Raw genomic sequence first — 72,089 nt, forward strand, 5'->3', positions numbered from 1 at the left:
GTTCATGAGACTGCTGGTAATTTTAGTTTTTGATCAATTCGACTGCACGTTAGTCATATTTGTAAATGATCCTTGTGCCTTTTACAGAGAGAGCAGCACAGGATTGCGGCTGAAAGTGACTCGCCGTCTGAGGCGCTGGCGAAGCCCAAGTGGGACACTCCATTCAACCGGGCGTTGAACATATTGAAAGGACTCCCGGTGGAGACTCGACCATCGTATGGACGCGTGCACGGTGTCAGAGACGGCGCCACGTGGAAGAAGTACTACCATGAGACCACGGAGGAGAGAAAGGAAAGACGGAGGTTAACTGAAGAAAACATCGACAAGAAGGTTGAGATTGCGGTTGAGAAGAAATCATCTGAGACAGTCGCAACAGCGGTAGCTGCCGCAAAACAGGTGCTTGTAGATATGTCTACTACATTGGTTCTGACCGTTTTCAATTGGAGCAGGCAAAATCCAGAAAAAAAATGCAGCGGACTTTCCCCTTGCTGACTTCTTCAGGAGCAGCTCGACTAGCGTTGCACCAGCACCTGCAGCTGCACCTGCTCCCGCACTGGCTCCTGCAACTGCTCCCGCACCGGCTCCCACACCGGCTCCGGCACGGGACGTGCTCAGCGGTGCTTCGTCTTTGGCTGAGCTCGACGCCCTCACGGTATCTGTCACACCGGCCCCCTTCAATAAATGTATAATCTCTCGTTTTTGTTGCCTTTCGGATGTCACGTCGCAGACTTTTCTTTGCAGGCCGACGAAACCCCGTGCATGATATTGTACACCATCGGCGACCAGAAGGTGGATGTGGGGAAGGCGACGATAATGGAGCCGAAGGAACCATTGTTCCACAGCCGGCCGATCCCCCGGATGTCTTCAAGGTTTCTGTGGCCAGTGTCAAACCAGGCCACGAGAATTTGGCTCCTCTGGTACTAGTGGAGGATGACGACGAGATCCCACGGCGGCTTGGTGATTGTTGCAATGGGTGGGTCCTATTGTGGCCAAAGAGTCTGCTTCGTCTGGAGGCGGCCGGGAGCACACCCACGAGCACGTAGTTAGGTATGAACATCAACACCTCACCTACCCAATTAGCGTCGGCTGTCGTGCTGGGTGATAGCGAAGGGGGTGAGGAAGAGGCTCCATTAGTCGCTGGTGACGTCGCCATAGATGAGGATGAGGATGACGATGACACTCAACAGTATGTCAATACTGGCGCCTACTTAGGGTTTGAGCGTCATGAGTCGGTGCCTGAATTGCCGCCTCCGGAGTCTGAACGTATTATGGACAACCTTCCGGTAGTAAAGAAGTCTAGGAAGAGACCAAGGAAAGGAAAAAAGTTGCTTCTATGATCCAGCAGCCTCGGGTTCAAGACCGTATAGATATCCCCGGTGCGGCAAAATGGCATATCGCCGGTGAACCAATCCTACCTAAAGCAACGATAGGGGCCAGATTCGGCGATGTAAGGAGACTGCATGATGATGTGCTACGGAGAGAGAAAGGCCTCCTTGCCTCGGAAAATCCAGGATACCCACTCTACGTGGTTAACGTGTCGCGGCAATTGTCATACGTCGACACATTCCCCGCGGAGAAGTTCTTCCTTCGATTCGACTACATCTTCAACATGTTTCACTGGAAGAAGCTGGATTTTACGTTTGTCCGCCTTTATGCCTTGCACATGAACTACCTCATCGGGGTTGAGAAGATACCTTTTATCTGTGTCGCTGACCCATACTTCATGCATGAGGGCTTCTTGGCAGTCTACACAAAGCACTGTGAATACGCGAGGGACTACCTCGTCAATTTCATGCTCGCCAATAAGGACAAGGAGGTGATTCTCGTGCCTTATCATCCCCTGTAAGTCATCCGCGCGAATATCCTTCCTTCGATTTCAATCATTCATTTGCACGGTGGAGGCTAATTAATTTGAGGTGTACTTATTTTGCGCAGCGGCGGGCGCCGTCCTCATCATCCTCTACCCGCGATACTCCCACGCTCTTTATATGGACTCGGCGAAGAACATTACCAAAAAGTATTACACCCACATCAAGTCTGTTCTCGACAGTGCTATCTTTTACTATGGCAAACGGGGTGGAGAGGTCAATGACAAGAAGACAAGGGATGGCAGGCCCACTTCAGCCATAAGACCGACTTCTGCTGCATCCAGCAGCCGAGTGATTCTCTTAATGATGGATTCTATGTCCTACACCACATGCTGGAGTACAGACGGGATCACCAGAACCTTCACATGTCACCTAAATCCGGCGATGCCCATATTCTGCAATGGGCAAAGGACTTAGGAGATATCGAGGATCATCGACTTTGAGCTGAGTTCTATCACATCCAGCCTGAACTTGCCCAGATCACCATGAAGGAGGTCGTCAAAAAAACAAGGATGTTCTACGAAGAAGGAAAAATGTCATGGGAAGACGTCCGAACACACGTAGCCTCTCAGCGTCTCGACATGAAGCCTTTCAGTAAGCTTGGGGACTATCTCCCTGACATGGATGGATGGCACAGCATGTTGCAGTGATTGTCGATATATGACAATGTGTCCGTTTAGTCCATACTTTCTGTGTGAAAAAACTTTGAGTTATGCACGTCGAAACTTTATTTCTGATGTAATTAAACCGTCCTCCTCGACTAGCGAAGATCACTCTAGTTAGGGCATTTGGGTACAATGAACTTTGTTATTTATGCTTATGATATGTTGCTTCTATTTTTGCCAAGTCTGTCTCTTTCTATTGCTCAACTATATATGTTGCATATCATCGACTCATGTGATGATGTAGGTGCATAGATCATCGATGGCGAAGAAGTGCTACGCCAGGAGTATACAACGACTGGCCGGAGTGTCAGGCCTAGGTGTACCGGTTTCCGGTTTCCGAGCGAGCCAGTAGTTAGTTTAGGTTCACGCTAATGCGAGAGAGGGATACGAACTCATGTACTGCATAGTTCCGCTCTCACTCATAGTGATAGCTCTTCTCGCGTATATCATTGTTTAGATGGATGACGATGTAATTGCAAGTAATCGAGACTTGTATCGCTATTTTCGAGATGATGACGAGAGACCACTTTGTGTTGGATGATGATTATGATGATGACATGATTTGATGAGACTATTTGTATGTATATGCTATGATTACATTTGTATGTGTATGATATGCTAAAGATTGTTGTATAAAGCCTATTCAAATACAAAACAAATATGTAGAAAAAAACAGAAACTAATAAAACTAGTAGTAGCAAGGGGAACAAAGTTAGAAGTAGCGCTCCCTTACCAGTAGCGCTTCCTGCTAAAAAGCGCTAGAGATATTAGCAGCAGCGCTCTGCACTAAAGCGCACTACTGCTAGCCATGTATAGCAGTAGCGTGGGATGACAGACGCTACTACTACATGTTAGCTGTAGCGCCTTATTAGTAGCGCGCCGTCCCGCGCTACCGATAGGCAAAATACCTGTGCTACTGCTAGGGTTTTCCCTAGTAGTGGGGGCACCGCACACGGCTAAGACAACAGTCAACTTGTGTGTCTATGGGTGCCCCCCTCCCCCGTATATAAAGGAGGGGAGTAGGAGGAGGAGGAGGGCCGGTCACAAGGGGCGCGCCCAAAGGGGGGATTCCTACTCCTAGCAGGAGTAGGTTTCCCCCTTTTCTAGTCCAAGTAGGAGAAGAAGGAAGGAGAGGAGAGGGAGAAGGAAAGAGGAGGGCACCGCCCCCTTCCTAGTCCAATTAGGACCAGCCCATGGGAGGACGCGCAGCCTCCCCTTGTGGCCCTTCTCTCCTTACCACTAAGGCCCATGAAGGCCCAATACTTCCCTCGGCGAATTTCCGTAACTCTCCGGTACTCTGAAAAATACCCGAACCACTCAAAACCTTTCCGATGTCCGAATATAGCCTTCCAATATATCGATCTTTACGTATCGACCATTTTGAGACTCCTCGTCATGTACGTGATCTCATCCGGGACTCCGAACAACCTTCGATACATCAAATCACATAACTCATAATGCAACCTTCGAGAACTATGTAGACATGACCGAGACACTTCTCTGGTCAATAACCAACAGCGGAACCTGGATGCTCATATTGGTTCCTACATATTCTACGAAGATCTTTATCGGTCAAACGCACAACAACATACGTTGTTCCCTTTGTCATCGGTATGTTACTTGCCCGAGATTCGATCGTCGGTATCATCATACCTAGTTCAATCTTGTTACCAGCAAGTCTCTTTACTCGTTCCGTAGTGCATCATCCTGCAACTAACTCATTAGTCACATTGCTTGCAAGGCTTATAGTGATGTGCATTACCGAGAGGGCCTAGAGATACCTCTCCGACAATGGGAGTGACAAATCCTAATCTCGATCTATGCCAACTCAACAAACACTATCGGAGACACCTGTAGAGCATCTTTATAATCACCCAGTTACGTTGTGATGTTTGATAGCACACAAGGTGTTCCTCCGATATTCAGGAGTTGCATAATCTCATAGTCATAGGAACATGTATAAGTCATGAAGAAAGAAATAGCAATAAACTAAACGATCATAGTGCTAAGCTAACGCATGGGTCTAGTCCATCACATCATTCTCTAATGATGTGGTCCCGTAAATCAAATGACAACACATGTCTATGGCTAGGAGACTTAACCATCTTTAATTAATGAGCTAGTGAAGTAGAGGCATACTAGGGACACTCTGTTTATTTATGTATTCACACATGTACTAAGTTTCCGGTTAATACAATTCTAGCATGAATAATAAACATTTATCATGATGTAAGGAAATATAAATAACAACTTTATTATTGCCTCTAGGGCATATTTCCTTCAGTCTCCCACTTGCACTAGAGTCAATAATCTAGTTCACATCGCCATGTGATTCAACACCAATAGTTCACATCACCATGTGATTAGTTCACATCGCCATGTGACTAATATCCAAAGTGTTTTACTAGAGTCAATAATCTAGTTCACATTGATATGTGATTAACACCCAAAGAGTACTAAGGTGTGATCATGTTTTGCTTGTGAGAGAAGCTTAGTCAAAGGGTCTGTCACATTCAGAGCCGTATGTATATTGCAAATTTTCTATGTCTACAATGCTCTGCATGGAGCTACTCTAGCTAATTGCTCCCACTTTCAATATGTATCCATATTGAGACTTAGAGTCATCCTGATCGGTGTAAAAGATTGCATCAGCGTAACTCTTTACGACGAACTCTTTATCACCTCCATAACCGAGAAATATCCCCTTAGTCTTCTAAGGATAATTTTGACCACTGTCAAGTGATCCACTCTTGGATCAATATTGTATCCCCTTGCCAAACTCATGGCAAGGTACACAATAGGTTTGGTACACAACATAACATACTTTATAGAACCTATGGCTGCGGCATAGGGAATGACTTTCATTCTCTTTCTATTTTCTGTCGTGGTCGTGTTTTGAGTCTTACTCAACTTTACACCTTGCAATACAGGCAAGAACTCCTTCTTTGACTGTTCCATTTTGAACTACTTCAAAAATCTTGTCAAAGTATGTACTCATTGAAAAAATCTTATCAAGCCTCTTGATCTATCTCAATAGGTCTTAATGCCCAATATGTAAGCAACTTCACCGAGGTCTTTCTTTGAAGAACTCCTTTCAAACACTCCTTTATGCTTTCCAGAAAATTCTACATTATTTCCGATCAACAATATGTCATTCACATATACTTATCAGAAAGGTTGTAGTGCTCCCACTCACTTTCTTGTAAATACAGGCTTCACCGCAAGTCTGTATAAAACTATATGCTTTGATCAACTTATCAAAGCAATATATTCCAACTCCGAGATGCTTGCACCAGTCCATAGATGGATCGCTGGAGCTTGCACATTTTGTTAGCACCTTTAGGATTGACAAAACCTTCTATTTGTATCATATACAACTCTTCTTTAATAAATCCATTAAGGAATGTTGTTTTGATATCCATTTGTCAGATTTCATAAAATGTGACAATTGCTAACATGATTCGGACAAACTTTAAGCATCGATACGAGTGAGAAGATCTCATCGTAGTCAACATATTGAATTTGTCGAAAACCTTTTGCGACAATTCGAGCTTTGTAGATAGTAACACTACTATCAGCGTCCGTCTTCCTCTTGAAGATCCATTTATTCTGAATGGCTCATCGATCATCGGGCAAGTCAATCAAAGTCCATACTTTGTTCTCATACATGGATCCCATCTCAAATTTCATGGCCTTAAGCCATTTCACAGAATTTGGGCTCATTATCGCTTCCTCATAGTTCGTAGGTTAGTCATGGTCTAGTAACATGATTTCCAGAATAGGATTACCGTACCACTCTGGTGCGGAACGTACTCTGGTTGACCTACGAGGTTCGGTAGTAACTTGATCTGAAGTTTCATGATCATCATCATTAACTTCCTCACTAATTGGTGTAGGGGTCACTGGAACTGATTTCCATGATGAACTACTTTCCAATTCGGGAGAAGGTATAGTTACCTCATCAAGTTCTACTTTCCTCCCACTCACTTCTTTTGAGAGAAACTCCTTCTCTAGAAAGGATCCACTCTTAGCAATAAAGATCTTGCCTTCGGATCTGTGATAGAAGGTGTACCCAATAGTTTATTTTGGGTATCCTATGAAGACACACTTCTCCGATTTGGGTTTGAGCTTATCAGGCTGAAATTTTTTCACATAAGCATCGCAACCCCAAACTTTAAGAAACGACAGCTTAGGTTTCTTGCTAAACCATAGTTCATACGGTGTCATCTCAACGGATTTTTAGACGATGCCCTATTTAACGTGAATGCATCTGTCTCTAATGCATAACCCCAAAACAATAGTGGTAAATCGGTAAGAGACATCATAGATCGCACCATATCTAATAAAGTACGGTTACGATGTTCGGACACACCATTACATTGTGGTGTTCCAGGTGGCGTGAGTTGCGAAACTATTCGACATTGTTTCAACTGAAGGCCAAACTCGTAACTCAAATATTTCGTCTCCGCGATCAGATCGTAGAAACTTTATTTTCTTGTTACGATGATTTTCCACTTCACTCTGAAATTCTTTGAACTTTTCAAATGCTTTAGACTTGTGTTTCATTAAGTAGATATACTCATATCTGCTCAAATCATCTGTGAAGGTCGGAAAATAACGATACCCGCCACGAGCCTCAACACTCATTGGATCGCATACATCAGTATGTATTATTTCTAATAAGTTTGTTGCTCGCTCCATTGTTCTGGAGAACGGAGTCTTAATCATCTTGCCCATGAGGCATGGTTCGCAAGCATCAAGTGATTCCAAAATCTCATCAGCATGGAGTTTCTTCATGCGCTTTACACCAATATGACCCAAACGGCAGTGCCGCAAATAAGTTGCATTGTCATTATCAACTTTGCATCTTTTGGCATCAATATTATGAATATGTGTATCTCTATGATCGAGATTCAATAATCCATTTATATTAAGTGTATGACCATAGAAGGTTTTATTCATGTAAATAGAATAACAATTATTCTTTGACTTAAATGAATAACCGTATTGCAATAAACATGATCCAATCATATTATGCTCAACACAAACACCAAACACCAAATAACATTTATTTTAGGTTCAACACTAATCCTGAAGGTAAAGGGAGTGTGCGATGGTGATCTTATCAACCTTGGAATTATTTCCAACACACATCGTCACCTCGCCCTCAACTAGTCTCTGTTCATTTTGTAACTCATGTTTCAAGTTACTAATCATAGCAACTGAACTAGTATCAAATACCCAGGGCTACTATGAACACTAGTAAAGTACACATCAATAACATGTATATCATATATACTTTTGTTCACTTTGCCATCCTTCTTATCCGCCAAGTATTTGGGGTAGTTCCGCTTTCAGTGACCATTCCTTTGTAGTAGAAGCACTCAGTTTCAGGCTTAGGTCTAGCTTTGGGCTTCTTCACGGGAGTGGCAACTTGCTTGCCATTCTTCTTGAAGTTCCCTTTCTTTCCCTTGCCCTTTTACTTGAAACTAGTGGTCTTGTCAACCATCAACACTTGATGCTTTTTCTTGATTTCTACCTTCGCCAATTTCAGCATTGCGAAGAGCTTGGGATCGTTTCCGTTATCCCTTGCACACTATAGTTCATCACAAAGTTCTAGTAACTTGGTGATCATGACTAGAGAACTCTGTCAATCACTATCTTATCTGGAAGATCAACTCCCACTTCATTCAAGTGATTGTAGTACTCAGACATTCTGAGCACATACTCACTAGCTGAGCTATTCTCCTCCATCTTGTAGGCAAAGTACTTGTCAGAGGTCTCATACCTCTCGACTCGGGCATGAGTCTAAAATACCAATTTCAGCTCTTGGAACATCTTATATGCTCCATGGCATTCAAAACGTTTTTGAAGTCCCGGTTCTAAGATGTAAAGCATGGCGCACTAAACTATTAAGTAGTTATCATACCGAGCTTGTCAAACGTTCATAACGTCTGTATCTGCTCCTGCAATAGGTCCATCACCTAGCTGTGCATCAAGGACATAATTCTTCTGTGCAACAATGAGGATAATTCTTAGATCACGAACCTAGTCCGCATAATTTCTACTATCATCTTTCAACATAGTTTTTCTCTAGGAACATATCAAAAATAAACGGGGAGATGCGTCGCGAGCTATTGATCTACAACATAGTTATGCAAATACTATCAGGACTAAGTTCATGATAAATGAAATTTCAATTAATCATATTACTTAAGAACTCCCACTTAGATAGACATCCCTCTAGTCATCTAAATGATCACGTGATCCAAATCAACTAAACCAGGTCCGATCATCACGTGAGATGGAGTAGCTTTCAATGGTGAACATCACTATGTTGATCATATCTACTATATGATTGATGTTTGACCTTTCGGCCTCAGTGTTCCGAGGCCATATCTGCATACGCTAGGCTCGTCAAGTTTAACCCGAGTATTCTGCGTGTGCAAAACTGGCTTGCACCCGTTGTATGTGAACGTAGATCTTATCACACCCGATCATCGTGTGGTGTCTCGACACGATGAACTGTCGCAACGGTGCATACTCAGGGAGAACACTTATACCTTGAAATTTCAGTAAGGGATCATCTTATAATGCTACCGCCATAATAAGCAAAATAAGATGCATAAAGGATAAACATCACATGCAATCAATATAAGTGATATGATATGGCCATCATCATCTTGTGACTTTGATCTCCATCTCCAAAGCACCATCATGATCACCATCGTCACCGGCTTGACACCTTGATCTCCATCGCAGCATCATTGTCATCTCTCCAACAATTGCTTCTACGACTATCGCTACCGCTTAGTAATAAAGTAAAGCAATTACATGGCGATTGCATTTCATACAATAAAGTGACAACCATATGGCTCCTGTCAGTTGCCGATAACTGTGTTACAAAACATGATAATCTCATACAACAATTTATATAATCACGTCTTGACCAATCACATCACAACATGCCCTGCAAATGCAAGTTAGACGCTCTCTAATTTGTTGTTGCAAGTTTTACGTGGCTACTACGGGCTTAGCAAGAACCGTTCTTATCTACGCATCAAAAACCACAATGCGGTATAGTGATTGCTTTTTGATCTTCAGAAAGAACCGTGTTCATTGAATCCGATTCAACTAAAGTTGCAGAAACTGACAACTGCTAGCCACCTATGTGCAAAGCACGTCGGTAGAACTAGTCTCATGAACGTGGTCATGTAATGTCGGTCCGGGCCGCTTCATCCAACCATACCGCTGAATCAAGAAACAACTAGTGACGGCAATAAATATATATATATATATACCCATGCCCACAACTCCTTTGTGTTCTACTCGTGCATATAAGTATAACATCTACGCATAGACCTAGCTCTGATACCACTGTTGGGGAACACAGTATTTCAAAAAAATTCCTACGATCACGCAAGATCTATCTAGGAGATGCATAGCAACGAGAGGGGAGAGTGTGTCCACGTACCCTCGTAGACCAAAAATGGAAGCGTTAAGTAACGCGGTTGATGTAGTCGAACGTCTTCGCGATCCAACCGATCAAGTACCAAACACACGACACCTCCGCGATCTGCACACATTCAGCTCGGTGATGTCTCTCGTACTCTTGATCCAGTTGAGGCCAAGGGAGAGTTTCGTCAGCACGACGGCGTGATGACGGTGATGATGAAGTTACCGATGCAGGGCTTCGCCTAAGCACTACAACGATATGATCGAGGTGGAAATATGTGGAAGAGGGGCACCGCACACGGCTAAGACAACTGTCAACTTGTGTGTCTATGGGGTGCCCCCTCCCCCGTATATAAAGGAGGGGAGGAGGAGGAGGGCCAGCCACAAGGGGCGCGCCCAAAGGGGGGATTCCTACTCCTAGTAGGAGTAGGTTTCCCCCTTTCCTAGTCCAAGTAGGAGAAGAAGGAAGGAAAGGAGAGGGAGAAGGAAAGAGGGGGGCGCCGCCCCCTCCCTAGTCCAGTTCGGACCAGCCCATGGGGGGCGCGCGGCCTCCCCTTGTGGCCCTTCTCTCCTTTCCACTAAGGCCCATGAAGGCCCAATACTTCCCCCGGCGAATTCCCATAACTCTCCGGTACTCCGAAAAATACCCGAACCACTCAGAACCTTTCCGATGTCCGAATATAGCCTTCCAATATACCGATCTTTACACCTCGACCATTTCGAGACTCCTCGTCATGTCCATGATCTCATCCGGGACTCCGAACAACCTTCGGTACATCAAATCACATAACTCATAATACATATCGTCATCGATCGTTAAGCGTGCGGACCCTATGAGTTTGAGAACTATGTAGACATAATTGAGACACTTCTCTGGTCAATAACCAACAACAGAACCTGGATGATCATATTGGTTCCTACATATTCTACGCAGATATTTACCGGTCAAACCGCACAACAACATACGTTGTTCCCTTTGTCATCGGTATGTTACTTGCCTGAGATTCGATCGTCGGTATCATCATACCTAGTTCAATCTCGTTACCGACAAGTCTCTTTACTCGTTCCGTAGTGCATCATCCTGCAACTAACTCATTAGTCACATTACTTGCAAGGCTTATAGTGATGTGCATTACCGAGAGGGCCCAGAGATACCTCTCCGACAATCGGAGTGAAAAATCCTAATCTCGATCTATGCCAACTCAACAAACACCATCAGAGACACCTATAGTGCATCTTTATAATCACCCAATTACGTTGTGATGTTTGATAGCACACAAGGTGTTCCTCCGGTATACGGGATTTGCATAATCTCATAGTCATAGGAACATGTATAAGTCATGAAGAAAGCAATAGCAATAAACTAAACAATCATAGTGCTAAGCTAACAGATGGGTCCAGTCCATCACATCATTCTCTAATGATGTGATACCGTTCATCAAATGACACCACATGTCTATGGCTAGGAAACTTAACCATCTTTAATTAACGAGCTAGTCAAGTAGAGGCATACTAGGGACACTCTGTTTGTCTATGTATTCACACATGTACTAAGTTTCCAGTTAATACAATTCTAGCATGAATAATAAACATTTATCATGATATAAGGAAGTGTAAATAAAAACTTTATTATTGCCTCTAGGGCATATTTCCTTCACCCCTTTCCTTCACTCCCTCTTCTCCTTCCCCCCTTCTCCTTGTGGAAGTAGGAAATGAATGAAATATGCCCTAGAGGCAATAATAAAGTTGTTATTTATATTTCCTTATATCATGATAAATATTTATTATTCATGCTAGAATTGTATTAACCGGAAACTTAGTACATGTGTGAATACATAGACAAACAGAGTGTCACTAGTATGCCTCTACTTGACTAGCTCGTTAATCAAAGATGGTTAAGTTTCCTAGCCATGGACAAAGAGTTGTCATTTGATGAATGGGGTCACATCATTAGAGAATGATTTGATTGACTTGACCCATCCGTTAGCTTAGCACTTTGATCGTTTAGTTTACTGCTATTGCTTTCTCCATAACTTATACATGTTCCTATGACTATGAGATTATGCAACTCACGAATACTGGAGGAACACTTAGTGTGCTATGAAACATCACAACGTAACTGGGTGACTATAAAGATGCTCTACAGGTGTCTCCGATGGTGTTTGTTGAGTTGGCATAGATCAAGATTAGGATTTGTCACTCCGTGTATCGGAGAGGTATCTCTGGGCCCTCTCGGTAATGCACATCACTATAAGCCTTGCAAGCAATGTGAATAATGAGTTAGTTACGGGATGTTGCATTACGTAATGAGTAAAGAGGCTTGCCGGTAACGAGATTGAACTAGGTATTGAGATACCGACGATCGAATCTCGGGCAAGTAGCATACCGATGACAAAGGGAACAACGTATGTTGCTATGCGGTTTGACCGATGAAGATCTTCGTAGAATATGTAGGAACCAATATGAGCATCCAGGTTCCGCTATTGGTTATTGACCGGAGATGAGTCTCGGTCATGTTTACATAGTTCTCGAACCCGTAGGGTCCGCACGCTTAACGTTCGGTGACGATCGGTATTATGAGTTTATGGTTTTTGATGTAGCGAATGTAGTTCAGAGTCCCGGAAATGGCCGAGACATAAAGATCGATATATTGGAAGGCTATGTTCGGACATCGGAATGGTTCCGGGTGACTTCGGGCATTTACCGGAGTACCGAGGAGTTACCGAAACCCCCTGGGGAGTATATGGGCCTTAATGGGCCTTAGTGGGAGAGAAGAGAAGGCAGCCTAGGAGGGGGCGCCCCCAAGCCCAATCCGAATTGGGTGAGGGGGCCGGCCCCCCTTTCCTTTCTCCTTCTCCCTCATCCTTCTACTCCTAGTGGGACTAGGAAAGGGGGGAGTCCTACTCCTACTAGGAGGAGGACTCCTCCCCCTTGGCGCGCCTAGAGAGGGCCGGCCGGCCTCCCCCTCCCTCCTTTATATACATGGGGAGGGGGCACCCTAGAACACACAAGTTGACAGTTGTCTTAGCCGTGTGCGGTGCCCGCCTCCATAGATTTTCACCTCGGTCATATCGTTGTAGTGCTTAGGCGAAGCCCTACGTCTGTAACTTCATCATCACCGTCATCACGCCATCGTGCTAACGAAAATCTCCCTCGACCTCAGCTGGATCTAGAGTTCGTGGGACTTCACCAAGCTGAACGTGTGTAGATCGCGGAGGTGCCATACCTTCGGTGATAGGATCGATCGGATTGTGAAGACGTACGACTACATCAACCGCGTTGTCATAATGCTTCCGCTTATGGTCTACGAGGGTACGTGGACAACACTATCCCCTCTCGTTGCTATGCATCACCTAGATGGATCTTGCGTGTGTATAGGATTTTTTTTGAAATTACTGTGTTCCCCAATAGTGGCATCCGAGCCAGGTCTATGCGTAGATGTTATATGCACGAGTAGAACACAAAGGAGTTGTGGGCGTGGGTATATACATATTGCTTGCCGTCACTAGTTGATTCTTGATTGAGCGGTATTGTTGGATGAAGCGGCTCAGACCGACATTACGCGTACGCTTACGCGAGACTGGTTCTTCTGACGTGCTTCGCACACACGTGGCTAGTGGGTGTCAGTTTCTCCAACTTTAGTTGAATCGGATTCAATGAACATGGTTCTTTCTGAAGATCACAAAGCAATCACTATACCGTTTTTGATGCGTAGGTAAGAACAATTCTTGCTAGAAGCCCGTAGCAGCCATGTAAAACTTGCAACAACAAAGTAGAGGACGTCTAACTTGTTTTTGCAGGGCATGTTGTGATGTGATATGGTCAAGAAATGATGCAACATTTTATTGTATGAGATGATCATGTTTGGTAACAGAGTTATCGGCAACTGGCAGGAAGCATATGGTTGTCGCTTTATTGTATGGAATGCAATCGCCATGTAATTGCTTTACTTTATCACTAAGCGGTAGCGATAGTCGTAGAAGCAATAGTTGGCGAGACGACAATGATGCTTCGATGGAGATAAATGTGTCAAGCCGGTGATGATGGTGATCATGACGGTGCTTTGGAGATGGAGATCAAAGGCACAAGATGATGATGGCCATATCATATCACTTATATTGATTGCATGTGATGTTTATCCTTTATGCATCTTATTTTGCTTAGTTCGGCGGTAGCATTATAAGATGATCTCTCACTAAATTTCAAGGTATAAGTGTTCTCCCTGAGTATGCACCGTTGCTACAGTTCGTCGTGCTGAGACACCACGTGATGATAGGGTGTGATAAGCTCAACTTTCAGATACAACGGGTGCAAGCCAGTTTTGCACATGCGGAATACTCGGGTTAAACTTGACGAGCCTAGCATATGCAGATATGGCCTCGGAACACTGAGACCGAAAGGTCGAGCGTGAATCATATAGTAGATATGATCAACATATTGATGTTCACCATTGAAAGCTACTCCATCTCACGTGATGATCGGACATGGTTTAGTTGATATGGATCACGTTATCACTTAGATGATTAGAGGAATGTCTATCTAAGTGTGAGTTCTTAAGTAATATGATTAATTGAACTTTAATTTATCATGAACTTAGTACCTGATAGTATTTTGCATGTATATGTTGTTGTAGATAGATGGCCGTGGTGTTGTTCCGTTGAATTTTAATGCATTCCTAGAGAAAGCTAAGTTGAAAGATGATGGTAGCAATTACACAGACTGGGTCCGTAACTTGAGGATTATTCTCATTGCTGCATAGAAGAATTACGTCCTGGAAGCACCGCTAGGTGACAAACCCGCTGCAGGAGCAACACCAGATGTTATGAACGTCTGGCAGAACAAAGCTGAAGACTACTCGATAGTTCAGTGTGCCATGCTTTACGACTTAGAATCGGGACTTCAACGACGTTTTGAACATCACGGAGCATATGAGATGTTCCAGGAGTTGAAGTTAATATTTCAAGCAAATGCCCGGATTGGGAGATATGGAGTCTCCAATAAGTTCTATAGCTGCAAAATGGAGGAGAATAGTTCTGTCAGTGAACATATACTCAGAATGTCTGGGTACCACAACCACTTGACTCAGCTGGGAGTTAATCTTCCTGATGATAGTGTCATTGACAGAGTTCTTCAATCACTGGCACCAAGCTACGAGAGCTTCATGATGAACTATAATATGCAAGGGATGGATAAGACAATTCCCGAGCTCTTCACAATGCTAAAGGCTGCGGAGGTAGAAATCAAGAAGGAGCATCAAGTGTTTATGGTCAACAAGACCACCAGTTTCAAAAAAAGGGTGAAGGGAAGAAGGAGAACTTCAAGAAGAATGGCAAGCAAGTTGTTTCTCAAGTGAAGAAGCCCAACTCTGGACCTAAGCCTGAGACTGAGTGCTTCTACTGCAAAGGGACTGGTCACTAGAAGCGGAACTGTCCCAAGTATTTGGCGGATAAGAAGGATGGCAAAGTGAAAGGAATATTTAATATACATCTTATTGATGTGTACCTTACTAATGCTCGCAGTAGCATCTGGGTATTTGATACTGGTTCTGTTGCTAATATTTACAACTCGAAACAGGGGCTACGGATTAAGAGAAGATTGGCTAAGGACAAGGTGACGATGCGCGTGGGAAATGGTTCCAAAGTCGATGTGATCGCCGTCGGCACGCTACCTCTACATCTACCTTCGGGATTAGTATTAGACCTGAATAATTGTTATTTGGTGCCAGCGTTAAGCATGGACATTATATCTGGATCTTGTTTGATGCGAGACGCTTATTCATTTAAATCAAAGAATAATGGTTGTTCTATTTATATGAGTAATATATTTTATGGTCATGCACCCTTGATGTGTGGTCTATTTTTACTAAATCTTGATAGTAGTGATACACATATTCATAGTATTGAAGCAAAAAGATATAAGTTTAATAATGATAGTGCAACTTATTTGTGGCACTGCCGTTTAGGTCATATTGGTGTAAAGCGCATGAAGAAACTCCATGCTGATAGACTTTTGGAATCACTTGATTATGAATCACTTGATGCTTGCGAACGATGCCTCATGGGCAAGATGACTAAGACTCCATTCTCCGGAACAATGGAACGAGCAACAGACTTATTGGAAATAATACATACTTATGTATGCGGTCTAATGAATGTTGATGCTCGTGGCGGGTATCGTTATTTTCTTACCTTCACAGATGATTTGAGCGGATATGGATATATCTAATTGATGAAACATAAGTCTGAAACATTTGAAAAGTTCAAAGAATTTCAGAGTGAAGTGGAAAATCATCGTAACAAGAAAATTAAGTTTCTACGATCTGATCATGGAGTTGAATATTTGAGTCATGGAGGTGAATATTTGAGTTATGAGTTTGGTATTCATTTGAAACAATGCGGAATAGTTTCGCAACTCACTCCACCTGGAACACTGTAACACCCTCGATGCGACTATATCTCCCACGTGTCGAGGCACGACTTAGAGGCATAATCGCATTGAAGGCATATGTCGCAAGTTAGGCAATCTTCACAACATCCCATGTAATATAGATAAATAAAGGGGAGATACATAGTTGGCTTACACTCGCCACGTCAATCAAGTACATAAATAACATTACATCATCCAAACACTCATGTCCTGACTACGGCGCCAAAATAAAAGATAACCCAACATGCGACACGGTCCCGATCACCCCCAACTGGGCACCACTACTGATCAACAGGAAAGGAAACATAGTAACGTTGAGAGTCCTCGTCGAACTCCCACTTGAGCTCGAGCGCGTCACCTGGAGCGGAATCATCAGGCCCTGCATCTGGTGTAATAGTAATCTATGAGCCACAGGGACTCAGCAATCTCGCACCCTCGCGATCAAGACTATTTAAGCTTATAGGTAAGGCAAGGTAAAAATGTGGAGCTGCAGCAAGCGACTAGCAAATATGATGGCTAACCTGTTCGCAAAAGAGAGCGAGAAGAGGAGGCAAAGCGTGAGCGAGAAACTAGAGAACAACCTGCTCAGACATTACTCCAACACCGTGTCCACTTCCCGGACTCCGCCGAGAAGAGGCCATCACGGTAACTCACACGGTCGATTCATTTTAATTAAGTTAAGCTTCAAGTTATCTACAACCAGACATTAACAAATTCCCATCTGCCCATAACCGCGGGCACGACTTTCGAAAGTTCAAATCCCTGCAGGGGAGTCCCAACTTAGCCCATGACAAGCTCTCATGGTCAACGAAGGAATAGACCTCCTCCCGAGACGTTCCGATCAGACTTGGTATCTCGGTTCTTTAAGACACTTCGACAGGTTAAAACTAATCCAGCAACACCGCCTGAATGTGCCGACAAATCCTGATAGGAGCTGCACATATCTCTTTCTCAGGGCACACTCAGATTGTCCTAGGTACGGGTAGGCCAGCCCAGAGTTGCCCCTGGTGGCCACCAGCAGCTGACAGGTGGACCAACACTCAAAGGAGCACTGGCCCGGGGGGGTTTAAAATAAGATGACCCTCGGGCTCCGGAAACCCAAGGGAAAAAGAGGCTAGGTGGCAAATGGTAAAACCAAGGTTGGGCATTGCTGGAAAAGCTTTAATCAAGGCGAACTATCCAGGGGTTCCCATTATAACCCAACCGCGTAAGGAACGCAAAATCCGGGAACATAACACCGATATGACGGAAACTAAGGCGGCAAGAGTGGAACAAAACACTAGGCGAGAGGCCGAGCCTTCCACCCTTTACCAAGTATATAGATGCATTAAGATAACATGGCAATATAATGATATCCCAACAAGTAAATAAATGTTCCAACAAGGAACGGCCTCCAATCTTCACCTGCAACTAGCAACGCTATAAGAGGGGCTGAGCAAAGCGGTAACATAGCCAATCAACGTTTTGCTAGGACATGGTGGGTTAGAGATTTGACATGGCAATTTGGGAGGCTTGAAAGCAAGTGGTAGGCATCGTAGCATTGGCATAGCAAAAGAGCGAGCAATCTAGCATAGCAAAGATAGTAGTGATTTCGAGGGTATGATCATCTTGCCTGCAAAGTTGTCAGAGTTGACTGGATCCTCGAAAGCAAACTCAACGGGCTCCTCGTTAGCGAACTCGTCTCCCGGTTCTACCCAAACAAGACAAACAAGCAACAAGGACACAATCAACCACGTGCAAGGATCAAACAATATGATGCAAGGATGGTATGCTATGCGGGATGCGATGCGGGATGCATATGCAAGATTTAACAAGGGATGCATGAACCTGGCCTCAACTTGGAAATCCAAGTGTGCCACTGGAAAGATGAGATGAAATCTCTTGAAAACGATATAAAGAACGCCGGAATCGGAGTTACGGTTTGGAAATGGCAAGCAATTCAAATATGACACCGGTCTGCGATTTACAGCAAGTAGCCATCTAAATGCAAAGAGATGAACAAACTACAGCACCCAAACATGACAACAAAATACATGGCGGGGAGGCATTCATGATGCTTAACAAAAGTCTAGCACTGAGCTATGGCCAATTCATCCATTAACAGGTTCAAACAAGAATGACAAAAATGCATATGGCAAACAGATTTCAGACTTGGTGAAATTAACACTTGTCTGGAATTTCAGATCAGGTAGCACTCTTCGGAGCAACAAAACTACATGATACAGGACCTGAACATGGCAAAGTAAAGCATGGCATGGAGCTACTCAAAGATCTTAACAAAAGTCCCTTAGTGACCTTGAGCCAAAAGGGATCAGAAAAAAACAATTGCAAGCATGTGAACATGGCAAAAACATAATCAGTTCTCAGACAAAATGCAAGCTATACATGGTAAGAACAATAACATAGCATGCACGGATCAACTACAACATCATCGGCAAAATCGCTAACAAGTAGACAATCTGCCCAGATTCACGAAGAAGCAAAAGTAGAGCTCGATTGACTCAAGCTAGGGTGCTCCATAATTGCAAACAAAGACATGGATGGATAGAGCACTACAAGATCAACAAAACATCCTTACTGATCATCCTAAAAAGAGGCACGAATCACTAGGAAACAACATGAACATATGGCAACATGAGATAAACAGCTCAAGGACTTAGTGGAAATGCTAAGTCCCTGAAATCAGCATTACCAAGTGCCTCACTTTGCAAGCTTGTACTAGTTACCACACACATCACAAAAATACATGGGTTGCACCTCTGGAAAGATGGCAAAACCCTTAACAAAACATATGTAGAGCTCATGAGCATATCATGCACACATTAATCATGGCAAAAATGACAAATAACTAAATGGAGCAATAGATCTGGCAATTAACTCAAGTAGCACTCTTCTAATAGCATTTCTGGCATCAAGATGAACTCAAATGAAAACTATGCAATGGAATGAAATGATGTACTCTCTGAGACGAACATTTTGATATGCTATATGCCCAAAACGGAGCTATGGATGCGGAGATATAGCATGATGAACAGGAGCACATGAACTAGGGTTTCGGGAGAAAGTCAACTCAAACGAGATCTCAGATCCAGATCCGGACGGCGCGGATTACGAGGTTCCCCGGGGTACTGTAGCTCGCCGGAGTCGTCGGGGAAGGAGCTCGCCGGAGATGGAAGGGGTCGGCCGGGGTGGTTCGCCGGCGTGGAGGAGGCGGCTTGGCGGCGGAGCGGCCGGGAGGCGGCGGCCGGTGGCGAGGGGCGCCGGGGCGCGGCGGGCTCGGACGGCGTCGGGCGCCGGAGTAGTGGATCCGGCGGCGGCCGGCAATGGTGGGCGGCAGCGCCGGCCGGGTGAGGCGGCTCGGCCGCGGAGAAGACGCTGCGCGGGGGAGGGGGAGCTCGGGCCCGGTCGGGGCGGAGGAGAGGGCCGGCCTCGGGCCCTCGCGGGCCGGCGGCTGCGGGCGGCGAAGCGGTCCCCTCAGGGACACATGGCAGCTACCGGTAGGTCGGTGGCGGCGGGCGGACGCGTCCGGCTCCGTCTGGACGTGTCCGATGGCGGCGGAGACGGATTTTTTTAGGGTTTGGACGGGGGAGATCCGGATTTGGAATGGGGAGGTATATATAGGCATAGAGGGAGCTAGGAGAGTCCAAATGAGGTGTGGTTTTCGGCCACGCGATCGTGATCGAACGCTCTAGATGATGGAGAGGGTTTTGGTGGGTTTTGGGCCAAAATGGAGGGGTGTTGGGCTGCAACACACACGAGGCATTTTCGGTCCCTCGGTTAACCGTTGGAGCATCAAACGAAGTCCAAATGGTACGAAACTTGACAGGCGGTCTACCGGTAGTGAACCAAGGCCGCTTGGAAAGTCTCGGTCCAATCCGGAAATGTTTAATCCCCACACATGAAAGAAAGGTAGAAATGACCACCGGAGGAGAACGAAGCGCCGGAATGCAAAACGGACAACGGGGAAAATGCTCGAATGCATGAGATGAACACGTGTGCAAATGCAATGCACATGATGACATGATATGAGATGCATGACAACGATAACAACACACGGGGACAAAGACCCGAACCCGAGAAAATAAAATAACTTAAAACTGGAAACGGCAAGAGTTGGGATACATATTGGGAAAATTATATCCGGGGTGTTACAAACACCATAGCGTAATGGTGTGTCTGAATGTTGTAACCGCACTTTATTAGATATGGTGTGATCTATGATGTCTCTTACTGATTTACTGCTATCATTTTCGGGTTATGCTTTAGAGACGGCTGCATTCAAGTTAAATAGGGCACCATCGAAATCCATTGAGACGACACCTTATGCACTGTGGTTTGGCAAGAAACCCAAGTTGTCGTTTCTTAAAGTTTGGGGTTGCGATGCTTATGTGAAAAAACTTCAACCTGATAAGCTCGAACCCAAATCAGATAAATGTGTATTCATAGGATACCCAAAGGAGACTGTTGGGTACACCTTCTATCATAGATACGAAAGCAAGATATTCGTTGCTAAGAATGGATCCTTTCTAGAGAAGGAGTTTCTCTCGAAAGAAGTGAGTGGGAGGAAAGTGAACTTGACGAGGTAATTGTACCTACTCCCTTAGTGGAAAGTAGTTCATCACAGAAATCACTTCTAGTGATTCCTACACCAGTAAGTGAGGAAGCTAATGATGATGATCATGAAACTTCTGATCAAGTTACTACCGAACCTCGTAGGTCAACCAGAGTAAAATCCGCACCAGAGTGGAATGGTAATCCTGTTCTGGAGGTCATGTTACTTGACCATGACGAACCTACGAACTATGAGGAAGCGATGATGAGCCCAGATTCCGCAAAATGGCTTGAGGCCATGAAATCCGAGATGGGATCCATGTATGAGAACAAAGCATGGACTTTGGTTGACTTGCTCGATGATTGGAAGCCATAGAGAATAAATGGATCTTCAAGAAGAAGACTGACATTCACGATAATGTTACTGTCTACAAAGCTCGACTTGTTGCGAAAGGTTTTTGACAAGTTCAAGGAGTTGACTATGATGAGACCTTCTCACCCGTAGCGATGCTTAAGTCCGTCCGAATCATGTTAGCAATTTGCCGCATTTTATGATTATGAAATTTGGCAAATGGATGTCAAAACTGCATTCCTTAATGGATATCTTAAAGAAGAGTTGTATATGATGCAAGCAGAAGGTTTTGTCGATCCAAAAGGTGCTAACAAAGTGTGCAAGCTCCAGCGATCCATTTATGGAATGGTGCAATCCTCTCGGAGTTGGAATATACGCTTTGATAGTGTGATCAAAGCATATGGTTTTGTACAGACTTTTGGAGAAGCCTGTATTTACAAGAAAGTGAGTGGGAGCTCTGTAGCATTTCTGATATTATATGTGGATGAAATATTGCTGATCGGAAATGATACTGAATTTCTAAATAGCATAAAAGGATACTTGAATAAGAATTTTTCAATGAAAGACCTCGGTGAAGCTGCTTATATATTGGGCATCAAGATCTATAGAGATAGATCAATACGCTTAATTGGACTTTCACAAAGCACATACCTTGATAAAGTTTTGAAGAAGTTCAAAATGGATCAAGAAAAGAAAGGGTTCTTGCCTGCGTTACAACTTGTGAAATTGAGTCAGACTCAATGCCCGACCACTACAGAAGATAGAGAGAAAATGAAAGTCATTCCCTATGCTTCAGCCATAGGTTCTATCATGTATGCAATGCTGTGTACCAGACCTGATGTGTGCCTTGCTATTAGTTTAGCAGGGAGGTACCAAACTAATCCAGGAGGGGATCACAGGACATCGGTCAAGAACATCCTGAAATACCTGAAAAGGACTACAGATATGTTTCTCATTTATGGAGGTGACAAAGAGCTCGTCGTAAACGGTTACGTCGATGCAAGCTTTGACACTGATCCATATGACTCTAAGTCACAAACCGGATACGTATTTTTATTGAATGATGGAGCTGTCAGTTGGTGCAGTTCCAAGCAGAGCGTCGTGGCGGGATCTACGTGTGAAGCGGAGTACATAGTTGCTTCGGAAGCAGCAAATGAAGGAGTCTGGATGAAGGAGTTCATATCCGAACTAGGTGTCATACCTAGTGCATCGGGTCCAATGAAAATCTTTTGTGACAATACTGTGCAATTGCCTTAGCAAAGGAATCCAGATTTCACAAGAGAACCAAGCACATCAAGAGGCGCTTCAATTCCATCCGTGATCAAGTCAAGGAGGGAGACATAGAGATTTGCAAGATACATACGAATCTGAATGTTGCAGATTCGTTGACTAAGCCTCTCTCACGAGCAAAACATGATCAGCACCAAGACTCCATGGGTTTTAGAATCATTACTGTGTAATCTAGATTATTGACTCTAGTGCAAGTGGGAAACTGAAGGAAATATGCCCTAGATGCAATAATAAAGTTGTTATTTATATTTCCTTATATCATGATAAATGTTTATTATTCATGCTAGAATTGTATTAACTGGAAACTTAGTACATGTGTGAATACATAGACAAACAGAGTGTCACTAGTATGCCTCTACTTGACTAGCTCGTTAATTAAAGATGGTTAAGTTTCCTAGCCATGGACAAAGAGTTATCATTTGATGAACGGGGCCACATCATTAGAGAATGATGTGATTGACTTGACCCATCCGTTAGCTTAGCATTTTGATCGTTTAGTTTACTGCTATTGCTTTCTCCATAACTTATACATGTTCCTATGACTATGAGATTATGCAACTCCCGAATACTAGAGGAGCACTTAGTGTGCTATCAAACTTCACAATGTAACTGGGTGACTATAAAGATGCTCTACAGGTGTCTCCGATGGTGTTTGTTGAGTTGGCATAGATCGAGATTAGGATTTGTCACTCCGTGTATCGGAGAGGTATCTCTGGGCCCTCTCGGTAATGCACATCACTATAAGCCTTGCAAGCAATGTGACTAATGAGTTAGTTACGGGATGTTGCATTACGGAACGAGTAAAGAGACTTGCCGGTAAGGAGATTGAACTAGGTATTGAGATACCGACGATCGAATCTCGGGCAAGTAACATACCGTTGACAAAGGGAACAACGTATGTTGTTATGCGGTTTGACCGATAAAGATCTTCGTAGAATATCTAGGAAACAATATGAGCATCTGGGTTGCGATATTGGTTATTGACTGGAGATGAGTCTCGGTCATGTCTACATAGTTCTCGAACCCATAGGGTCCGCACGCTTAACGTTCGGTGACAATCGATATTATGAGTTTATGGTTTTTGATGTACCGAAGGTAGTTCGGAGTCCCGGATATGATCACGGACATGACGAGGATTCTTAGAATGGTCGAGACATAAAGATTGATATATTGGAAGGCTATGTTTGGACATCGGAATGGTTCCGGATGAGTTCGGGCATTTACCGGAGTATCCGGGAGTTACCGGAACCCCCCGGGGAGTATATGGGCCTTAATGGGAGAGAAGAGAAGGCAGCCTAGGAGGGGGCGCGCCCCCCTCCCAAACCCAATCCGAATTGGGTGAGGGGGCGGCCCCCCTTTCATTTCTCCTTCTCCATCTTCCTTCTATTCCTAGTGGGACTAGGAAAGGGGGAGTCCTACTCCTACTAGGAGGAGGACTCCTCCCCCTTGGCGCGCGTAGAGAGGGTCGGCCGGCCTCCCCCTCCCTCCTTTATATACGTGGGGAGGGGGCACCCTAGAACACACAAGTTGACAGTTGTCTTAGCCGTGTGCGGTGCCCCCCTCCATAGATTTTCACCTCGGTCATATCGTTGTAGTGCTTAGGCGAAGCCCTGCGTCGGTAACTTCATCATCACCGTCATCACGCCGTCGTGCTGATGAAACTCTCCCTCGACCTTAGCTAGATCTAGAGTTCGTGGGACGTCACCGAGCTGAACGTGTGCAGATCGCAGTGGTGCCGTACCTTCGGTGCTAGGATCGGTTGGATCATGAAGACGTACGACTACATCAATCGCGTTGTCATAACGCTTCCGCTTACGGTCTACGAGGGTACGTGGACAACACTCTGTCCTCTCGTTGCTACATCACCTAGATGGATCTTGCGTGTGTGTAGGAATTTTTTTGAAATTACTGCGTTCCCCAACAGGAATGGGGGGGCGAATCCTACTTGGAGTAGGACTCCCCCCTTGGGCGCGCCACCCTTGGCCGGCCTCCTCCTCCCTCTCCCCTTTATATACGTGGGAGGGGGGCACTCCATAGACACACAAGTTGATCTTTAGCCGTGTGTGGTGCGCCCCTCCACAGTTTTATACCTCGGTCATATTGTCGTAGTGCTTAGGCGAAGCCCTACGTCGGTAACTTCATCATCACCGTCAACACGCCGTCGTGCTGACGAAACTCACCTCGGCCTCAGCTGGATCAAGAATATGAGGGACGTCACCGAGCTGAACGTGTGCAGATCGCGGAGCTGCCGTGCGTTCAGTACTTGATCGATTGGATCACGAAGATGTTCGACTACATCAACCGCGTTAATAAACGCTTCCGCTTTCAGTCTATGAGGGTACGTATACACACTCTCCCCTCTCGTTGCTATGCATCTCCTAGATAGATCTTGTGTGATCGTAGGATTTTTTTTGAAATATTGTGTTCCCCAACAGGAGCTTCACAAGTTCATGGAGTTGTCTTGTAGAGAGGAGGAAGGGAGAGGGCTGGACAAGTGGTGGGATTGGAAGAGGAGATCAACACGCACTTCTCCATATATTCAAAACTTGAAACTGTTTAGAGTTGAAGGAATTGGAGGAGGGGTGGGTGGTGGCTGTAGGTTTTCTCTTTTGTTCTGTAGGTTGGAACGTACTTAGAGAAGAGGAACCGGAGGGGGTTTCGCTAGATGGGAAAGATGGGTGTGGAGAGAAATAGGCCACGAAGGAGTCCAAGAGAGGGAATTAAACGAGGAGGGTAGGAGGCTGTTAAGGCATATCTCTCTCGATGTAGTTTTGGTGATTGATGACAACATATTTCCGGACTAACCATGTGCTTTGAGCATTTCAGAGATTCATCCTTTGGCTCGAGACGATTTCTTTCCCCTCGGAGTGTTTTTCAAGACGATGTAGCTCTTTCGTTTCTTGTTGGTGGACTAGTTTCGTAGGAGTCACCGTACTATCAAGAGGGGGTCCGCTTTGGTAAGGGTAGGGTGGAATCATCACGTACACTTTCGTTTCACACTCTCTGGGCCTTCCCGCGTCGTTGGAGATTTGATTCTCTGCTGTTTGGGCAGTCTTTGGCCCCAGCGGTAGTACCGCTTGAGGGTCCTCAGCGGCAGTACCGCTGCGGTACCGGGCCACCACCGCCTCGACTCGAGGGGGGCACTTCTTGTGTCGGGTTGAGCGGCACTTGCAGCGGTAGTAGGTGCAGTAGTACCGCTCGAGAGCGGTAGTACCGCCCTGCCACCGCGGCAGTACCGCGGTGGGCCTGTCCGGCAGTACCACACTGGGCCAGTCCCTCCTCTATCTTCAAGCCCTCTCTGGCTGGGCGGTAGTACCGTAAGGGGGAGCGGTAGTACCGCTGGTCCAGCAATAGTACCGCTTCCCCCTGCGGTAGTACCGCCCTCTGCGGGGCTGTTTAGTGGGGTAACGGTTGGATTGTTACCCCCACTATAAAAGGGGGTCCCCTTCTTCTTCATTGACTTACCTCTTCCCCCAAAAGCTCCATTATTGCTCCAAGCTCCATTTTCGCCCGATCTCTCTCCCTAGCCAACCAAACTTGTTGATTTGCTCGGGAGTAGTTGAGAAGGCCCCGATCAACACTTCCACCAAGAGATATTTGATTCCCCCACTAATCTCTAGCGGATCTTGTTACTCTTGGGTGTTTGAGCACCCTAGACGATTGAGGTCACCACGGAGCCATAGTCCATTGTGGTGAAGCTTCGTGGTGTTGTTGGGAGCCTCCGATTGAGTTGTGGAGTTTGCCCCAACCTTGTTTGTAAAGGTCTGGTCGCCGCCTCCAAGGGAACCAATAGTGGAATCACGGCATCTCGCATTGTGTGAGGGCATGAGGAGAATACGGTGGCCCTAGTGGCTTCTTGGGGAGCATTGTGCCTCCACACCGCTCTAACGGAGACGTACTTCCCCTCAAAAGGAAGGAACTTCGGTAACACATCCTCGTCTTCACCGGGTCCACTCTTGGTTATCTCTTACCTTTACTTGTGCAAGCTTATTAGTGTTACTTCTCTTTATTGCTTGTATGTTCGTTGTTGTTGCATCATATAGGTTGCTCACCTAGTTGCACATCTAGACAACCTACTTTGATGCAAAGTTTTAATTTGGTAAAGAAAGGCTAAAAATTGTTAGTTGCCTATTCACCCCCCCCCTATAGTCAACCATATCGATCCTTTCAATTGGTATCAGAGCCTCGTCTCTTTTTTAAGGACTTTGCCATCCGAAGAGTATGGTTGACACCGTAGATGGTGTGGAGGAGCACTCCGGTGTGAATCCGATCTCGTCTATGGGTGATGGGGGAACCTCGGTCTCCCGTGAGGAATTCAATGTAGCCTTGGAGACATTGAAAACCTCAATGACGACCGAGGTTGAAAGCATGTTTACTAAATTCATTGAAGGGCTTAAACTATCTACCGCACCTTTGAAAGTGGGTGATCCCATGGACAAGGTGACGGATGCTAACTCCGACAAGGGGGGAGCTAGTAGTGAAAAGGCTCCTTCTTCTAGTGGTAAAAATGGCACCAACATCTTTGCCCATGTGGAACCACCACTTGTTTATGGTGGACCGATTCCTTCCACTCACTTGAATCATGTCGGTCCTCCTCCTAAGATTGTGAAAAATGAGGACTTTGATTCTTGGGTTTATCGCTTTAAGCGTTAAATTTAAATCATGTGAACACTAATCTTTGGAGAACCATCGAAGAAGGTTTCTATCCGCATGACCCAAGCAACTTCACTCCTCGAGAAGCCGCGGATAATCAATTCAATGAGAATGCTCTCTTCATCATCCAAGATGCAATCCCACCCGAAGATCTACCTCATCTTCGGCCCTTCGCCTTAGCCAAAGATGCATGGCTTTATGTGGTCTCTCTCTACCGGGGAAGCGCAAGCATTCAACATTCCAACTATGAAGTAGTGCAAGATGAGCCGATGAGTTTGCAATGAAAGAAGATGAAGAACCTCGTGAGCTTTATCGGAGAGTAACTAAACTCGCGGTCTCACTACGAGATCATGGGAGCAAGGACACGGACGACAATTGGATCAAGCGCAAATTCCTCAAGGCAATGATGCCATACCACAAGGCGATGTCCTCCGTCATTCGTCAAAGGCCGGACTTCCACACATTGACCTCAAGTGAAGTGTTGGATGAGTTTGTGGCTATGAACATCTTGGACAAGACCGCCAACAATGTGGTGCTTCGTTCTCAAAGAGCAAAGAAGCCCAACCTTGCATTGAAGTCCAAGGTTTGTGTTGAAGAAGAAGAAGAGGAAGAAGAGGGAAGCAACCCCGAAGATAGAAAATATGCCTATCATGAACACATGGCACTTGCTTCAAGGCAATTTTGGAGCAAGAAAAGCTCAAGGCCAAACTTCAACAAGAACAACTCAAGTGGCACGAAAGGCAAGCAATGTGAGCCATTTTGTTGCGGAGTGCCCCTATGAGAAGAGGGAAGACAATGGTGGCAAGCTCATTCGAAAGGACAAAGCCAAGTCTTTCCCCAACAAGAGCAACTTCACAAAGAAGACCCCTCACAAGGCATTGGTGGTTCAAGAAGAGTACCATGAGGATGATGATGATGATGAAGATGGTGACTCGGTTGTCATGGCCTCCGTTGCCATTGCAAAAACTCCACGAGTGTCCCTCTTCGGCTCACCCAATGAGAACATCACCGCCAAGTGCCTCATGGCCAAAGCCACCAACAAGGTAACCCCCAACATCAAAACTACCATCATTAATAATCCTTCCTTGATGGATTGCATTGATGAATGTGAGGGATCTAATGTGGAGGAAAATGTGTTTGAGTCCTTTATGGGTAAACTCAAGGGTAAGTCCAAGAAGCATTTTGTTGCTCTCTTGGAACAACTTGGTGAAGCCAATGACATGATCGAGTCTCATGAAGATACTATCTCCAAGATGGAGGGGCATAGTCGTGACTATGCCGATGAGATTTCGGATCTTTCCAATGCTCTTGAGGAAGAGCGTGGTCTTCGTTTGGCTCTTGAGGAGTCACACAATGTTGATCATGCTAAGTTAAAGAAAGAGTTTGATCATGCTCTCGTTGTTTCTCGTGTGCTAAACTCCGAGAAGGCCAAACTTGGGGTTGATCTTGCTAGACTCAAAGAGGAGTTTGATCTACTTGACAAGGCTCACAAGGTCTTGAAGGGTGCTCATGCTAGCCTCAAAGAGTCTCATGATCAACTTCGAGTAAAGCTAACCAAGGAGAAAGCCACTTTCCCTCGTATGATGTTAATTGATAATGCAAATGCTACTAACCCGTGTTGTGAGCATGTGCATCTTGTTGAGGAGAACGCTAAGCTAAAGGTGCAACTTGAGAAAGGTCTTGTGTCTTGCATACAAGGCAAGAAGAACCTCAACGACCTTTTAACCAACCAAAAGGGAGTTGTGACCAAGGAAGGTATTGGGTATGTGCCCAAGTCCAATAACAAGAAGAAGAATGACAAGGCCAAATGACCTCCTCCTCTCAAGCAAACCTTTGTGAAGGAGGGTGAGGGTGCTACTAAGGAGAAGGAGAAGAACTCCATGAGGGGTAGTGATGCCAAGAAGGGAAACGCTCCCCTTCCCAACAAAGCCGGCGGCTTTAACCCTTCTTATGTGTTGTGCCGCGCTAGAGATGGGCATGTTTATGCCAAATTTGTTGGTTCTACTTATGAGTACATTGAATGGTATATTTGGGTTCCTAAGACCCTTGTTACTAACATCAAAGGACCCATTACAAAATGGGTACCTAAAACCAAGCATTGATCTCTTGTAGGTGTTTGCTTCCGGTGCGGGATCATGGTTGCTCGATAGTGGAGCTACTAATCATATGACCAGAAGCAAGGACTTGGTGGTGGACTTGCAAAATATTCCATCCATGCCTACCAATATCGAGTGGGGTGATGCCTCGTCTTCTAAGGTATTGGGACTCGGCAAAGTTGTCATTTCTCATGATCTTACGATCGAGAAGGTCATGCTTGTTGAGTCCCTTGCATACAATTTACTTTCCGTTCATCAACTAGCACTCATGGGCTTTGCCACTTTCTTTGATATTGATTCCGTGGCCCTCTTGTGGAGCAAGACTCTTAAAGTAGCCTTTGTTGGGCATGTCGAGAACGGTCTCTATGTGATTTAACTTTTCGGAGCGACCCACTAAGACCGCGACATGCCTAATGGCTAAAGTTGACGTGGGATGGCTTTAGCATCGCCGTATTGCCCACGTTAATATGAGATATTTGCAAAGTCTTCTCAAGGGGGACCATGTCCGTGGACTAACAAATGTTAGTTTTGCCAAAGATCGTGCTTTCAGTGCTTGCATCGAAGGAAAGCTACATGAGAAGGCTCACCCTCCCACGACTATCATCTACTCGAAGAGGCCTTTGGAGCTCCTTCATTTGGATCTGTTTGGACCTCCGTCCTTTGATAGTCTTGGGGGTAGAAAGTATTGCTTGGTGATCGTAGATGACTATTCAAGATACACTTGGGTATATTTCTTCAAGAGGAAGAGCGAGACCCAACAAACCGTCATCGACTTTGCAAATGAAGCTCAACGACAACACAATGAAAAGATATTGACAATAAGAAGTGACAACGGCTCCGAGTTCAAGAACTACACCTTGGATGAGTTTCTGAGTGAAGAGGGAATCAAGCATCAATATTCCGCACCTTACACCCCTCAACAAAATGGTGTAGCGGAGAGGAAGAACTAGACGTTGATGGATGCGGCAAGGACCATGATGGCGGAGTTCAAGTCTCCCTACAAATTTTGGGCCGAAGCCATCAACACCGCGTGCCATGCATCTAATCGGCTCTACCTCCGCAAAGGCTTGAACAAGACTCCATATGAGATACCCACCGGTAACAAGCCCAACCTCAAGTACTTCCGGGTGTTCGGGTGTAAGTGTTTCATTCTCAAGAAAGGTGTCCGTTTGTCTAAATTTGAGGCTAGAGCTTATGAGGGCATATTTGTTGGTTATGCTACAAACTCCCATGCTTACCGTGTTCTCAATAAGTCCACGGGACTTATTGAGGAAACGTGTAACGTGGAGTTTGCTGAGAATAACGGCTCCCAAGTGGAGCAAAGTGGTACTTGTGATGTAGGTGATGAAATTCCTCCCCAAGCCATAAGAAGAATGGGTGTTGGTCTTATCCTACCCATTGAGGAACCCCTTGTGGCCGAAGGAGAAGGACAATGTTCTACTCAAGTGGAACCTTCACCAACCCAAGACCCACAAGCTTCCGAAGAACAAAGTGAGGGCCCTCAACCGCAAGAACAAGACCAAGGGCAAGATCAATCTCAAGATGGTGTTGTAACATCAAGTGATGCCCAAGGTCAAGCTCCCTCCTCCGAGCAAGTTTAAGATCAAGAGCTTCCACGAGATCAAGAACAAGATCAAGACGACGCTCAAGATGATCAAGTGACCACTCCTCGTCTCACCCCCGAGGAGGAATTGGAGCGTCGTGCCGCCAAGGTTGCTTCCAAGCTCTCCACCAAGGATCATCTCATGACAAATGTGCTTGGAAGCTTAAGAAAGGGGGTAAGCACTCATAGACAATTAGCAAACTATTGTGAACATCACGCGTTTGTCTCTTGTGTTGAACCCCAAAAGGTCTATGAGGCGCTCGAAGATCCGGATTGGCTCAATGCCATGCATGAAGAACTCAACAACTTCGAGCGCAACGAAGTGTGGAGATTGGTGCCAAGGCCAACGGGGAACCACAATGTCATTGGAACCAAGTGGATATTCAAGAACAAGCAAGATGCTCATGGGATTATCATTCGCAACAAGGCTCGTTTGGTGGCACAAGGCTACTCCCAAGTCGAGGGTATCGACTACGGTGAAACCTTTGCTCCTGTTGCTCGTCTTGAATCCATTCGCATATCTATTGCATATGCTTCTCATCATAACTTTAAGTTACAACAAATGGATGTGAAGAGTGCATTTCTTAATGGTCCTGTTAATGAATTGGTTCATTTCAAGCAACCCCCCGGGTTCGAGGATCCCTACTTTCCCGATCACGTGTATCAACTCGATAAGGCACTCTATGGCCTTAAACAAGCCCACGTGCGTGGTATGACCACCTTACCGAGTTGTTACAAGACCGTGGTTTTGAAGTTGGGCTAATCAACCCCACTCTTTTTTACCAAGAAGGTCAAAGGGGAGTTGTTTGTGTGCCAATTATATGTTGATGATATTATATTTGGTTCCTCTAACAAAGCTTTCAATGAGGAATTTGCCGCTCTCATGACCTCAAAGTTCGAGATGTCTTCCATGGGAGAGTTGAAGTTCTTTCTCGGGTTCGAAGTGAAGCAAAGGAGAAAAGGAACCTTCATCAACCAAGCCAAATACACTCAAGACATGCTCAAGAGATTCAAGCTAAGTGATGTCAAGCCGGCTTCCACTCCCATGCCCACCAAGTGCCAACTTGACATTGATCCCAATGGTAAAGCGGTGGATCAAAAGGTATATCGTTCCATGATTGGCTCCTTGCTTTACCTTTGTGCATCTAGACCGGATATCATGTTGAGTGTTGGAATTTGTGCACGATTTCAAGCCGCACCTAAGGAAAGTCACTTTGTGGCGGTCAAGCGAATATTTCGATATTTGGCTCATACCCCAAACTTTGTCCTTTGGTACCCAAGAGGAGCAAACTTTAAGCTTGTAGGTTATTCGGACTCGGATTGGGTGGCAGACAAAGTGGATAGGAAGTCCACTTCCGGAGGGCCAATTTCTTGGTTGCTCTTTGGTGAGTTGGTCTTCCAAGAAGCAAAGTTGTGTGTCTCTCTCATCGACGGAAGCAGAATAGGTGGCCGCCGGTAGTTGTTGTGCACAACTTTTATGGATGAGGCAAACTTTAAAGGATTACGGTGTCACCTGTGACAAAGTGCCTCTTTGGTGTGACAATGAAAGTGCCATCAAGATTTCTCTCAACCCAGTGCAACACTTCAAGACAAAACATATTGAGATTAAGTATCACTTCATCCGGGATCACATTAGGCGAGGGGAGATCGAGCTTAACTATGTCAACACTCATGATAACCTTGCAGATATTTTCACGAAGCCTTTGGATGAAGCAAGATTTCGCGAGTTAAGGCATGAGCTAAATATCATTGATTCGAGCAATGTGACTTGAACCCTTGCACACCCCACCTCACTCAACTTGTTGTCTAGTTTAGGTGTAGGCATGGACATAGGGGGAGTGTTGTTCTCTCAATGAACTCCCCCCCCCCATAATGCATAAACTAACCAAACTCTTTCACATTAGCCATTTTTTATGGTACTTGTGCTTCAAAGATGAGTGTTGGTCATGGGCCCAAGGTTAAAATCTTCGCGGCGCCATACCTCTGAACTCAAACATAGGTGGCCTCGGCCACCGTCCTCTCTTGGAGAGGTGTGTGTCTTCTTTCTTTTTGTCGGTTTTGTGTGTGTGTGCTCTCGTTTTGTCTCAGTTTCTTCTCTTGTGTTTAGCCCGGTTTGGTCGGCCCTTTTGCGGCAGAGCGGTACTACCGCTGACGAGCGTCAAGCGGTACTACCGCCCACCCTAGCGGTACTACTGCTGTGGGGCGGGCGACGGGGGTTATGTCGGGGCAGGGGGAGTTGTTTCTCCCCCATACCCATTCGCCCCCACTCGTCTTCCTCGTTGCTCCAGCAACCTCTCGCCGCAGGAGGGGCCCGGCCGGCCGCCGTTTTTGTGTTGTCCCTCTCCATTTCCTCCGATGGAGTCGATCCCCACCACGTCCTCTAGCCATGGATGTCGGTATTGCCCCCGTTCCCGTTCTCTCTTTGCCTAGATCTTGAATCTAGTTTTTAGGGGCAATAGGCATTGTTCTTCTCATCTTTTGGCTAAGGCGAGGCTTGAGTAGGATGGAGATGGCTTCTAGGCCCTGTGGATTGAAGTTTGGTAGGTTTATTTTTGAATTTGGCATCTCCGGTAGTGCCGGATCCGTCCACGGCTATAGGGAACCGTTGTTCCCCATCTGGCGCGGTACTACCACCCTCCTCGAGTGGTACTACCGCTTATGGGTCGCGGTACTACCGTTCCCCATCCGGCGCGGTACTACCGCCCTCTTCGAGCGGTACTACCGCGCAAGCTAGATGCCTGATTCCATCTTTTCTTACCAAGCTTTGATCCGTGTTGTGTTCTTTGGTGGCTTATGCTCTTTTATTTCATGTCTTTCTTCTGCTCGTGTGTTTGGTTCCAGGTGGTGATCATCCTAAGCAGCAGGCCCGCCGTGTCAACCCCGATCGTGCCACGTCAAAGCGTTACCGCACTTCTGAGTCAGCCGGTGGTTCATCTAGTGCTCAACCGCCGCCAGCATGCGCAACCTCAAGTGCTCCACCGCCACCTCAGCACTCAAAGAGATCTGCAAACAAGCCAAAGGGAAAGACTGTGACTGAGATGACTGCCAAGGAATTTTGGGCAAAGCATCGCCCCAACCCCTATGAGGAAGACCAAGATCCCACTTTGGTTAACCGCCCGTTCTGGAACCGCTTTCAGTTCTCCATCTTCTTTGATGTGATCAAGGCGAAGAAGAATCACTTTGTTGATGTCTGTTCCATTGACACCAATCCAATGGAAAAGGACCCTGAGTACTTTGGCCAAGCCCTTCAGATGTGCACTCAGTTGAACATTCTTAGAATCATGCAGTTCAACAAGGACTTTGATGCCGACATCATATGCCAATTCTATGCCACTGCCCATCTTGGAACTGATGCAGAAAGGACCTTGACTTGGATGATGAATGGCAAGTTGCTCACTGTCACGTGGAAGGCCTTCATGGAGTTAAGTGACTTGGGGTGGAAGATCACGGGCTTGAGCATCCAGTCGGCTTCCGTCCTCACCGTAATGTCACCTCCACTCACAAGCAAGCTCTCTGGCCCTACTCCTCTCAGAAGGTTAACCCCAAGACAAAGAAGGTAACCTATGAGCTGTCTACCTATCTGGACATCCTTCACCTGTCTTCCGCGAGATTCTTTTCCCGCGCATTGGGAATCTGGATATGGTACACTCCTATCTTGTGGACATGCTTCTCTTCTGCCAGCATGAGAAGGAAGAAACCACTAGAGAGACCCTGGACATTTCTCATGTTATGTGGTCTGAGCTTTTGTCTGCCATTCTAAGCGCAAGTGCCCAATCTATGGTCCTTTCATCATGCTGCTCATTGAAAATGCCTGGGCATATCACTATCCCAGGGTTGTGCTAGAAACTGGAGAGTTGATTTCTCATGATATCAAACGTCTGCGGAAGAAGGACAACTGGGGCACCCAGGCCCCTTGTTCTGATGCTCCACCTTCTGAGGCTGACATGGAGTCCAAGGACGATGCTGAGGCCGACAAGGATGAGGACTATGAGCCCTCCGGTGTGGAGCCCTCATGGGCTAAGAGGATTAGGCGCAAGATGAAGGAGCTCTTCTGCAAGGAGTCTCATGGCCAGTACATGTCTCATGTCTCTGAGAAGAAGGCCCGCAGACGTCACAAGGAGCTCATGCGCCAGTTGGGTGCCACTGTTAACAGCGGATCTGAGGAGAGGATCACTGACGAGGAGGAGTGGGTTCAACAGCACTGCCCATGGACCGATTCAGACGCCGAGCAGTTTCCGACCGACGACGGAGGTGCATACGATCACGCTGAGATGTGATGTTCGAGATCGTCAGCTTGCTATCACCTGGAGCCGTAGCATCGCTCTTTGCCCTTTTGGTGTCTCGCTGCCAAAGGGGGAGAGAGTTTAGGGATTTGCGTTGTTGCTGTGTTGCGAGTGTGTCTTTGTGGTTTGTGGCGTCTTGTGTTTTCTCGTCATTTTGCTTGGATTGGTTTGGTGCGAGTGGGACCTAAGTTCTAGACATATGGTGTGAGACATATGCTACCTTATCTTTACCTTTATTATCTTTGTCCTTTCAGTACTATAGTATCTTATTAGTTGCATGCTTATCCTGTTTTATACCCTGCTCTCCTGTATCCTGTGCTTAGAATTTTTGGACTATAAAATATAGGGGGAGTTTTGATCCTAATGTGCGTGTCTTGCACTCCAAAGGCACTACTAACCAGGTGCACACATTCAGGGGGAGCCCGTCTATATTTTGTAGTTCTAAGTATCCTTACTTTTATGTCTTTTCCCTGTGCAAATCCCTGGTTGTCATCAATCCACCAAAAAGGGGGAGATTGTTAAGGCATATCTCTCTCGATGTAGTTTTGGTGATTGATGACAACATATTTGCAGACTAACCATGTGCTTTGAGCATTTCAGAGATTCATCCTTTGGCTCGAGACGATTTCTTTCCCCTCGGAGTGTTTTTCAAGACGGTGTAGCTCTTTCGTTTCTTGTTGGTGGACTAGTTTCGTAGGAGTCACCGTACTATCAAGAGGGGGTCCGCTTTGGTAAGGGTAGGGTGGAATCATCACGTACACTTTCGTTTCACACCCTCTGGTCCTTCCTGCGTCGTTGGAAGTTTGATTCTCTGCTGTTTGGGCAGTCTTTGGCCCCAGCGGTAGTACCGCGGTGCCCAGCGGTAATACCGCTTGAGGGTCCTCAGCGGCAGTACCGCTGCGGTACCGGGCCACTACCGCGTCGACTCGAGGGGGCCACTTATCGTGTCGGGTTGAGCGGCACTTGCAGCGGTAGTAGGTGCGGTAGTACTGCTCGAGAGCGGTAGTACCGCCCTGCCACCGCGGCAATACCGCGGTGGGCCTGTCCGACAGTACCGCGCTGGGCTAGTCCCTCCTCTATCTTCAAGCCCTCTCTGGCTGGGCCGTAGTACCGTAAAGGGGAGCGGTAGTACCGCTGGGTCCAGCGTAGTACCGCCCTCTGCGGGGCTGTTTAGTGGGGTAACGGTTGGATTGTTACCCCCACTATAAAAAGGATTCCCCTTCTTCTTCATTGACTTACCTCTTCCCCCCAAAAGCTCCATTATTGCTCCAAGCTCCATTTTCGCCCGGTCTCTCTCCCTAGCCAACCAAACTTGTTGATTTGCTCGGGAGTAGTTGAGAAGGCCCCGATCTACACTTCCACTAAGAGATATTTGATTCCCCCACTAATCCATAGCGGATCTTGTTACTCTTGGGTGTTTGAGCACCCTAGACGGTTGAGGTCACCACGGAGCCATAGTCCATTGTGGTGAAGCTTCATGGTGTTGTTGGGAGCCTCCGATTGAGTTGTGGAGTTTGCCCCAACCTTGTTTGTAAAGGTCCGGTCGCCGCCTCCAAGGGCACCAATAGTGGAATCATGGCATCTCGCATTGTGTGAGGGCGTGAGGAGAATACAGTGGCCCTAGTGGCTTCTTGGGGAGCATTGTGCCTCCACACCGCTCTAACGGAGACGTACTTCCCCTCAAAAGGAAGGAACTTCGGTAACACATTCTCGTCTTCACCGGGTCCACTCTTGGTTATCTCTTACCTTTACTTGTGCAAGCTTATTAGTGTTACTTCTCTTGCTTGCTTGTATGTTCGTTGTTGTTGCATCATATAGGTTGCTCACCTAGTTGCACATCTAGACAACCTACTTTGATACAAAGTTTTAATTTGGTAAAGAAAAGCTAAAAATTGTTAGTTGCCTATTCACCCCCCCTCTAGTCAACCATATCGATCCTTTTAGAGGCAGAATTCACTTGAAACGTTCTGGCTGTTGGCGTTTCCTCTGTGTACATGTACGTGCGTGAGTAGAAGGAGATGAAGCGCTTAGAGAGAGATAAGTAAGCGGAAGGGCAGCAGTCAAGCATACATGTTGTTTCTTCTCTGTATGTTTTTCCTTACGTGTAATGATGATGAGTACATGAGAAGGGTTCAGCCACAACCTGAGGAAAATGGGCTAAGGCCCAGGTGGAAAGGAAATAGATAATGGGAGAGAATGAAAACACATTGGGTTAGGCCTATGTAGTTTGGGAAAAGAAAAAGTGGGCTGCTCACATGAAAGAGATAGATGTGTTGGGAAATTCTGCCAGAGATTGAACGAACAAACGAACTAGATTTTTCTAATAGAAAAATCTAAAATAAGGAATAAAAGATCAACAAAAGCAAATGAAGTTCCAAAAATACACGTGTATAATTAATATGCCAAAGAAAACGAAAAAAATCCAAGTTAAAGTAAAGAACAAAACGAAAAGTTTAATTTAAGTTGGCAATAGTTCAAATTAAATCCTCCAAAGTATAAAAGTCTAATTTAAGCTTTGTTAATAAACAAAACAAAAGAAATTTTCTGGCCCTACTTTTTAGAAAAACTTTTTATTAAACATTCCGAAAATCGGGATGTTACACGTGAGCGTATATTTTATCCACTCTCTTTGTTGACCTACTGTCTTGTATACCAACAAAGACGAATTTACTTGCAATCTGTTGTAACACCCTCGATGCGACTATATCTCCCACGTGTCGAGGCACGACTTAGAGGCATAATCGCATTGAAGGCATATGTCGCAAGTGAGGTAATCTTCACACAACCCATGTAATATAATAAGGGAAAGAGATACATAGTTGGCTTACAATCGCCACTTCACACAATTACATGAATAAAGCATTACATCATCCAAATACACTCAAGGTCCGACTACGGAACCAAAATAAAAGAAGAACCCCAAATGCGACAAAGGTCCCCGATCGACCCCAACTGGGCTCCACTACTGATCAACTAGAACGGAACAACACAAAGGACAAGATCTTCATCGAGCTCCTCCTGAGCTTGGTTGCGTCACCTGCTCTGTAACATCGGCACCTGCAAACTAGTTTTGGAAGTATCTGTGAGCCACAGGGACTCAGCAATCTCGCACCCTCGCGATCAAGACTATTTAAGCTTATGGGTAAGGTAAAGGTATGAGGTGGAGCTGCAGCAAGCGACTAGCATATATGGTGGCTAACATACGCAAATGAGAGCGAGAAGAGAAGGCAAAGCACGTTCGAGAAAGTATGATCAAGAAGTGATCCTAAACAACCTACGTCAAGCATAACTCCAACACCGTGTTCACTTCCCGGACACCGCCGGAAAGAGACCATCACGGTTACACACGCAGTTGACTCATTTTAATTAAGTTAAGGTTCAAGTTATCTACAACCGGACATTAACAAATTCCCATCTGCACATAACCGCGGGCACGGCTTTCGAAAGTTCAAATCCCTGCAGGGGTGTCCCAACTTAGCCCATCACAAGCTCTCACGGTCAACGAAGGAATAGACCTCCTCCCGAGACATTCCGATCAGACTCGGTATCCCGGTATAACAAGACATTTCGACAGGGTAAAACTAAACCAGCAACACCGCCCGAATGTGCCGACAAATCCCGATAGGAGCTGCACATATCTCTTTCTTAGGGCACACTCAGATTGTCTTAGGTACGGGTAGGCCAGCCCAGAGTTGCCCCTGGTGGTCACCGGCAGCTGACAGGTTGGACCAACACTCAGAGGAGCACTGGCCCGGGGGGGTAAAATAATGATGACCCTCAGGAGCGCGACTCCCAAGGGAAAAGAAAAGGCTAGGTGGAAAATGGTAAAACCAATGTTGGGCATTGCTGGAAGAGCTTTACTTAAGGCGGACTGTCAAGGGGTTCCCATTATAGCCCAACCGCGTAAGGAACGCAAAATCCAGGAACATAACACCGATATGACGGAAACTAGGGCGGCAAGAGTGGAACAAAACACCAGGCATAAGGCCGAGCCTTCCACCCTTTACCAAGTATATAGATGCATTAATTAAATAAGATATATTGTGATATCCCAACAAGTAACATGTTCCAACAAGAAACAACATCTCCATGTTCCAACAAGGAACAAACTTCAATCTTCACCTGCAACTAACAACGCTATAAGAGGGGCTGAGCAAAGCGGTAATATAGCCAAACAACGGTTTGCTAGGACAAGGTGGGTTAGAGGCTTGGTTGAACAAAGTAGGAGGCATGATAAGCAAGTGGTAGGTATCGCAGCATAGGCATAGCAAAAGAGCGAGCAACTAAGCAAGCAAAGATAGAAGTGATTTCGAGGGTATGGTCATCTTGCCTGAAATCCTGCAAGGAAGAAGAACGAGTCCATGAAGAAGACAAACGGACGTAGTCGAACGGTCCCTCACAAACGCGACGTTAACGGAACCAACCCGAAGAAGCAACACCGGAAAGGAAGCATACAACATAGTAAACAACCACCACATAGACATGGCATGATGCGCAAACAAGTATGATGCATGTCCGGTTTAAAGAGGGCATGTCATGGCAAAGTGCAACAAACAACACTACAAATTAAGTGGAGCTCAATATGCAACGAGTTGCATATTGACGAAAAACCACATGACTTATTTAGTTCTCTCTCGTTTATGTACCCAACAAGATTAAATGTTACTAAGCATGGCAAGAGGGGAAACAAATGAAAACTACCTATCTAGTCAAGGTTAAATGAGGCCGGAAGCAACGAACAACAATTCCGGAAACTCCCCATGAGCATATTATAGATTTGGTACTGTTCTGCCCTAAACACAATTTTAGAGTTGTTTAACATGCAAATAAAGGTCACCATGTTAAACTAGGCATTTTTCTACCCCATTTACATATATAATTTATTTAAAACCGAGCTACGGTTATTTAGTTATGAAATAAATCATTTTATCATGACATAGGAGCAAATTTAACCAAACAACATTTTAAACATTTTAAACATGGATGAAAATGACATATTATGAAACTAGACAAAATTTTAAGCAACTTTTATATATAAATCATTTTAATCCGATGCACCATTTGTGAGTTATTAAATGCATGATCTAGGGGGACTATTATGTAAAACAGGTTTTCTCTGGAAAATTAGTAAATTCGTTCGCGAAATAAAAACAGTGACTCGGGCCGAATCAAGCTGGCCCAACAGGAGGAAAAACAGAGGCGGGGCGCTGGGGTGTGGCCTCACCCAGTGGGCCTTGACCCGGTCGGTGCAGAGAGGCTGGAGGAGGCCGGTTGGGGAGGTCGGACGCGGGCCAGCTGGAGCCTGGCGCGACTGGGCTTGGTGCGATCTGGCGCTGGCTCCAGGCGAACAGGGACGCGGTCAACGGCGATGCGGGACTTGGCGCTGGTCGTCCTCCTCGCACGCAGAAGCAGGGGAACAGCGCGACGAAGATGTCGGGCGCGCCGGCGCGATGCAGAAGAGGCAGCGGGCGGCTGGGCGCAAGGAGACTGGTCCGAGCTCGTCGTGGACGCCGAGAGGAAATGGATCCGGCGGCGAGTTGAGGCCAGGGCCGCGGGGTCGATGCGGATGAGCGAGACGAGCGCTCCGGCTCGTTGCAGAGGAGGAAAAACCGACAGGTTCAGGGGACGACGCCTTGCAGGTGCGAGAGAGCGTTGAGGGGTTCCAGCAACGCGTGAAGGACGAGGTCGCCGGAGAGTGGCAAGGACGGGGCCTTGGGCGATGACTTGGCGGCGGAGACGAGGTGCTCGGGGAGCCCCTCGGGCGCGAGAGGAGGCTGGCGTCCCGGCGCTCGCGGGCACTGGGGCGCACGAAGGAGGAGGACGAGGTGGCTGGTTGCATCGGGAGGATGGATCTCGGGCGCGCTGAGGGAGATGGACGTGGGTGAAGCTCCAAGGCCATGGCCTTCCTGTGAACCAGAGAAGAGGAAGACAGTGCGGTCAGGGGAGAGAAGCACCAGGGGAAAAGGAGAGAAAGGAAAAGAAGGGGCGCGGGGCTCATCTTGAACGAAGCTCGTCGGTGGCGCGGGGACGAAGCGGGGTCAGGCACTGCTCGCTGCTCCACGGGGACGAGAAGGAGCTGCTGGTTGGCTCGGGGCTGAAAACGAGGGGAGGTGGTGGATCTGGATCCCGAGGAAGATGGTGGCGGCGGCCGACAGGGATCGGTGGGACATCTCCCTAGAAGTTAGGGTTTTGTCCAGTTTTAAACTAGGGAGTTTTATATAAGGAAAATAGGAGAAGTTTAGGGGCTAACCCGTCCCTCCAATTAAAATCGAGCGGTCGAGAAAAATAGACTAGGAAGTCCGTATAAGAAAACGGTGATGTTTTGTAGATGTTTGGGGATGATCCGGACACAACGGTGGCGACAGTCCGGGTCGGGTTCGGGACAACTTTCGGACGCGCGCGAGGGGGGGCTGCGGGCTGACGAGAGAGGCTAGGTTGGACCTGGCGGTAGGTAGTGAGCTGTGTAGACGGGCTCGAGCTGAGAGAAGAGAAGAGAGAGAGGCCCGGCGACTGTTTCCGGAGACCGAAAACGTCCGACGTTAGACCGGCTATACTGCCACTATAGTTAATCGTTGGGGCATCAAACGATCTCCGAATGCGATGAAACTTGACAGGCGGTCTATCTACACTATAATAAGACCACACGTCAACTCTCATCCCATTCCGAGAACATTTTCCAGCCACTTATAAAATACTATTTCGGACATGCCGCGGGCGCGTGCAAGTGTGTCTGGGCTCAGAACGGACAACGGACGGAACTCGGAGAACCCAGACGAATGCAGGTTTTGAAAACATGATGATGCAATGCACATGATGACAAGATGAAATGCAACACGCAAGCAAATGACATGGCAACAACAACGAATAATTGGACGACACCTGGCACATCGGTCACGGGGCGTCACATCTGTATATTTGAATCAGATAAAAGCTTTCATCAAACCGAGACAGGTTGTGCCTCCTCCTAAACACGAAGCTTCAATGGATAACGCCAGCAGCAGCTCCGGGGCAGGCTAAACACAATGACCCAATTCTGACGCTTCCTTCATAAAAATTCTGACCCTTCCCTAATTCTTGATGTATGGCGGGACATAGATGAAAAGATAAGCATGCATGTTATCTGGATAGAGAAACAGAGAACAAATTGCAAGGGCACTCTTGATGATGGAATTTACTTGCTTGTAGATTCAAAGGTTTGACAAAGAAAGTACCCAAACGCTGCCTTGAATAGACGCCGGAGCAGAATGCGCAAGGGAGAACCTCCTCCTGTGAAACCCAATCTCCGATATCTAGACCACTGGAATTGGACGCCCGCTTCCTCTGGCTGCTCTTGGTCTTGCTGATCGCCGGCTCGAACATGCCTCATCATTGGCCGGATGGCCACTTTCTTCCTCCTCCGGCCCTCCGCCTCCACATGAGTGGTTCTCTGGCCTCGGCGACATGGGCTACGGTGGTGTGGCACGTTGTGCAGCTCGGCCCGGTGCTCTTTATCCGCGAGAAAACGTTGCTATTTCCAGTGCATCTCTCCAGCGTACAGAGGGGGAATTATATACTTGTTGGTAAATGGCTGAAGATGAAAAGACAACATCCGCAGGTATCCATGACCTTTGGGCTTCGGAGCTACTAATCCAGTATGTAAGCTCCAATTTAATTTAGGAGGTTGTTACTCGGAGGGGAAGAGAGAGCTTTCACATAGTGGGACCTCCACGTGGCTTCATTAAATAGGAGGAAAAGCTATCAATCCATCAATTGTTCTTTTTTTCTCAGTGAGGGAGGTTGTGCTTAGCTCTGTTAATTGAAAAAAAACTGCCGTGGTCTTGAGTGGGACTGCATGAGGTGTGACATGGCTGGACGTGATTGGATGATGACGTGGCTATGCTGCATGTTGAGGTAAATCAAGTAGTGGGGGTGAACTTCTTAAGTATATAGGATACATGGTAAACATTTCTCAAATTCCTACTGATAACTTTTCTAAATTGTATGAAACTTATAGAAAAAATATGCGAATATTTTTTGACTTTGATTATATTTGTTCTAGAAAATGTCGTGATTTTTCTGAAATGCCTCAAATTTCTTTTAAAAAATTGTCACAAACATTTCTTTGAATGTTACTGTGTTTTCCCATTGTCTAATACATATTTTGTAAACATCACAAGCATTCTTTTGAATTGCATGAACATTTTTAAAATGTCAATTTATATGTCCAGATTTTTCAAAACGGCACAACCGCCTTTTTTATTGAAAATCTATTATTAAAATAAGTAGGATAAATTTATTCGTGTTTTTAAAAAAATACGTGCACACTCTAAAAATTGTTTGGGGATTTTCAGAAAAATTCCATGTTTTAAAAAATTGAGAAGAAATTGTTCGGAATACTAAAATTTGTTCTTATTTTAAATAAATCAGAATTATAAAATCTACTGAAATTTGAAAAATAATTTTTGAAATTTCAAAATTGTTTGTGTTAGAAAAAATATTCGACATTTCAAATAAAATCACAATCTGTAAAAAAGGTTTTCAAAAAATTTCTTGAGCAACTGGTTAACGGAAGGATCCTAGGAACTTATAAACCAGTTTTGGAAGCTTTCAAGCCGGCTTGCTTTTTTTATCTCTTTCTCTTTCTCTACCAGTTTTCTATTTTATTTTTCTTTCTTCATTTTCCTTTTTCTTTTCATCGTTTTTTCTATTTATTTTTGTATGTGGTTAAATTTGGGAATAGTTTTCACAGTTGCAATATTAACTCATACACTTTTTCAAAATCATAAAAAATCGAAAATATTGAAATCCTGAACATTTTTCGAATGCACAAACTTTTCTGAATTCAGAACATTTTTCTTATTTTCATACATTTGTCGAATTCACAAGTTTTTTTAGTACCAAGTTTTTTAATTCATGATTTTATTTCAATTTGATTTCGTTAATATTGTCTGAATTTCTTTTAAAATGAACAAATTTTATGTCACGGACATTTTTTGAATTTGTGAATATTTTATGAATTCATAATTTGTTTGAATTTGTGATCATTGTTTGAATTCGATTTCATGAACATTTTATGAATTCGTGAATACTTGTTGAATTGCCAACATTTTTTGAACTCGCTAATTCTTTTGAATGCATGAACATTTGCAAACTCCCAAACATTTTTCGAATTTATGATATATATAATTTCAAAATTTATGACATTTTTTAAAATTCTTGAACATGTTATTATTATTTTATTAAATAATTAAAATTTTAAACCAATAAAAATGAAATGGAAAAACGAGGAAATAGGTACTCGAATGAGCAGAGCTAACGGCCGCTTCCGCATTCACCCTTGGCCTAGCCCATTAATTGCATCTTGTTCGCGAGAATGCGGGAAGCGTCGCCTGAAGGGAGGCACGGGGTGAGCCGGCCATGGGTGAAAAAAATGTTCCTGCTGTATACCAAAAATATAAAATGTGTAATAAAAAGTAGAACGTAAAAACAAAATTTTAGAAAATGTTGACCACGTATCAGAAAAATATTAATCATATCTTTACCTACTAATAAACCAGCTACTGCTTCTGGTCGTCCGTCATGGCAGTTTTTCAAAACAGTCCCTCTGTTTCTAAGAAATCAACCCGCAGGCCTATCTTAAGTGGATATCTAAGAAAAAGTTTCGTTTTTGCAGAAAACACCCTGGCACTCGGAGTATTCAACACGTGGTCCGAGCAGATTTGCAAAGGAAAAAAACACAACAACACACGCACGGGCTCGCCTCCTCTCCCTCTCGCCCATTAAGTCGCCGCCGCCGCCGCCCACACCGGCCGCTTCCGGCGACCTCCAGCGTCGCGCAGCATGCCCCCGAGCTCCCCACGGTCCGCGCCTCCCTTCCCTCCGGCTAGATTCTCCGCTCCCGGACTCTACCGCACGCTCGCAACCCCACCCCGTGGCTAGGGTTTCGGGCAGGGCTTCGCCGGCGCGTCTCCGGCGACCCCAGGTTCACCCCTCCTTCCTTCTTGACTGGGATCCGCCACCCCTACACCTCACCTTCTCTTCATATCCTCTGCTGCAGATGCAGATGGAGCACGCCATGAGATTTCCCCATCCACCACGGTCGCCGCCGTCAAGGGCTTCTTCACGGATCTGGGACGCCATGGACATGCAGCTCCTCAAGGACTTTCTATTGAAACATCTTGTCCATCATGTGTAGAACATGATGCACCGTTAAGTCAAGGTTCAGGACGACGTATATCGTAGCCCCATGCTGGCTTTTTTCCAATGCAGGACCTTCTACATCTCTGCATATCGATCCATTTTGGACCTCAGTAAGTAACTCAGTTTGCATCACTTCCCTTAATTGAACTAGATAAAGAACCATAGGTCAGTGCTAACTGGTACCTGGGAAAGCACATATTGTGGAAAGTTAAAAGGGTTATGATGATGAACGTAGAGTATCGGTCCACCAAGTCAAAGTTAATTTGATATGTTCAAGTTAACCATGGATCAATTCTGGAATATTTGTTAGCTGAAATTGTAGGCAGTTCATCTCTGGAGTTATACGATCTTTTCTTGGAGTAGTCTTCCCTTCAAGTATTTCATCTCTTATCTATTAAAATAAATGTTAATAGAAAAGACATCTTTGGTCTCAAGAATTAGTAATACTCCCATTTGTATTTCCTAATCATATTTTTTCATTTTTGAATTACATCAAACCTATGTCTAGATTGTATACTACCCCGCCCAGCGTTATTACTTTGGCTGTATCTAACTTTAGTCAGTAATTGATATACCTATAATTGTTGTTCTGCACCTATGTCCACAGTCCACACTTCTCTAGATGGTCACACTTTTGATGTTGAACTGACGTCAGATCTCTAAACAAAGGATTTGCAGCATATATAGATGCATTAATGCCAATCTTTATCACTCTGTTACGTATCTACTCCTACCTACTTGAATCTTCTATTCCCAGTTAATTAGAAATTTTGTTATTTGTGGACATCTCCTAAATACATCAAGTAATTTTTGTGTTAAAGAGCAGTACGTTCTGTTTTCATTTGTGACCCAAAGGTCAGCAACGTAAAGCTTGCATGCATCTGAAGGCATGTTCCATCCTTGAATATATACTAATATAAAGGCATGTTACAATTGTGTGCAGGTAGAAAATTCATCATTTTAGTGTCCATCTGAAGAATCACATCGTGATAGGAACAAGGACAATGGCTGGCATGTTGGTAGGAATCTGAGATGATAAAAAATAGTACTCATCCAACTGCTAACTGAATATGCTGGAAATTAGCTCATAGTTACACATATATTATTACTGGGGCAGTACCGTCCTAGACTTGCATATTCAGAATTAATTGATCTCACACAGTAGTGCCATTTGTCGACACACCGTATGATATATGAATAAAACCATAAAAGTGTATATGAAACTGTATAATCTGGCACTTCGTTTCATGCCTACATCAATGCAATGTCCTTTTTATGTTATCATGGCATACATAGATAATTAAATGAGGATTCTTTGATAATGTCTCCATCTCTTGAGCTAAGCACATGCTGTCAACATCATGGAACGACATGGAGCTGCAGACATGCACTTTGGAGCAGAGGTTGACTTGCAGCTGCGTCTGCAATCTCCCAAACAAATGAGCAGCACCATGCAGTTGTGGGCTTGCAGCAGGTTGGCGGGCGAATGGTCATAGCAGGAATACAACGGGCATGTCGACTGCTGCGAGTATTCCATTCAAGTCGACAACTACATTTGCAAGAGGTGTGTTGTTTACTTGGAGAAATTTTTGAGAAAATCATCAATTTATTTAGCATTAGTTAAATCAGTTTGTCGAGCTGAGTTTTTTTTATCTTGATGGTTGTGAGAACTCTGATGGTAGAAGAATTCTGCTATTGAGATGGTTCTTCTATTTTTTTCCTGTACTCCTACTATTCTAATGCAACATCACTTTTTAGTGCTAAAGTACTAGCTTACATCCTTTCTTTTCCCTTTTTCCCTTGAAAAGCCAGGTAGAAGTTCTGTTTAAACACTTATATATAGAATACTAAGAATTTCTTTTTCTTCTTCTTGCTGTTGGCTGGTAGCTTTTAGTAGCAATTTGGATAATTCTGTGCATAATATTCTGTATGATTTTGGGGCAAGAAAGGTCGGGGATTCTGTTGTGGGTGGATCATGGCCTCCAGAACAATGCACACTATAAAGTAGCCTGAGCAAGTTGTGGGGGGTGCCTTCATATGGTTGTTAAATTGCTGCTCCTTTTCTATATGGATTAATGTGAAGCACCTCTAATTTCTCTTTGAAAAATATATGTCTCTTTTTGTTCGATTTGAGTAACTCACAGTAGTTGCTTTTGATGTTATTGTAGTTTTACACCACCGTATGATCGATGAATTCGAGGTCTGAGGCCCGTCCAGGGGCTAGAGCAGATTCATCGGACGGTGGAGTTGAGTGACCCACTCATTGATACCAGGTGTGCTCAAGTGAAGCCAGGGATTTGATCCATCCATCTCGGAGCGCATGAATCAACAGAGGATCCATCCAGTCAAACAAGTGAATTTAGGCTTGATTAATTAGCAGGAGCATACGAGTGTCTTTTGCACATGTAGTTTAGGTTTGTACAGGTTCAGGTAGTCAACTGTTAAGCATGGTAGGATCCGCAAGCTGGGCAGTAGGCAGCGTCACGGTACGATCCAGCAGGACGGCGGAGGAGGCGGCCCGTGGTGACTGGGGAGGATACAAAGGGGGATGGAGAGGTTGCGGGAAATTTATGGGTCTGGACTGGAGCAGAGGGAGATAGAGAATGGGTGAGAAAGATGGAGATGTTGATAGGTAATACCTGTTGGAAAGAGATGTTGATAGTTTACTTTTCTTCATCTCCAACGCAACTATCAACTGATGCGCTGACTGTATCATCACAGTTCTCATGTAAGCAAAGGATCTTGCTTCTTCCCAAATTAGATTTTGAAGTATTTCACTTCTATTGTTTCTCCAGGTATACTGCATTTGATCACGGTTCTCATGTGATCGGCTACCTGCAGATCTACATACTAGGGCGATAATATGCAATGTAGGAGTCTTGACCATCCAATGATTTATTTGTGTTTGGTTTTGCTGCATCGGTCAATATGTGCATATCCTTGGATGTAGTATTGCTTTTCCTAAGTGTGTTTTGTAGATCAGATAATGATTCGCAATGTACTAGGAGGTTTGGACAGCAAGTGATTGTCACCAACACCAAGGATCAGGTTCCTGCCAGAAGAACCCAAAGCAGAGCAAGAGAAGGAAAATGAAGGTGAAGTTGCAGGTTCTGTTGGAGAGAGGGCTTCATCACATACTTGCTGCGAAGGCCATGTTGTCAAGGAGCCGGTGACTGCCGCTCCAGCTGCCTCGCGCCATGCCCCGTCGTGTGGGGTGCATTGTGAGTTCTGCATCAGGCTCGCGCCACCGCTCCGGCAGGTACTCAACGCGCAATCATGGGTTGTTGTGTTAACTTGATACAGTTGCTGATAACAGTGATGCGGCACTCTAGCTAATAGGCAGTATTGGTGTCGACTGGAGCAACTAGAGTCGCTAGCTGTTATGCTAAAAGAATAGGGTGGATTTGCTTCATGCAAGAAGACAGTAAGGATAAAGCAGCAAAAAGCAGGCCATTAGTGGTGATGGATAATTTCTCCAATCAATTTAACGTAGATGCCTTCCAACATTGCACACTAAGCGATTGCATTTTTTAGATATATAGAAAGGTGGCTTCTGTTTTCAAGAAAGTTGGCATGGCGTGATTGTTAATTTTTTATGCCAACAATTACATAAGCTTGGCTGACAAGTATACATTCTGAAATGATATTGACATATTTAGACCGAACCTTTAAACCTAGCATATTTATTTTTCTCACCTAATGATTTTTATTATGTATGATATGTATTGCATAGACTGCTGGATTTGACATTACAATCTGGAACTAAATAAATAAAAATAGAGAAATTCATATAGTGGCAGTAAAGTGCTAACAAGTTATAATCTGTTTTTAGTTGCATTACAGTAAGAGGAAACCTTTATTTTACTTGTGAGCATTGTAATTGTTTGCGAAGGGCTAATGTTAATAAGATATGCATACAAATCTTAGCCTGGAGGCCGTGCTTTGTTCAAAGTAGCTGGGTATATGTACAATAAATAAATATTCATGTGTTATCTTGGTACTGTACAATATTGTTGAGAGTGGTTTAATTCACAGGTTTAGTAGCTCGTGAGAGATATTAAAGTTCATTTTGTGGTTGCACGTCGACACCATGGTAACTTCGTTGATATATGGTTCCTTGAACAAACATGCTAATATGTACTCTTGAACTGAGGTGTAGCTCCCAAATATTATGCCTCCGGTTATTTTAACTTATAAGTGGTAGTATCCAACACGTGAATTGCACAATTACTAGAGATAATTACTGTGTGATTGAAAGGGAGAGCGAGAGCGAGAGCGAGGTATAGAAGAACATAAAGAAGAAGGATTCAGATAAGTACCACACGTGTGGCAGGAAGCAATTCCGTCCTGACGTTTTTTGATGGCAACTTTAGTTACCCGGGGATGGCAAGTTGTGAAGCGTATCAACTTTCTGTCTGGATTGCAAGTTTTAGTTGGGGTTCCGTTTTTTTTTCGTATGGAAATTTTAGTTGTAAAAACATCAGGGCGGGCGTTACTTCGTGCCACACGTGTGGCACTATCATTTGGAAAGAAAAATGGTTTAATGATAGAAATAAGTTGACAATGCTGCCTGATGTCCATAGATAATTTAAAGGTATATGATACACATGTTTAATGTGAACCACTAAAATATGTATGTCCTCATTACAACGTAGGTGCATATTACTATCCTCCTAGTATAATCTTCCTCCTATAAGTATAAGTAGAAGAACAACTACGGCTCCTCTTCTGCTCTATTTCTTCTAGGTAGGCAGACTCCACCTAAATTGCCGCCTTATGTCACCATCGAATGCTGTTAAACTCACCTCACAAAGATTGATCGACAAGGAGAATTCATTCAGACGAAGAAGAGGTTGAACCATGCATCATAGATGATGAATTTCACCGTTCAATCTACACTGACCACCGCATACCTATGTCGCACTCAGTGAGAAAAATTTCAATTACTCATAACCATCCACTCATCCGGATTCCCTCAACCTCCTGATATTGTCCATCATCCTTGTGTTGTCATTGGCCGTGTGCACTATGATCCATGCCATGCCATCCGCGAACAGGAACCGAATGTCAGCCGATCCTTCGGCTATCATGCCCCCATGATGTAATTCTTCAGTGAGAACGTTCAGGCTGGAATGATCCATGGATATTTTGTTTGCTTCATAGCGAAGTATGTCCCCGTTGCAACGCACGGGCTTTTTTGCTAGTACTTAGAAATGCTAATTGTGGATGTAAAATGTTCCTGATAAATACCTAAAATGTACATTGTGTATGAAAAGGTAGTCATCCTACGCAAAAAAATTATTCATCTATTAAAAATGATAAATAAGTACGATTTTATTGTTGTATATGACGAATGTCGAATATGTATTTAAAAAAATAACATCAAAATCAATATTAGAAAATGTTGATTATGTAAAAAATATCTTAGTCATATAGTTAAGAAATATAAAAAATATTCCTGATATATATCGAAAATGTACAATGTGTATGAAAAAGTAGTCATCAAACATAAATATTAAAAAAAGTTAAACATGTATTTTAAAAATATTAAACATGTATAATTTTTTAGGATGCATATGTAAAATGTAAAAATATGCAGAAAATGTAGACATGTGTTAAAAAAATGATGAAACCGAAGAAACATTAGAAAGAAACACCTCAAATATGAAAAACCCAAAGAAAACTCATGAGAAAACAATGAAAAACCAAGAAAATAAAATTTAACTAAAGAAAAATGAAGGAAGCTGATGAAATCTAAGAAACAAACAAAATAACCAAAGAACATAGAATAGAAATAAAAAACGGAGAAAGGAACAAAAGAAAAACCGAAAAAGAGGAAAGAAAAAACTGTAAAAACCGAAAAACATGATGAAAAAATATATGAAAAACACCCATGAAGAAACAAAAAAAGAATGAGAAAGAAACAAAAGAGAAAATGGCATGAGGAAAATGCAATGAGCGAGCGAGCATGCAGAAAGCCAGAAACGGGCTGGCTCATTACTGTAGAGAGCACGGAAACCTTCAGCGAGGCATAAGCTAGTCTTGCTACAAGCTAGATATAGCTGTCGCACCATCTGGAATCGCTACATGTGATATATGGGACTGAATAGTTAGCGGGTACCCCTTCATCGACCTCCTGCGTGCGGCGCGGGGTACACGGGCAACTGACGCATGGTGAGCCCAGTCACCGCCATGTGTCACGTGTTGGACGCATCCATCATAGCACCATTTCTTTTCTTTTTCTGCACATGTTTTTTAAAATTTTACTTGGGTTTTTTTAGTTTTTTTTAATTATGATTTTATTCTATTTCTCACCTGAAGCACACCATGTGAAAAAGGCATAGTTGTGCTGCACGGTGAAGCACAGTGATGCTCCCGAAAAGTGGAAAACACATGCGAGCTTCTTGAAAAATGAAAAGCATACTTCATGGTGAAGCACGACTGTGCTTACTAAATAGTGAAAGCATATTTGCGCATCGTGTGAAGTGAAGTTGCGCTTTCGTGTGAAAAAATGTGCTTCTAAAAAAAGTCAAGCACGATACTGCTTCTTGGTCTCCAGTTTTTTTTGGATTTTTTGTCCAAACCTGGACCTAGTCCCCAAGATCTCGATGCGAGAAATATAACGGTGAAAATGGTTTATGATTTGGACGCATTGTTTAAGAGATAAACATTTAAAAATGAATCTACGCAAAAAAAAAATACAAAACTATCAGGATGCGACAAGCGTCGCACATGCAATGCGTCATTTGTTATCACCGAAAAAATATCAAAGTAACCTTTGCAAGGAGTATCCTTAACTATTATATTTTGATGATATATATACCAGCTCCCTTACAATTCCGATGTTCCTACGGTTCGCGCTCCGGCCTACGGAATGATTGAACGTGACTATGTCTTTTGCTCTCTGCGGCACCTTGTTTGTCGCACACACAGGCGGTGCCCTGACTGGGTGGCCCATTTAGGAATTGTAGAGGTGTAAAAATTCATTGAATAAATCAGTCGGAGGCAGACTTGCTAGGGACCTCCTATGCGCCGCTCTTTGCGTCCAATTCGCACGCGCCGCACAGGTACGGCCCCCATCTAGAAACCTTAAACATTGGATATGTTCAAAAAATTTAAAAATTCAAAAATTGTTCGCGTTTTCTGAATGCTAGAAGAACAACTAAAAAACTTGAACAAAGTTTTGATAAAATGAACACTTTTTAAAATCCCGAACATTTTTTGAATTTAGAGAACAAAATTTTGTACGCGAACGTTATGTTTGAGAGAAAAAGTTAAGTTCGAATGAAATATGTGAACATTCTTTAAAACTCCCGAACAAAATTTGAAATATGTGAACAAATTTTTGAAATGGGAACATTTTACGAAACTCACGAACAAAAATTTCAAACACGAACATTTTCTGAAAAAATGCAAACAAAATTTGAAAAGGAACATTTACTGAAACTCACGAACAAAAATTGAAAAAACGAACATTTTTCTTAATTTGCGAGCAAATTTTGCAAAGTTGTGAAATTGTGAAAAAAAACATAAAAAAGAAAAAGAAACTAAAAAAAGAAAATAGAAACAAAATTTGAAGATGAGAACATTTTTTAACTTTGAATAATTTTTTGAAAGCATGAACATTTTTTCAAGTCAGGAACAAAAATTGAAAATGAGAGCATTTTGTGAAGTTTTGAACAATTTTTTTGAAAGGATGAACAAAATTTGAAAATGAGAACGTTTTGTGAAGTTTGGAACAATTTTTTGAAAGCATGAACAAAATTTGAAAAATGAGAACATTTTGTGAAGTTTTGAACAATTGTGAGCAACACAAAAAAAATTAAAAAATAATAATATAAATTTGAAAAGAGAAAACAAAAAACGAAAAAATGAAAAAGAAACAGGAAACAGGAAAAAAAGAAACATAAAAAACGAAAAAAAGATAAAAAAGAAAACAGAAAAAGAAAAAAGAACATTAAAACGAAAAAGAAAAAGAAACAATAAAAGAAAAGAAAAAAAAGGGTAAAGGGGGAAATAGAAAAACCAGTTCAGGAACCTTCTAGAAGGTTCTCAAAACCAGAAAAACCGACTGGGAACTACCTAGAAGATTCCCAAAACCGGATTCGCTTTAACGTTTGAACGGGCCAGCCCATCCTAACGCGCTCGTCTATCTGCATGTGCGTCCGGTCGACTACTTGCCGCAAAGAGCGGCAAATAGAAAATTCCGACTTGCTATGCAGCCGAGCTATAGATTGGGAGTGACTACAAGGCAGCACGAAAACTGAAGAACTAAGTGAAGCGGCATATCCGATTTTTCTGAAGTTTTTAGGTAATTTTTTGCTAATTGTGATTTTTCTAAAATGTGAATAATGTATATTGTCAACAAATTTTCAAAATTTAACAACATTTGAAAAACATGAACAAATTTTGAAAACATGAACAAAATGAAATTATGAACAATTTGAATTTTTGAACATTTACCAAAACATGTGAATTTTGAAAAAAGCAAACAAAATAAAAAAATGCGAACAAATTTTTGGAAAAATGAAAGCCATGAACAAAAATAGGAAATTTGTAATATTTTTTGAATTTGTGAACAAAATTTGAAAACTTGAACCATTTCGGAACTTTTGATTTTTTTAAAAAAACTCCAACATTTTATAAATTCACCAAATTGTTTTAAATTTGAGAACACAAATTGAAAACATGAATATTTTTTGAAGGTTTGAATAATTTATGAAAAATGAAAACATTTTCTAAAAGTTTTGAATTTTTTTAAAATATAATAATAATTATAGTCAAAGAAAAAGGAAAAACCAAAAACCAAAAAATATAAAACTAGAAAAAGAATAGCAGAAATCAATAAAGAAAAATATGGGGTGGTTTAGGAATATTCTAGAACGTCCTTAAACCGGGTACTGTAGTGCTGCTAGAATGGGGACGGCCCGTTTACTCGTCATGATCAAGCCTGACGGCATCCTGAGGCCCAAATTTATACAGTTCAATCACTAATGCTCACATACACTCCTCCCTATGGATGCAAACACACACACACACACTATCCCTATGATTACCTTCGAGATACTGGGCTGGTACAACATTTTGAGATTGATGAAGTCACCACAGATGCCTTGTAATCGATGGAAATGTTTCCTCTCATTGAACGAACATCACCGAAAAGGCTAAAACGATCCAGGAAAATGCGAGTATCAATGCCAACTTTAGGACTTCCCTGGTGAGCTGACTTTCTGCTTCCCGGTAATGTCAGGCACAATAGACTTTTGGTTGAATCAAATTGTACCAGGATTGTCAATACCGTACAAAACATATGGAACTCTTTTTTTCTTCAAATGCATTGGATTGCTTTCCGAGCAACCTAATTTACATCTCCTCCAAACCGTTACTCCCTTGCCTCATCAGTCTTACATTATGGCCCCACTGGTCCTAATGGATGTCAACTTGCTTTACTTATGGATTCGTGGTATATGTATATAAACTCGTGATTTGTTTATTTTTTTAGAAGGTGAAAATTGATGTTTTTATGAAAAACTAGCCCTAAGTGTGGAGGTTTTGTGTAATCAACTCTGTGCAACGGCAATGATCAGAAATAAAATTGTGCAACTACAAGCAAAAGTAAGACGATCTAGCTTTCGACGAGGGACAAAAGAGGAAGCTCGCCATCGCAAGTGATAAGGGAAAAAACCACCTGTTGAGGCTAGGTTTCATCCTAGCTAGTGAGAGCATCTTCATCCGAGGTCTCCAAATCCTCCCTATATGTCCAGCGGACAACTCGTACAGTGTCTGGACGGAAGAGAGAGAAAAAATCGATTCAATCAAAGCCCTCATATCCTCTCTATTTGCCTGGACGTTCGCAAACTTCATACTCAACCCATCTTCGGGGACAAAATGGCGTGTCCGGATAAGCCGCCACGTCGGGTATGGCCCACCCGAATCACTTTTTTTTTTGTTTTGCTTTCTTTTCTCGCTCTTCAACAAATGGTAGCTCGAAGTGGACACGGCCTTAGACACGGTCAAACAGTGTCCCACCTATCCATGAACAAATAGAGGGTTAAATGAGCCTAGCCCAGTTATAGATAATCTGAAAGGCCGACGGAAGAAAAACGAATACAATGGCATAGAGAGCAACTGATTTGGTTGATAGGGGGTGCAGAGTAGCGAGCAGACTATTGATGATCGTATTGCTTTTCATACAAAGTGTCACCGGTGCTTCAGGGACAAATGGAATGATCACGGAAAAGTTCCCCGATTTTGTACCGACGAGACAAATGACAAACTGGCAGACGACGCAAGCCATCATGGCCCTTTGGCCTTGGCTTAGCTCACGGTTCGTTATGCGTCGTCTTCAGCAATACATGTTTCAGCTACATGCCTCCGCTCGAATATATATCTCGACTCGTGCCATGGGAGAGCTGTATCTCAACCGGCGTGCTGTGAAAAGGGCAGGCAGTTGTCGATCTTGACGTCGCCTTCACTGTTCCAGTCCAGCATCGCGAAATGCACCTCTACTCACTGTTTGTATTGTGTGCATACACGACCAGTACTAGTACTACTATCTAGCGCTGGAGTGCACAAGTAGGCGACCAGTTAGTTTCTTCTTCATTTAGCTGGAGCATGTTGCTTACAAACATATAGAGCAAAATACTACCACTACCTGTTAAAAATATGCACAAGTGTGTACCTTCTCTCTCTCTCTCTCTCTGCGAATAAAGTGTGTACCTTCTCGTGCTTACAAACACTCTTGGCTCCCAAGGCTCCAGTTAGCCATGGATGAATGGGCATGTGTGAATGGGTCCTACGATTTTTTGGCATGGCTAGCTATAGCAACGTGCCTGCACCACTCGATTGGTCGATCGCCATGGATGCGTGCGTAACAATCAAAGGTGAGGCATGCCTGCGTACATGGGGCAGCAAGAGAAGACAAAACGTATCCCTTGCCGAGCAGGCGAAGAGCATCTGTAGTAGACCTATGTCTTGTAATTTCAAAGCTTAGAGCAACTTTAATGGGGTGACTTATTTTATCCGTTTGGGTCATCTGGACACAAAACTCAGTCCAACGGGGTGACCCAAACGGACACAGCGTCCGCCTGTTGTCCGTTTGGTGTTCGCTCGGATCCATATTGGGCTCAAATTTCGGTCAAAAGCGGACACAAAGCGGACGCTCTTTGTGCCCTCTTCACCCCCCTCTGTCCGGCTGCATGTGGCTCTTGGCCCACTTGCCATCCACCCATCTGTCTCATCCCATCTCTTTCCTTCCTTTTCTCTTTCTTCTCCCACCCACCCGCCCATCGTCTCGAGAGCTGGAGCAGCGCCTGGCCGCGCACGCTCCCCCGCGTACAGCAGCAGAGGACAAGCGGGCTTGTCCTCCTCCGGCGCCGGCGCTCCGCCATGGTGGGCTCATGGTACGGAGTCTTGATGGATTTGATGGGTTTGGGCGCGCGCAAGCAGATGGACCGGTGCATGGCCCGGCTCCAGGAGCTGCAGTACACGGTGACCGGCGGCGCCAAGGTCGTCTCCGGGGTCAGCCTCAGCCCGCACAACTCCCGCGGTTACCTTCGCACCAGCATCCGCTGCAAGCAGGAGACCGTCAGGCAAGCCACTCTCTCTGTCCACTCTGCCGTTCGAACCGAGATGGTTCGATCTCTGCTTTCGCTGGCCTCGCCGCCGGAGATACGTGTGTGTATGTACCTGCGCTTGGGCGGCGGCGGCGGGGACGACGGCGAGGGGTGGTCGCGCTTGCTCTGGCCTTCGCCGGGCGGCTGCTTGTCGACGGAGTCCGGCCGCGGCGAGTCTGTGCCTATGCTGCAGTCCGACATCGGCGGCGCCTCGCCTAGGTATCCATGCCAGGCCGGCCTTGGCGGAATCGGATACGGACGGCCGGCACCGGCGACGTTCCTCGCTACAAGCTCTCTGCCTACTACGTGTTCAACGGAATGCCCAGACGGACATGTCAAAATATGTGACCGTCTCCCGTTGGGCGCACCGGCCAACCCAATTGAAAAAGCGGACGCGGACAAGCAGACGGGCGACCCAAACGGACAAAAAACGGACAAAATCGATGTCCGTTTGGGTCTCCGCGTTGGAGTTGCTCTTATCTCTTATATTCCGGAAGATGAAAAAACTTTTATTTAGAACAACGTTAATGCCCACACGTGTGGTGGGAGTCAAAACCGCCCACACGTCCCATAACAAATAAACTGCGCCACGTCACCGCATGCATGTATGTGGAATTTTTTTGGATTTTCAATTTTTAAAATGTTTTATCTCTTAAATGAAAAATCTGATTGAAGATTCGTTTTCATCATTAAATCCATCGCGACGAGATCTCCGAAACTAGATCTCATATTAATATATTTCGACGATTTTTTTGGTTAAAAGTTGCCATGTCTATTGCATATGAATTGCCCTGATGTTTACACTGAAGTTTGCATGATATGTTTTAGTTATTTTCTTCTACATTTAAAAATAAATTTTGACATATTATAAAACGAGAAATTAAGAAACTAGACTTGTCATAAATCATAAGCTAAAATTGGATACATGCACTCAAAATTGCCATGGTTCATACACAAAATAATTTTCATGGTCAAAGTACTGAAATTGCCATCATAAAAAACTGAAATTGTCATGTTCTACAAACTAAAATTGCCACATGGCAACTTTAGTTTAAGCACTATAGCAACTACAGTGTAAACATCATGGCAACTTTTGGGCAAAAAAATTTCATCGAAACATATCAACATGGTGTATAGTTTTGAAGATCTCATCGAGACGGATATAATGATGAAAACAGATTTTTAATTTAATTTTTAATTAGGAGATAAACCATTTTTAAGCCGAAAACCAAAAAAAATTCTGCTGATGTCATCTGTTCATACGTGGCAAAATGAGTGGTGATGGAGGCGTGTGGTCGATGTGCAAGATGCCACACGTGTGGTCGTTAGTTTTTTTCGTTTATTTAAAAGGATAGGGCTAGGGAGAGCATCTCCCTCCTCTCCGGTTTATAGGTTCACTCCTGCGCGTTAGGTTGTCAATTTTATTAATGTTATATGTATTATATATATATATATATCAAAAATGTTATATCACTAGAAAATATAACATTTAAAGTTTCTAATGGTATAAATTTTGTAATGTATAACTCATATTATGTTTGTACTGTCATGATTAAAGATGAATAGGTCGAAAGTTTTCTCGTAAAAAAATATATAACTCATATTATGTTGGTCAAGTTGCCAATCTAGAGATACGTGTGAGCCTAAAACCCAGAAATGAGGTAGTATCTAGCAGATTGCCAAATCAACAATCCCAAAAAATATAGATTTGCACCCCTCAAAATGCAACCCAGAACTATTTTTTTAGCTCTATCCGTTAGGTGGAAATTCAGAACTTGCCGTCCTCGTCCTCCCACAAGGATAGGTTCTCGTGGCGCCTCATGGAGAATCGTTCTTTCTCTCCTATCTCGGCATGGAGGGCATTTTGCTGTGAATCGATGGAGGCAGATTATGCTCTGTATAAGATCATAGCCCCATCCAAGGAGATTTTTTCTATTGGCTAGTCATGTGTGATAGATGTTGGATTGCTGATAGGGTGGCAAAGAGGGGATTGGATCACCCCCATGTGTGTACTCTTTGCAATCAAGCCCGGGAGACTATCGACCACTTGCTCGTCCAGTGTCCTTAGGCCTTGGAGGTATGGTTCAGGATTTGGTGATCTTGGACCGTGGGGTCTTTGACTGTCGCTACACATGATTCGATTTGCGCTTGGTGGTCCTCTCTCCATGGCAGGCTACTGTAGGATCGAAAGTATGTCTAGAGGGGGGATGATTAGACTACTTGACCAAATAAAAATCTAGCCTTTTTCCAATTTTAAGTCTTGGCAGATTTTAGCAACTTAGCACATGTCAAGCAATCAACCTACACATGCAAGTCTAAGAGTATAGCGGCGAAATGTAAAACATTTGCATATCTCTACCTAATATTAAAAGGACTATCGTTTTTCCACTTATTTCGTCATCTTCGTACGTTATATACGTCGTGTTTCCGGGTCAACGCGCGGTGATACGTCGTGTTGTCGGTTGTAGATGGAAGGGTCAAATCTGTAACACCCACGATGCGGCTATATCTCCGACGTGTCAGAGCACGACTTAGAGGCATAACCGCATTGTAGGCATGTCGCAAGAGGGGTAATCTTTACACATCCCATGTACTGAATAAGAAAGAGGTACAGAGTTGGCTTACAATCGCCACTTCACACAATATATGAATATAGCATTACATCATCCAGATACAATCAAGGTCCGACTACGGAATCAAAATAAAAGAAGACTACCCCTAATGCTACAGATCCCCGATCGCCCCGACTGGGCTCCACTACTGATCAACTGGAAACGAGACAACACAACGAACACGATCTTCATTGAGCTCCTCCTTGAGCTCGGTTGCGTCACCTGCACGGTAACATCGACACCTGCAAACTGGTTTTGAAAGTAATCTGTGAGTCACGGGGACTCAGCAATCTCGCACCCTCGCGATCAAGACTATTTAAGCTTATGGGTAGGAAAAGGGTAGTGAGGTGGAGCTGCAGCAAGCACTAGCATATATGGTGGCTAAACTTACGCAAATGAGAGCGAGAAGAGAAGCAAAGCAACGGTCGTGAACTAGAAGTGATCAAGAAGTGATCCCGAAACTACTTACGTTCAAGCATAACTCCAACACCATGTTCACTTCCCGGACTCTGCCGGAAAGAGACCATCACGGCTACACACGCGGTTGATGCATTTTAATTAAGATAAGTTTCAGGTTTTCTACAACCGGACATTAACAAATTCCCATCTACCCATAACCGCGGGCACGGCTTTCGAAAGTTCATAACCCTGCAGGGGTGTCCCAACTTAGCCCATCACAATCTCTCACGGTCAACAAAGGATATTGCTTCTCCCAGGAAGACCCGATCAGACTAGGAATCCCGGTTACAAGACATTTCGACAATGGTAAAACAAGACCAGCAAGACCGCCCGATGCGCCGACATCCTGATAGGAGCTGCACATATCTCGTTCTCAGGGCAACATCGGATGAACACTACGTACAGCTAAAACCAACCCTTAAGTTTCCCCGAGGTGGCGCCGCAAGTGGCTCTGTTTCGGACCAACACTTAGACAAGCACTGGCCTGGGGGGTTAAAATAAAGATGACCCTTGAGTCTGCAAAACCCAAGGGAAGGTGATAGGTTGTTAGTGCAAATGGTAAAACCAAGGTTGGGCCTTGCTGGAGGAGTTTTATTCAAGGCGAACTGTCAAGGGGTTACCATTATAACCCAACCGCGTAAGGAACGCAAAATCAAGGAACATAACACCAGTATGACGGAAACTAGGGCGGCAAGAGTGGAACAAAACACCAGGCATAAAGCCGAGCCTTCCACCCTTTACCAAGTATATAGATGCATTAATTAAGTAAGAGATATTGTGATATCCCAACAAATATCCATCTTCCGACATGGAACAATCTCCATCTTCACCTGCAACTAACAACGCTATAAGAGGGGCTGAGCAAAGCGGTAACATAGCCAAACAACGGTTTACTAGGACAAGGTGGGTTAGAGGCTTAACATGGCAAAATCGGAGGCATGATATAGCAAGTGGTAGGTATCGCAGCATAGGCATAGCAATAGAGCGAGCAACTAGCAAGCAAAGATAGAAGTGATTTCGAGGGTATGGTCATCTTGCCTGAATCCCGCAAGGAAGAAGAACGAGTCCATGAAGAAGACAAACGGACGTAGTCGAACGGATCCTCACAAACGCGACGTTATCGAAACTAACCCAAAGAAGCAACACCGGAAAGAAGCAAACAACATAGTAAAACAACCATCACATCGCATGATGCACAACCAAGTATGATGCATGTCCGGTTTAAAGAAGCATGGCATGGCAAAGTGCACAAACAAAGCTACAAGTTAAGTGGAGTTCAATATGCCACGAGTTGCATATTGACGGAACACCACGTGACTTATTTAGTTTGATCTTGTTTATGTACCCAACAATATTAAATGTTGTTAAACATGGCAAGAGGGTGAAGCATATGAAAAACTACCTATTCAGGCAAGTTTAAATGAGGCCAGAAATAACAAACAACAATTCCGGTAAATCCTCATATGCATTTAGCAATTTAATGCAAACAACAATTTTAAACATTTTAAATGTTATTATCATGATGTGGATGCCATGTTCAAGTTTATGCAATTTTAAGAAAAGGTTGACATGAGCATATTATGAAACATTTGTCATCGTGGCGGAACAAAAGGGGTGCCACGGCAACGAATCCGAAAATGATGCCATGGCAACATATCGGTTCCGGTAGCTCATGGAGATACCGGTGCAAAAGGAAAAGTGACGGAAGCGTGTCATGCAAGGATGGTGGGGTGCTCCCGGATACCGGGTTCCCCACATGTTGGTGACAAGGCAAAAGAGGGGTAACGTGCACCGACAATTCGGACTCGAGGCTAACAAGGGTGCATCTCATACAACATGCATTCATTCTCGGACGATCGTTTCGGTGGTATACCTTCGAAGCATGTGTTTCGGGCGGAACGAGTTCGTAGAGGGAAGTAGACGTTCTCGCAACGGCGGTAGTGGAAGTAGTCGCCCTCGCTTCGTAGATGTTCACACTCCATAGGTGTTCGGGGTCAAAACAAGGAACTTGACGTCCACGGGTCTTCGAGGGTCGACGGTACATGTTCTGTAGACGTTCGAGCGGCGGTAGTGGTACACGTTCATTGAGTAATCGTACACGTCGTCGGTAGTTGTACACAAGTCTTCGGCCACAGAAGTAGTCGTACAACGTTTTCGTAGATGTTCGGGGTCACGACACGGAACTTGACGGGTCGTCGTCGTCCTGGTACTTGGCGTCCTCTTGGTCTCGACAGAGATGAAACGGAATGCAACGGTTGTGGTACATGGCGTCCAGGGGCTTTGCGGGTCATCCTGTACATGGCGATCTCGACGATTCCAAGGGTCTCGGCGGAGGCCATGGTACTCCCTGATTGCACCAAGATGGTCTAGCAGCAACAAGGGCGTCGGGGAGGACAACCTCAGGTCAACGCGACCACGAAGCAGAGGCGGGGCCACAGCGCTGCTGGATTTGGCGAGAGGAGGTCGGGAATGGCTTGTCATGGCCGGAGACGAGGCAGCTTCTCCCCATCCGACAAGACGGCAGGAGCGCGGGGACGACGGGTCTCGACGACGAGAGGGTGCAGCAGCTGCTGCTGCTGTCGGTGGCGACGTCGAGGCGGGTTGAGGGCGACACGGAGAAGCAGGAGGAGAGGCAGGGCGACGGTAGCCGGCAGGGATGCAGGCTCGCGATGGCGGTGGTGGGCCGGCCTGGCACTGCGGGGGCTGGCGGCCATGGGAGCTGCTGCTCCTGTCAAAAACAACGACGGCGGACCTGCGAGACGAGGCGGCAGCGAGAGAAAGGGAGAGGCCATGGATCGAGCGAGCGCTCAGGCTCCTGGACCTGCGTGCGCCCATGCGAGAGGAGAGAGGAGCGTGGGCGTGGGGATCGGGAAGAGGAGGAGGGGGGATCGAGCACGCCTCCTGGCTCGATGCGTGCATATAGTAGCAACGCACTGGAGGGAAACGAGGGAGAGGGTGAGATGGGGATCAGGCTAGGGTTACGGGGGGAGCGCGGTTGGGCCTTGGAGGCCGGCCCAGAAGAGAAGGGGGCTGCGCCTAGATCTTGACTGGGCTCTCTCTCTCTCTCTCACACACTCTCTTCTCTTAACCAATAAGAGAGAAAAAATAGATAGAAGAAGAAAAAAAATATAAAGAGAGGGTTAGGGATGGAATTTGGGCACGGGGATAAATTTCCCGGAGTCGCAAAAATGTGCATGGACCACGAAAGATAGGAGAGGCATGATTGCAAGAATTTAATTCAAAGTCATTTGAATTTAATTCAAATGATTTGAACAAGGACTAGGAATTAGAGGTGACCAAAAATGTTCGGATTTTTTGGTGGAGCTCCGGAAAATGACGAAAGGATATAAGGCAAGGTTAGATAGTCAACACTTGAAGAAGAAAAAAGCCAAGGGAATTAATATGCAAGTGTGTTAAGATGAATTCCAAAAGAATGGAAAAATTTATAATAGCTCCCTAATATCGGGAGGATATGTTATAAAGAGAATCACCATGTGAATTCTCTCGGTTTAAATGGACCGAAGATCCATGCAATTTACTTAGTTGAGTTTTAAAACGGGTTGCATGATGATATGATGCAATGCACATGACGCAACGAACCAAAAGAAAATCACATGACGAAACCCGGAACCTTAGAAGGCATCTGAAACTCCGGTCTTGGGGCGTCACAAAATCGCTGGAGTTTTCCGTTCCGGACTGGGCCTTCTCTGTTCATGCGTCATCTATGCTGAGCCAGGCTAGGCCTCAGCCTGCCAAACAATTCTAGTTCAGAAAAAGAAAAGATGCATTGCACACGGGTCGTCCACTCCGAACGATTGGATCGTGGTTTCGACAACAACGTCCACACACCGCGCGCGCAGTCCACCCTGATCGAGATCTGTCGCTGTCGGGAACCTTCGCCCCCTGGTATAATCGATCGATCTCCTCATTGACGTCCAGTTAGCCCATGGATCCGTCGCTGATGATCTCAAGTCCTTCACATCCCGATAGATTGCAAAGCCACGTCCCCACGCTCCGATCGATCGCAAGCCAGGCCGACGAGGCGAAGAAAGGGCAACATGGAAGGCAGTCGAGGCCTATAAGAAGGGGCTTGAAGGACGGCCTTGCGGCCTCGCACAGGTCCGCCAGATCCTCCCACACGACCCGATCTCCGGCGCAAGTTGTTTCACGGGTCAGACCGCTCGAGCACCTCGACTTCATGCTTGGCAGATACTGCACAATGTGTAGGAGAATCCCGGAAATCTTAGCAACTACCTCTCCGACGGTGCAGGTGCTCGGCCTCATTATGGTTAGTCACAAGTGGAGATGAGTGGGAGGAAGAAGAGTGAAAGGAGAAGAAGGGATTTGCACATAGCAGAATTTCTTGTTTGGATGAGAGGTTGATGTAGTCTTGCGTGGTTTTGAAATTCCTATCTGAGTATACATGTACATACTCCTATATTCAGAGTCTCAAGGTCTCCCTAATCCTGTTGGTCTCCAACCCAGCTTTGATTTTCATCATGTTCCATCATTTATTTTTAGTTTCTAGCCAGCGGCAGCTGTTCCATCTTCGTCATAATCACCTCTGACACATGTTGGTTTCGTCTATATTTATGTATACATACCATCTACATCTCATGCCTCCAGAGATTGACATGTACTGCTTTTAGATTTGGGAATTGCAAATTCTTCACCTTATTTATACTGATTTTTGCATGAAGTATACAATCATGAGTTATTGATCCCATGATCTTTTTGGAGCCTGAGATTGAATAAGATATGAAATCAGATACGCAAGTTATATTTGAAATAGTTTCCCACTGTATGAGCAGAATTAAAATTGATTATTTTGTTTGAAAAAATATACTGGATGTTACTATACCCATTATTATTATTATTTAGGCTTCAAGATATATATGCTCTTTTTTACTTGCATCTTTACTTTGAATGTGTGTGTATTCAGTGCCGACATCTTACCTTGCAGGTCTACGTACAAGATTGAACTCTTGAAATATATATTTTATTTATTGGCCCAAGAGAAAGGTATGAGAAACAAATGCAACAATTCAACGGAGTTTTGTGATTGTAGTATCTGTCCATAGTAGGAAAAAGGCAACCATAGTTTTTGTTCTAGACATGTATGATGTTTGTATTCCAAATAAAAAGGCTAATAAGGACTTCTTCAAGATGATCCGTAGAAAGCCAAGAGGAATTTCAAATATGGTGCAACTTGCAAATCATGAGTTCTAAGAGAAGCCTATTATTACTTCAGAAGAAACACTTTGATCCAATCTTGGGTCATTGTTATGATCAACTACATATAGAGGGCCAAATTGACCAGTACACATTGTATCGATGTTTTAATATTTGTGTGCCACTCAGTATTCTGCTCCGCACGTCCTGTAGTAGGAGATAAAAAAGAGGGAGGGATAGACAAAGAGTACAGAGGAACCACAACGGCAGTGTTTCGAAGTGTTCTCTACCACTGTTTCGTGTTTCTTTTCGTCAAAGTTCCAAGAGTATAAATCTAGCTGATTATTTGACCTAATTGTGTTACTCATAAAAAAATCAATTCCATTGCTCAAAATCAAAAATCAAGATGACATTTTTCATGAACTTCGAACGTGTTCCATGTACAACTCCCACTTTTTCCCGTTGCAACGCGCGGTCATTTGTGCTAGTGAAGGTAAAGGGAGGAGTTTGGAGGGAGCAAACGCAATGTAGACACAGAGATTTTTGGCGTGGTTCCGATAGGTGGTTCTATCATACATCCACGTTGATGGAGACTTCAACCCACGAAGGGTAACGGTTGCGCGAGTCCACGGAGGGCTCCACCCACGAAGGTCCACGAAGAAGCAACCTTGTCTATCCCACCATGGCCATCACCCACGAAGGACTTTGTCTCACTAGGGTAGATCTTCACGAAGTAGGCGATCTCCTTGCCCTTACAAACTCCTTGGTTCAACCCCACAAACTTATCGAAGGCTCCCAAGTGACACCTGACCAATCTAGGAGACACCACTCTCCAAAAGGAAATATATAGCGTGTTAATGATGAACTCCTTGCTCTTGTGCTTGAAATGATAGTATCCCCAACACTCAACTCTCTCTCTCTCACAGATTTGGATTTGGTGGAAGGATGCCTTGGGTGGAAAGCAACTTGGGGAAGGCTAGAGATCAAGATTCTTGTGGTTGGAATGGAATATCTTGGTCTCAACACATGAGTAGGTGGTTCTCTCTCAAAAAATGTATGTTTGAAGTGTAGACACGTTCTGATGGCTCTCTCTTCTAATGAAGAGTGGGTGAATGGGTATATATAGCCTCCACACAAAATCTAACCGTTACACACAATTTACCAAACTCAGTGGGACCGAATCAGAAAACTCGGTCAGACTGATTCAGTTCAAAATGTGAATGTTAGGCTTTTCGGTGGGACCGACATGTCAACTCAGTGGGACCGATTCCATTAGGATTAGGGCATACCGTAATCTCGGTGAGACCTATTACACAAACTCGGTAGGACCGACTTTGATAATAAGCTAACCAGAAAGTTGGTCAGGCAAACTCGGTGGGACCGATTTGCTCATTTCGGTGAGACTAAAACGTTAAGAAAGGGAAACAGAGAGTTTGCATTGCAAACTCGGTGAGACCGATCGCTCATCTCGGTTGGACCGAAATGTTACGAAGGGAAACAAAGAGTTTGCAATCCCATCTCGGTGAGACCGAAGTGACTAGGGTTTCTGGTAGTGGCTATGTCAAGTGAACTCGGTGGCGCCGGATAGAACATTTCGGTGGGGCCGAGTTTGACTTTTGGTTTGGGACATATGTGGATATGAGAAAGTGGTTGAGGGTTTTTGGAGCATATCACTAAGCATTTCGAGCAAGTAAGCCATTAAGCAACACCTCATCCCCTTTTAATAGTATTGGCTTTTCCTATGGAGTCAATGTGATCTTGGATCATTAAAATGAAAATGTAGAGTCTTGAGCTTGAGCCAATGCATGTCCTTAGCATTTTGAGGGGTCCACATTCCAATTCATGCCATGCCAATCATTGAACTTTCTGAAATGATCATCTTGAAATAGTATTAGTTCAATGAGCTATATTTTGTTAGTAATTACCAAAACCACCCAGGATAGTTGCACTTTCAATCTCCCCCTTTTTGGTAATTGATGACAACATATAGATCAAAGTTTCGACAAGTGATAATAAGATTTAAATACATCCTCGCTTTGAGAAGTATGTGATAATCAAGAGCTCCCCTAAATTTGTGCATTATTTAAAATTTGCTTTTGAATGCAAATTCACAATAGATTAGGATCATGGGTTACTCTTCCATGTCACATACATCTTGGTGGAGCGCTCAAAATGATAGGAATTAAAACATGCACTCATCACCAAGCAAAGTGAATGATCATATAGGGATATAAAAGATAATATCATCCAACCAAACATTGAAGTATGATATGATCAAACACATGATCATACAAGTATCTCACATACAGACATAAGGTATCAAGCGAGCACACACAAAAGTTCAACCAAACAGGAAGAGAGACAAAGAAGCAAAACACTCTCTCTCGAAGCCTATGATCTATACATTTCTTCCCCTTTGGCAACAAGTTACCAAAAAGTTTGAAAATGCATAGTGTTATGCGTCTCTCAGGCTTGGTCTTCAGGAGGTGGTGTAGAGAGAACTCCAAGGATGAAGGCACCAGTATATGTTGTTGGAGCTGGTGGAGTAGTTGCTGGAGGTGGCACTGAAGCTGTTGCCGCTGGTGCAAATGAAGTAGCTCTTGTATATGGCACTGGCACTGCAGCTGACGTCTGACCTCTTGGCACTCGCTGAAAAGCATCCGTAGTTGCCTTCCCTTTCTTCTCCTTTGCTTCCTCCCGGAGCTGCTCGACTGTTGTCTGTATCTCAGTCACTTTCAGATCAAGATCATAAAACTTGGTCTCAACGATCCTCTCCAAGCTCTCCTGATTCTGAGTCAGGGTGACCAAGCCCTTCTCAATCCTCAAAGTTGCCTGAATCAGATAAGCTAGCTAACCTTGTTTGCTCTTTAAGAACACCTGAGATGCCTCCTCAACACTTGGCATCCTTGCAGCCTTTTCTGCCTTTGCCTTTTCTCTCTTCTCTTGTGCTTGCACTGATGAAGGATCATCCTCATTCATCACAACTGTGTTATCCTCAAATTCTGGGTGCCAAGGTAAATGTTCCTTGTCCAACAAGTAAGTGCCTGTGCCCATCTTGGAGTTGATGAACTGATGTCTACTACACAACCTTCTTCTTGTAGACGTTGTTGGGCCTCCAAGTGCAGAGGTTTGTAGGACAGTAGCAAATTTCCCTCAAGTGGATGATCTAAGGTTTATCAATCCGTAGGAGGCGTAGGATGAAGATGGTATCTCTCAAGCAACCCTGCAACCAAATAACAAAGAGTTTCTTGTGTCCCCAACACACCCAATACAATGGCAAATTGTATAGGTGCACTAGTTCGGCGAAGAGATGGTGATACAAGTGGTATATGGATGGTAGATAAAGGTATTTGTAATCTGAAATTATAAAAACAGCAAGGTAACTAATGGTAAAAGTGAGCATAAACGGTATTGCAATGATAGGAAACAAGGCCTAGGGTTCATACTTTCACTGGTGTAAGTTCCCTCAACAATGATAACATAATTGGATCACATAACTATCCCTCAACATGCAACAAAGAGTCACTCCAAAGTCACTAATAGCGGAGAACAAACGAAGAGATTATGGTAGGGTACGAAACCACCTCAAAGTTATTCTTTCCAATCAATCCGTTGGGCTATTCCTATAAGTGTCACAAATAGCCCTAGAGTTCATACTAGAATAACACCTTAAGACACAAATCAACCAAAACCCTAATGTCACCTAGATACTCCAATGTCACCTCAAGTATCCGTGGGTATGATTATACGATATGCATCACACAATCTCAGATTCATCTATTCAACCAACACAAAGGACCTCAAAGAGTGCCCCAAAGTTCTACCGGAGAATCATGAAGAAAATGTGTGCCACCCCCTATGCATAGGTTCATGGGCGGAACCCGCAAGTTGATCACCAAAACATACATCAAGTGAATCACGTGGTATCCCATTGCCACCACAGATACGCACGGCAATGCATACATCAAGTGTTCTCAAATCTTTAAAGACTCAAACTTCAAAGGGGAAACTCAATTCATTACAAGAGAGTAGAGGGGGGGGGGAACATAAGATCCAACTATAATAGCAAAGCTCGCGATACATCAAGATCGTGCCAAATCAAGAACACGAGAGAGAGATCAAACACATAGTTACTGGTACATACCCTCAGCCCCGAGGGAGAACTACTCCCTCCTCGTCATGGAGAGCACCGGGATGATGAAGATGGCCACCGGAGAAGAGTTTGACCCCTCCGGCAGGGTGCCGGAACAGGTCTAGATTGGCTTTCGGTGGCTACGGAGGCTTCTGGCAGCGGAACTCCCGATTTATTGTGCTCTTTGGTAGTTTTAGGGTATATGGAGATATATAGGCGGAAGAAGTACGTCAGGGGGGCCACGAGGATGGAGGGCGCGCCCCCTGCCTCGTGGCTTCCTCGTAGATCCCCTGACATGCACTCCAAGTCTTCTGGGCTTCTTCTGATCCAAAAATAAGTTTCGTGAAGTTTCAGGTCAATTGGACTCCGTTTGGTTTTCCTTTTCTGTGATATTCTAAAACAAGGTAAAAACAAAAACTGGCACTGGGCTCTGGGTTAATAGGTTAGTCCCAAAAATTATATAAAAGTGTATAATAAAGCCCATAAACATCCAAAACAGTAGATAATATAGCATGGAGCAACAAAAAATTATAGATACGTTGGAGACGTATCAGCATCCCCAAGCTTAATTCCTGCTCGTCCTCGAGTAGGTAAATAATAAAAACAGAATTTTTGATGTGGAGTGCTACTTGGCATAATTTCAATGTAATTCTTCTTAATTGTGGCATGAATATTCAGATCTGAAAGATTCAAGACAGAAGTTCATATTGACATAAAAATAATAATACTTCGAGCATACTAACTAAGCAATTATGTCCTCTCAAAATAACATGGCCAAAGAAAGTTCATCCCTACAAAATCATATAGTTTAGTCATGCTCCATTTTCGTCACACAAGAATGCTCTCATCATGCACAACCCCGATGACAAGCCAAGCAATTGTTTCATACTTTAGTAATCTCTAACTCATAAACCTTCACGCAATACATGAGCGCGAGCCATGGACATAGCACTATGGGTGGAATAGAATATGATGATGGGGGTTATGTGGAGAAGACAAAAAGGAGAAAGTCTCACATCAACGAGGCTAATCAATGGGCTATGGAGATGCCCATCGATTGATGTTAATGCAAGGAGTAGGGATTACCATGCAACGGATGCACTAGAGCTATAAATGTATGAAAGCTCAACAAAAGAAACTAAGTGGGTGTGCATCCAACTTGCTTGCTCACGAAGACCTAGGGCAATTAAGGAGGCCCATTGTTGGAATATTCAAGCCAAGTTCTCACTACTAGGAAAAGGCCTACTAATGGCGCACCAGTTTTGCCTACTAATGGCGCACTACTGGTGCGCCATTAGTATCACGCCACTAGTATTTCTTACTAATGGCGCACCACCGGTGCGCCATTAGTATCTGGTATACTAATGGTATACTAATGGCGCACCACGCAGTGCGCCATTAGTATAGAACACCATGCGCCATTAGTATGCCTCACAGGGGGCCATATTTAACCATGTGCTTTGGCATACTAATGGCGCACTGTTGTGTGATGCGCCATTAGTATACTTTGGCATACTAATGGCGCACTGTTGTGTGATGCGCCATTAGTATACTTTGGCATACTAATGGCGCACTGTTGTGTGATGCGCCATTAGTATACTTTGGCATACTAATGGCGCACTCTGTAGTGATGCGCCATTAGTATGAATATTAGGTTTTATTGTTTTTTACTTTTCTGATTTTTGCACAGGTTACAAAATATATTATTTGACAGAATATAGACAGCAACACACAGCAACAGCAGATTCATCAAATACAATAGAAGATTAGTCTCCGAATACAATTCATCATATTAGTCTCCGAATTCAAAAGACCGAACAAAGATAAAACATTACAAGTCTCGAGACCGCGAGTATCGAGTTTGTCTTCACATTACAAGTCGATATCGATCATCTAAACTACCATCACATAGAAGAGAGCTGCGGTCATCACGATGAGCATCATCGCGATGAAACTGGTCTTCATCCGGTTCCTCCAACGCTCCCTCCTCTCTCCCGCTAGATAGCGGGCGTATCTAGATTTCGCCTCCGCCCTAGTGGTGTACCCTTTGTAACTGTTACCGCTGAAATGGTGAACCTGTCTCCGACACTCCTCCCAGTCGTCGTAGACTCCGGGAACCTTACCCTTGTACACGACATACGACGACATCTCTATGCATAAGCCAAACAACAGACAACACATACATAAGCAACATATAAGTATGCAACAAAAGGATCAGAAGAGAAAAGCAAGACATGACATTAATAACATGATTCATGGTCCTACTAATAAATAGCATCGATTACATCTAAGTTGAACGACTGTCCAAACCAAAGAGACATACAAGTTCATTAAAGTTTAATTACAACATGAGCCAATCAATGTTTCAGAACTACACATAGCATCACTACCGTCGACTCGACTCATGGGACCGGAGCATGGATGAAGCCGCCATCTGTCGTGATGGTCATGAAATCGCGGGCGTTGTCAGCCTGCATTTGTAGCGTTCCGTCTATCTCCATGTTGGACGGTTGATATCTGAGGTAGAACTGCCCCGAGGTATGAAGGACATCTTGATGGATGATGTCCAGAAACTCCGACTGGATGCGAAAGAATTCTTGTCTGATGTCCGCGTCCTGGATTGCCGACAAGCTCGCGGCCCAATCTTTGAGATTATCTGGTAGTAGAAGGTGATGATG

General features: G+C 44.4%; 1 long non-coding RNA gene across 9 annotated transcripts; it reads left to right on the top strand.

The window, feature by feature from the left end:
• Window positions 1-44,924: 44,924 nt before the first annotated feature.
• Window positions 44,925-49,615, top strand: LOC125507288. 9 transcript variants are annotated; one of them, XR_007282877.1, is made up of 5 exons: window positions 44,927-45,203; window positions 45,279-46,985; window positions 47,590-48,149; window positions 48,217-48,291; window positions 48,405-49,615. It is a non-coding gene; the product is annotated as an uncharacterized LOC125507288 (long non-coding RNA). The 9 variants fall into 9 exon arrangements; XR_007282878.1 differs by having other exon boundaries at window positions 48,427-49,615; XR_007282850.1 differs by having other exon boundaries at window positions 44,925-45,203; window positions 47,590-48,680; window positions 48,754-49,615.
• Window positions 49,616-72,089: the final 22,474 nt, after the last annotated feature.

Source organism: Triticum urartu, chromosome 1 (genome assembly GCF_003073215.2).
Source record: "Triticum urartu cultivar G1812 chromosome 1, Tu2.1, whole genome shotgun sequence".
In the NCBI taxonomy this organism is placed as follows: domain Eukaryota; kingdom Viridiplantae; phylum Streptophyta; class Magnoliopsida; order Poales; family Poaceae; genus Triticum; species Triticum urartu.